General features: G+C 35.7%; 1 protein-coding gene across 3 annotated transcripts; it reads left to right on the top strand.

The window, feature by feature from the left end:
• The first annotated feature begins 28,905 nt into the window (after positions 1–28,905).
• Positions 28,906–53,724, top strand: LOC148162081 (eukaryotic translation initiation factor 1A, X-chromosomal). 3 transcript variants are annotated; one of them, XM_088020317.1, is made up of 7 exons: positions 28,913–29,061; positions 31,223–31,306; positions 33,542–33,645; positions 34,935–34,985; positions 47,142–47,223; positions 48,615–48,706; positions 50,519–53,724. In XM_088020317.1, the coding sequence occupies exons 1-7, from the start codon at positions 29,046–29,048 to the stop codon at positions 50,522–50,524; spliced, it is 435 nt and encodes a 144-aa protein (XP_087876443.1). In that variant the 5' UTR covers positions 28,913–29,045; the 3' UTR covers positions 50,525–53,724. The 3 variants fall into 3 exon arrangements, with proteins under 3 accessions (XP_087876442.1, XP_087876441.1, XP_087876443.1); XM_088020315.1 differs by lacking the exon at positions 50,519–53,724 and having other exon boundaries at positions 28,907–29,061; positions 48,615–49,322; XM_088020316.1 differs by lacking the exons at positions 34,935–34,985; positions 50,519–53,724 and having other exon boundaries at positions 28,906–29,061; positions 48,615–49,322.
• The last annotated feature ends 18,365 nt before the right edge of the window (positions 53,725–72,089 follow it).

Genomic DNA, 72,089 nt, shown 5'->3' with positions numbered 1-72,089 from the left:
AGAGAACAAACTGAGGGTTGCTGGAAGGAGGTGCATGGAGGATGGGCTACATGAGTGATGGGCATTAAGGAGGGTACTTGTGATGAGCACTGGGTATTGTATGTAAGTGATGAATCAGTGAGTTGTACTCTTGAAACCAATTTTGTAGCATATTTTCACCAACTAAAATTTAAATGAAAATTTAAAAAAGTTAGTCAAAGGATGAACAAAATTAAAGGAGGCACAGTATGATATTATGTATGTAAAATGTGGAGAGGTAAGTAAAAATGTCATGCTTTTAGATTGTGTTCAAACTTAAGTAACCATCAACATATTATAATTGCTTTTACTTATAAGGTCCCATATGAACCTAATGGTAATCAAAAATCAAAAATCTATGTAGATACACGCACAAAAAAGAGAAAGAATTCAAGTATGTCATTTAAAAAATCATCAAACCCCAAGGGACAAGAACAAGAAAACAATAAAGGAACAGAAAAGAACTATAATAAAACAGAAAACATCAAAATGGCAATATGTACGTATCTATTCATAATTATTTTGGATGTAAATAGTCTAAATGCTGCAATCAAAAGTCTTTCAGTAAACAAAGGATAAAAAAAGAAGACTCATCTATATGCTGCCTACAAGAAACCCATTTCACACCTAAGACACATAAAAACTGATAGAGATGAAAAAAGATATTCTAGGCAAACAGAATTTTTTAAAGCTAGGGAAGCAATACTTAGACAAAATACCCTTCACACAAAAGAATGTGGCAAGACATAACAAAGGACACTACATAATGATAAAGGGGTTAATCCAACAAGAAGGTATAACAATTTTAAATATTTTTGCCCCAAATATAAAACATAAGAATACCTAACACATAGAGTAAATATTAACACACTTAAAAAAGACAAGTTGACAGAAATAAAATAATAGTAGGGCACATAACACCCCACTTACATCAAGGGATAGATTATCCAGACAGAAAATCAGTAAGGAAAGAGTGGCTTTGAATGACATACTTACGCCAATTGGACCCAAGAAATATATTCAAAGCATTCAATTAAAAAAACGTAGAAAACACAATCTTTCAAACACACATGGAAGATTCTCCAGAATAGTTCATATACAAGGCTACTACAAATTAATTACAATAAAAAATAAGTAGATTAAAAACAAACATACAGATCAAACAACATACTACCTAACAACAATAAGTGTCAAGAAAGAAATCAAAATGGAAAAGAAAACTGCATGGAGAGAAACAAAAATGAAAACATATTGACCAAATATCCCTGAGAATCAGAAAAAGCAGGTTTAGGAGGGAAGTTTATACAAATACAGTCCTATTACAAGAAACAAAAAAATCTCCAGTGAACAATTTAACCTTACATATAAAGAACCCAGAAAAATAAGAACAAAGATTAAAGCTATTAGAAGAAAGGAAAGAAAGGAAATAATAAAATTGGAATGACAATAAATGAAATAACAACAACAACAAAGAAATAGATCAATAGAACCAAGAACTGGTTCTTTGAAAAGATAAAATTAATAAACCTTAAGCCAGAATTATCAGGGGAAAGGGGAGGACTCAAATAAAATCAGAAATGAAAAAAAAATAACAACACCACAATGCAAAGAATTAAAAGAAATTATTACAAAAATACATGACAAAACATTGGATAATCTAAAGAAATGGAAAATTGCCTGGCAATTTTCAATCTCCCTTACTGAATCACCAGGAAAGAAATAAAAAATCTGAACAAACTAATTACTAGAAATGAAATTAAATCAGTAATCAAAATCTTCCAACATTAAAAGTCCAGGTCAAGATCGCTTGAAAATTCCACAAAACACTTTCAAGGGAGAGTTAATACCTACTCTTAAACTATTTCAAAAATGGAAGAGGAAGGAAAATTTTCGAATTCACCTTCTGAGTTCAGCATTATCCTGAAAGCAAGAACAGAAAAAGACACTGCACAAAATAAAATAAATACAGGCCCATAACTCTGATTAACACAGACACAAAAATCCCCAAGAAAATACTAGCAAATCAAATTTAAGGCTATATTAAAAGCATCATTTATCCCATTTTAAATTATATATAGTTCCAGAGAAGCATGTGGTGTTTCAATATTTGCAAATCAATAAATGTGATACATCTCATTAACAAGAAAAAAACATATGATCATTTCAGTAGATGAAGAAAAATAATTTTTAACACATTTTTTTCATGATAAAAACTCTCAATGAAGTAGGTAGAGAGGGAACATACCTGAAAATCATAAAGGCCATATATAAAAAATATAGAAAACCCACATCTAATATCATACTCAAAAACAGAGTTTTTCCTCCAAGGTCAGGATCAAGGATGTCCACTCTAACAATTTTTTTTTAAGGACCAAATTATTATTATTATTTTTTTTAGTTTTTGATGTAGTGTTCCATGATTCATTGTTTGCATATAACACCCAGTACTCCATGCAGTACATGCCCTCCTTAATACCCATCACCAGGCTAACCCATCCCCCCACCCCCTCCCCTCTAGAACCCTCAGTTTGTTTCTCAGAGATCATAGTCTCTCATGGTTCGTGTCCCCCTCCAATTTATCCCCCTTTGTTCTTCCCCTCCTGCTATCTTCTTCTTCTTCTTCTTCTTTTTTAACATATAATGTATTATTTGCTTCAGAGGTACAGATCTGTGATTCAACAGTCTTACACAATTCACAGCGATCACCATAGCACATACACTTCCCAATGTCTATCACCCAGCCACCCCATCCCTCCCACCCCCATCACTCCAGCAACCCTCAGTTTGTTTCCTGAGATTAAGAATTCCTCATATCAGTGAGGTAATATGATACATGTCTTTCTCTGATTGACTTATTTGGCTCCTCTAACCATTTTTATTCAACATAGTACTGGAAGTCTAGTTGCAGCAATAAGATAGGAAAAAGAAATACAAAACATTCAAATTGGTAAGGAAGAAGTAAAACTTCACTATTGGCAGATGACATCCTATGATATATAAAACACCCTAAATTCCACCAAAAAAAAGAAATAAGTGGTGGGTACTAAGGAGGGTACTTGTAATGAGCACTGCATGTTGTATGTAAGTGATAAATCACTAAATTCTACTCCTGAAAGCCAACATTTCACTTTTTGTTGCCTTTTTTGTTATGAGGAATCAAGGTGAAATCTATCAGTCCACAATTTGGCTCTATCTGTTTCACTTCACAAGAAATGAGAGGTGAATAATTTCCTAGAAACATACAGTCTTCTAAAATTGATTCAGGAAGAAATAAAAAAATGGAACAGACTGAACTAGTAACAAAAAATGAATCAGTAATTTAAAAAACTCCAAACAAGTAGAAGTCCAGGACCAAATGGTCTCCAGGTGAAATCTACCAAACATTTCTAAAAAGTCAATAAGTATACTTCTCCAACTATTCCAAATTGTAAGAGGAAAGCAATGCTTCCAAACTTACCCTATGAGGGCAGCATTACTCTGATACCAAAGCCAGACAATGACACCACAAAAAAAGAAACTACAGCCCAATATCTCTGATGAACATAAAGCAAAAATCCTCAACAAAATATCAGTAAGCTGAATCCCACAATACATTAAAGTTTTATTCACTACAATCAAGTGGGATTTGTTTTAAGTGTGGCTTCATATTCTTAAGTCAATCAGTGTTATACATCACATTAACAAAAGAAAAAATAAAAGCCATATTTGCATCTCAAGGCATTAGATAAAATACAACATCCTATCATCATAAACACCTTTGATAAATTGGGTATACAAGGAACATACTACAGCATAATAAAGGCAATAGATGAAAATACAATATGAGTGGTGAAAAACTTAGAGCTTTTCCCCTAAGGTCAGGAACAAGACAGGTTGTCATTCTCACCACTGTTAGTCAACACAGTGTTGGAAGTTCTAGTCACAGCAATCAGACAACAAAAAGAAATGAAAGCCATCCAAATTTGTGTGGAAGAAGTAACACTGTCACTATTTGCGTATGACATGATATTAAGTACAGAGAACCCTAAAGACTCCACCAGAAAATTTATTAGAACTAATGAATTAATTCAGTAAAGTCACAGGATACAAAATCACTATATAGAAATCTGTTGTGTTTCTATACACTAATAACAAAGTATTATTTAAGTAGTAATTTAGAAAATAATTCCATTAATGATTGCACCAAAAATAATAAAATACATAGGAAAAATTTAAAGTGGAAGACTGGTACTCTGAAAACTGTAAGAATTGGTGAAAGAACTTGAAGACATCACAAACAAATGGAAAGATATTCAATGCTCATGAACTAAAATATTAATATCATTAAAGTGTCTATATTACCTGAAGTAATCTACAGACTTAAGGCAGTCAATAGCATTTTTCACAAATTTGTATAGAACCACAAAAGTATTAAAAGTATCAATAGCATAGGCAGTCCCTATCAACGTATCAATAGCATTTTTCACAAATTTGTATAGAACCACAAAAGCCAAAGCAATCTTGAAAAAGAACAAAGCAAGAGGTATAACAATTTCAGACTTCAGTTATATGATAAAGTCATACTAATGGAATGGTTTCATAGTGGCATGAAAATAAGCACATAGATCAATGAAACAAAACAAAGAACTGATGAATAAACCAGTATCTATGTAGTCAATTAATCTATGACAAACATGGCAAGACTATAAAATGGCAAAAGACAGTTTCTTCAACAAACTGTGTTGGGAAAACTGTACAGCTACATACAAAAGAATGAAACTGGACCATTCTCTTACACCATACACAAAAATAAATTCAAAATGGTTGAGAGACCTAAATGTGAAGTCTGAAACCAAAAATCAAGTACAAGAAAATATAGACAGCAATCTGCTTGACATCAGCTACAGCAACATATCTATGGAAATGTCGCCTCAGAAAAAGGGGACCAAAAGCAAAAATAAATTATTGGGACTACACCACAGTAGAAAGCTGCTGCAGAATAAAACAAAAAGGTCACTTACTGAACAGAAGATATTTGCAAATAATATAACTGATATGAGTTTGATATCCAAAATATAGAATAACTTAAACACTCAACAACAAAAACAAAACAAATAATCAAAACATGAGCAGAAAACCTGAATGGACATTTTTCCAAAGAAGACATGGCCAACAGATTCATGGAAATACCTTCTCAACATCACTAATCATCTGAAAATTGCAAATCAAAACAACAGCGAGATACCCCATCACATCAGATTGAGTAATAGCAAATGGACAAGAAATATCATGTGTTGGTAAGGATGTGGAGAAAAGGGGATCTCATGTACTGTGTTTTCATTATCATTGGTTTCCAAAATTGTTTAAATTCTTCTTTAATTTCCTGGTTGATCCAATCATTCTTTAGCAGGATGGTCTTTAGCTTCCAAGCGTTTGAGTTCCTTCCATTTTTTTTCTTGTGATTGAGTTCCAGTGTCAAAGCATTGTGGTTTGAAGATATGCAGGGAATAATCTCAATCTTTTGGTACCAATTGAGACCTGACTTGTGGCCCAGTGTGTGGTCTATTCTGGAGAAAGTCCTGTGTACGTTCGAGAAGAATGAGTTTTCTGTTGTTTCAGGGTGGAATGTTCTGTATATATCTAAGAGGTCCATCTGGTCCAGTGTGTCATTCAAAGTTCTTGTTTCTTTGTTGATCTTCTCTTAGATGATCTGTCCATTGCTGTGAGTATAGTGTTGAGGTCTCCTACTATTAATGTATTATTGTCCATATGTTTATTTTGGTTATTAATTGGTTTATATAATTGGTTGCTCCCATATTGGGGGCATAGATATTTACAATTGTTAGATATTCTTGTTGGATAGACCCTTTATGTATGATATAGTGTCCCTCTACATTTCTTACTAGAGCCTTTGGTTTAAAATCTAATGTGTCTGATATGAGGATTGCTACCCCAGTTATCTTTTAAGGTCCATTAGCGTGATAAAATATCCTTCACCCCCTCACTTTCAGTCTGGAGGTGTCTTTGGGTCTTTTATAGTCTTTTGTAGACAGCATATGGGTGGGTCCTACTTTTTTATCCAATCTGAAACCCTGTGTCTTTTCATGAGAGCATTCAGCCCATTTACATCCAGAATAAGTATTGAAAGATATGAATTTAGTGCAATTGTATTGCCTGTAAAGTCCCTGTTTCTGTAGATTTTCTCTATTTCTTTCTGGCCTATGTGACTTTTGGAGTTTCTCTTTGCTTACAGAATCCCCCTTAATATTTCTTGCAGGGCTGGCTTGGTGGTCACATATTCTTTCACTTTTTGCCTGTCCTGGAAGCTCTTTCTCTCTCCTTCCATTTTAAATGACAGCCTTGCTGGATAAAGTATCCTTGGCTGCATGTCCTTCTCATTTAGTATCCTGAATGTGTCTTGCCAGCACTTTCTAGCATGCCAGGTCTCTGTGGATAGGTCTGATATTATTCTGATGTTCCTCCCATCACACATAAGAAATCTCTTCCCTCTAGATGCTCTCAGGATAGCTTCCTTGGCTCTAAGATTTGCAAGCTTCACTATTATATGTCAGCGTACTGATCTATTTTTATTGATTTTGGGAGGGGTCCTCTCTGCCTCTTGGATACAAATGCTTGTTTCCTTCCTCAGGTTAGGGAAGTTCTCAGCTATGATTTGCTCAATTGTACCTTCTAGTCCTCTCTTTCCACCCTATCAGGGATCACAATAATCTTGACATTGGAATGTTTCATGCATCAATAATCTCTCTAAATCTATTTTCATGGGCTACTAGCTGCCTATCTGTATCTTCTTCAGCTTCCTTCTGTTCTATCAGCTTATCTTCTAGATCATTGATTTGCTCTTCTGCTTCATTTACCCTGGTTGTTACAGTATCCAGTTTAGACTGCATCTCATTCATAGTATTTTTAAGATTGGCCTGATTAGATCTCACTTCTGCCCTTAGAGATTCTATATTGTCACTAATGCTTTTTTTCAAGCCTAGCTATTGACTTCATGATTGCCATCCCAAAGTCTATCTCTGACATCTTGCTTATATCCATAATCCATTAGTTCTGTGGCAGAGGAAAGTGTCTCATTTTTTCTTTGTTGAGAGTTCCTCCTCCTAGTCATTCAGTTGAGGGATGGTTGAGCGAATGAGCAGAGTCCAAAATATCAACCATGACCCAAGCTAGATGCACCCTAGCAAAATCTGGAGAGGTCAGAAACCACTACCAAACAAACAAAGCCAAAATGAAACACAAGAATAAAAGTAAAAAATTGAAAAATTAAAAAAACATGGGAGAGGGAGAGGGTAAAGGAGGCTATAATCTCTCAGTGTGGACAAAACAGGGTGTTTCAGATGCTCCTGAGTGTATTTTGATGTGTGTTTTAGAGGATACTGCATCCCAAAATTATAAGTAAAGTCAAACTTCTATATGTAAAAAGGTAAAGCTGAATAGAGTGCAAAAAGGGGCTAAAATAAATCATATATCTATAAAAATATAGGTGTGTAAAAATACAAGTTAAAAAGAGTTTAGGAAAGGGGTGCCTGGGTGGCTCAGTCATTAAGCATCAGCCTTTGGCTCAGATCATGATCCCAGGGTCCTGGGATCGAGCCCTACATTGGGCTCCCTGCTCGGCAGGAAGCCTGCTTCACCCTCCGACCCTCTGCCTGATTGTGTTCCCTCTCTCACTGTGTCTCTCTCTGTCAAATAAATAAATAAAATCTTTTATTGACAATAGCACCAAAAACCATAAGATACTTAGGAACAAACCTAACGAATGAGGTAAAGAATCTATACTCTAGAAAATACAGAACACTTATGAAAGAAATGGAAGAAAACACAAAGAGATGGAAAAACATTCCATGCTCTTGGATTGGAAGAATAAACATTGTTAAAATGTCTAAGATGCTCCAAGGAATCTACACATTCAATGCAATCCCTAGGAAAACACCATTGACATAGCTGAAACAAACCAACAAATTTGTATTGGAACCAGAAAAGACCCCGAATCTCCAGAAGAATGTTGAAAAAGAAAACCAAAGCTGGGGGCATCCTGATGCCTGACTCCAAATTATATTACAAAGCTTTGATCATCAAGACAGCGTGGTATTGGCAGAAAAACAGGCACATAGATCAATGAACAGAATAGAGACCCTAGAAATGGATCCTCAACTCTATGGTCAACTAATCTTCAACAAAGCAGGGAAGAATATCCAATGGAAAAAAGACAGTCTCTTCAATAAATAGTGCTGGGAAAATTGGACAGTCACATGCAGAAGAATGACACTGGATCAATCTCTTACACCATACACAAAGATAAACTCAAAATGGATGAAAGACCTCAGTGTGAGCCAGGGATCCATCAAAATCCTATAGGAGAACATGGGCATTGACCTCTTCTACATTGGCCACAGCAACTTCATTCAAGATGCATCTATAAAGGTAAGGGAAACAAAAGCAAAAACGAACTATTAGGATTTTATCAAGATAAAAAACTTCTGCACAGTAGAGGAAACAGTCAACAAAACTAAGAGGCAACCCATGAATGGGGGAAAATATTTGAAATGACATATCAGATAAAGGGCTGGTATCCAAGATCTATAAAGAACTTCCCAAACTCAACACCCCAGAAAACAATTAATCCAGTCAATAAGTGGGCAGAAGACATAAACAGACACTTCTCCAAAGAAAACATACAAATGGATAACAGACACATGAACAAATGTTCAACATCACTAGCCGTCAGGGAAATACAAACCAAAACCACAGTGAGATCTCACCTTACATTAGTTAGAATGGCAAAAATTAACAAGACAGCAAACAAGTGTTGGTGACAATGTGAAGAAGGGGGAAGGAATGCTCTTACACTGTGTGTGGAATATAAGGAATAGCACGGAGGACATTAGGGGAAGGAAGGGGAGAACTGAAGTCGGGAAAATCAGAGAGGGAGACAAACCATGAGAGACCCTGGACTCTGGGAAACAAACTGAGGGTCTCAGAAGGGAGGGAGGTGGGGGATGGGTAACCAGGTGATGAGTGTTGAGGAGGGCACGTGTTGTAATGAGCACTGGGTGTTATACACAAGTAATGAATCATTGAACACTACATCAAAAACTAAAGATGTATTATATGTTGGCTAATTGAACATAATAAAATAAATAAATAAATAATAAATAAATAAAAATGAATAAGTCACAGGGGGAAAAAATTCTCCATCTTCCAGATGACAGTGATGCCAAAATTAGAAATGGCTACCAAATAATGAAATCCATGACACTGTTAAGAATAGTTGATATAAAGATACAGGTTAAGGGTGTGGTAATATAATCCATGTTAAGAGTTCAGAGAAATCTTGAGGGGAGATGAATCATGAGAGACTATGGACTCTGGGAATTAAACTGAAGGTTTCAGAGGGGAGTGGTGTGCAGGGATGCGTTAGCCCAGTGATGGGTATTGAGGGCACGTATTGCATGGAGCACTGGGTGTTAAATGCAAACAATGAATCATGGAACACTACATCAAAAACTAATGATGTGGGGGAGGAAAAGATGGCAGAGGAGTAGGGGACCCTATTCCAAATGGTTCTTGGAATTGAGCTGGATATCTTCCAGACCACTCTGAACACCCACAAAATCAGCCTGAGATGTAAGAAGATATATCAGGATCTCTACAAACAGAATATCGCAGGGGGTTGGCTTTGAGGTATGAAGTGGGGAGTTGTGATTCTGTGGGCAGATATTGGAGATTAAATGGAACAGCGAGGGAGCCGTGGCAATCCTACACCATCAGTGAGTGATAGCCTCTGGGCTGGGGACAGAGCACAGACTGTCAGACCAGTGTGTGCTAACTGGGGGCAGCTGGCGGTTTTAGAAGCACAAAGGGCAGAGATGTGCCCCCAAGCTCTGACCTGGAGGTGAGGACTGGGAGCCCTGCTGAGAGGCACACAACCCAGGTTGCTGCAGTTTATAGCAGCACAGACAGAAATGGAGATAGTGTGGCCTGGAGACCTCACTGAAGAACAGACTGCAGTCTCTCTGCTCTGAGGCAGAGGGTTGGAACCTGTCTCTTCTGCTCTGACTCTCAGAAGAGACACAGAAAGCCAACAGTGAAAGCTGCCAGAGAACAAAAGCCCCAAAATACCGGTTTTCACAGAGCTCATCCCCCCCTCACAGGGGGCAGAGAAACTCTGCCCAAACAGGGTTGCCTGAGTGACAGCAAGGCAGGCCCTTTCCCCAGAAGACAGGCTGGGAGAACAAGAGGCCAACAACCCAAAGGTCCCTATAAAACAGGTGCATCTTGCTTGGGTTGTGGTCAATAATTTGGACTCTGTACACTCCCTCAACCACCCATCAACAGGATGACTAAGAGGAGGAACACCCTAAACAGGAAAGACTCAAGAGATTATGCCTTCTGCCACAGATTTACGAATGGATTCAGAAACAACCAAGATGTTGGAAATGGAATTCAGGCTAGCTATTGTGAAGACAATAGCTAATATGGAGAAATCAATTAATGGCAACATAGAGTCTCTAAGGGCAGAAATGAAAGCTGAATTGGCAGAATTTAAAAATGCTATCAATGAGATCCAATCTAATCTAGATAATCTAACAGCTAGGGTAAGTGAGGCAAAAGAATGAATCAGTGACCTGGAAGACAAGTTAATAGATAAAAAGGGAAAAGTGGAGGCCAGGGAAAAACAACTCAGAATCCATGAAAATAGAATCAGAGAAATAAGTGACACTATGAAGCATTCCAATGTCAGAATTATTGGAATCCCGGAGGGGGTGGAGAGGGAGAGAGGACTAGAAGGTATATTTGAGCAAATTGTAACTGAGAACTTCCCTAATCTGGGGAATGAAACAAACATTCATGACCTAGAGGAAGAGAGGACCCCTCCCAAGGTAAGGAAAACAGGCCAACACCCCAGCATGTAATAGTAAAACTTGCAAATCTTAGAACTGAGGAAACCATCTTAAGGGCAGTTAGGGGGAAGGAATATCAGAATAATGTTAGACCTATCCACAGAGACCTGGCAAGCCAGAAAGGCCTGGCAAGACATATTCAGGGTACTAAATGAGAAGAACATGCAGCCAAGAATACTTTATGTGGCAAGGCTGTCAGAATGGATGCAGAGTTGCAGAGCTTCCAAGACCAGCAGAAACTGAAAGAATATGTGAACACTAAGCTGGCCCCCCAAGAAATATTAAGCAGCTTCTATAAAAGGAGAAAGACGGCAAGAGTGATATACAACAGAAATTTACAGGGACACTTTATAAAAACAACGTCTTCACAGGCAACATGATGACAATTAATTCATATCTTTCAATATCACTCTCAACGTGATCAGCCTAAATGCTCCCATAAAATGGCACAGGGTTGCAGGTTGGATAAAAAGGCAGGACCAATCCATATGCTGCCTACAAGAGACTCGTTTTGAACCCAAAGATACACCAGACTGAAAGTGAAGGGATGGAGATCCATCTTCCATGCTAACGGACTTCAAAAGAAAGCTTGGCTAGCAATTCTTATACCAAACAAATTAGATTTTAAGCTAAAAACTGTAGTTAGAGACACAGAAGACATTAAATCAGTCTTAAAGGGTCTACCCAACAAGAAGATCTAACAATTGTAAATATCTATGCCCCCCAACATGGGAGCAGCCATCTACATAAGCCAACTGTTAACCAAAATAAATATTGACAATAATACATCATATTATATTGATAATACGTTAATTGTAGAAGACCTCAATACTCCACTCTCAGCAATAGACAGATTATCTAAGCAGAAAATCAATAAAGAAACAAGAGCCTTGAATGATACACTGGACCAGATGGACCTCATAGATATATACAGAACATTCCACCCTAAAACAATAGAATACTCATTCTTCTTGAGGGCACATGGAAGTTTCTCCAGAGAGACCACATACTGGGTCAAAAATCAGGTCTAAACCGATATCAAAAGATTGAGATTATTCTCTGCATATTCTCAGACCATACTGCTTTAAAACTGGAACTCAATCACAAGAAAAAATTTGGCAGAAACTCAAACACTTGGAAGCGAAGACCACTCTGCTCAAGAATGTTTGGGTCAACCAGGAAATCAAAGAAGAACTTAAATAATTCATGGAAATCAATGAGAACAAAAACACATCAGTCCAAAACCTATGGGATACTGCAAAGGCAGTCCTAAGGGGGAAATACATAGCCACCCAAGCCTCACTCAAAAAAATAGAAAAGTCCCAAATTCACCAACTAACTTTACACCATAAAGACCTGGAGAAAAAGCAACAAACATTGCCTAAGCCACGCATTAGAAGAGAAATAAGATTAGAACAGAGATCGATGAATTAGAAACCAGAAACACAGTAGATCAAATCAACAAAACTAGAAGCTGGTTCTTTGAAAGAATTAATAAGATCAATAAACCACTGGCCAGACTTATTCAAAACAAAAGAGAAAGGACCCAAATTAATAAAATTATTAATGAAAGGGGAGAGATCACGACTAACACCAAGGAAATAGAAACAATTATTAGAATTTATTATCAACAACTATATGCCAATAAATTAGGCAACCTGGAAGAAATGGATGCCTTCCTGGAAACCTACTGCAAAGACTGAAACGGGAAGAAATTGATAACCTGAATAGGTCAATAACCAGTAAGAAAATTGAAGCAGTGATCAAAAAACCTCCCAAAAAACAAGAGTCCAGGGCCTGATGGATTCCCAGAGGAATTCTACCAAACATTCAAAGAAGAAATAATACCTATTCTCCTGAAGCTGTTTCAAAACATAGAACCAGAAGGAAAGCTTCCAGACTCATTCTATGAAGCCAGCATTACCTTGATCCCCAAACCAGTCAAAGACCCCAACAAAAAGTAGAATTTCAGCCTGATATCCCTGATGAATATGGATTTGAAAATCCTCAACAAAATCTTGCTAATAGGATCCAACAATACATTGAAAGGATCATCCACCACGACGAAGTGAGATTTATCCCTGGGATGCAAGGGTGGTTCAACATTCGCAAATCAATCAGTGTGGTAGAACACATTAATAAGAGGAGAGAGAAGAACCATATGGTCGTCTCAATTGATGCAGAAAAAGCATTTGAGAAAATACAATATCCTTTCCTGATTAAAACTCTTCAGAATATAGGGATAGAGGGAACATTCCTCAAGTTCACAAAATCCATCTGTGAAAAACCCAAGTGAATATCATCCTCAATGGGGAAAAGCTGAGAGCCTTTCCCTTAAGATCAGGAACACGACAAGGATGCCCACTCTTGTCACTATTGTTCAACATAGTACTAGAAGTCCTAGCAACAGCAATCAGACAACAAAAAGAAATAAAAGGTATTCAAATTGGCAAAGAAGTCAAACTCTCTCTCTCTTCACAGATGACATGATACTTTATGTGGAAAATCCAGAAGATCCACCCCCAAATTACTAGAACTCATAGAGCAATTCAGTAATGTGACAGGATACAAAATCAATGCACAGAAATCAGTTGCTTTCTTATACACTAACAATGCAACTGTAGAAAGAGAAATTATTCCATTTTCAATAGCACCAAAAATTATAAGATACCTCAGAATAAACCTAACCAAAGAGGTAAAGGATCTATACTCTAGGAACTACAGACCACTCATGAAAGAAATTGAAGACACAAAAAGATGGAAAAACATCCCATGCTTATGGATTGGAAGAATAAAAATTGTTAAAATGTCTATGCTTACCCAGAGCAATCTATACCTTCAATGCCATTCTGATCAAAATTCCAATGACATTTTTCAAAGTGCTGGAAAAAACAATCCTAAAATTTGTGTGGAATCAGAAAAGACCCCGAATTACCAAAGAAATATTGAAAAAGAAAAACAGAGCTGGAGACATCACGTTGCTTGATTTCAAGCTATATTACAAAGCAGTGATCACCAAGACAGAATGGTACTGGCACAAAAACAGACATAGACAAATGAAACCAAATAGAGAGCCCAGATATGGATCCTCAACTTTATGGTCAAATAATCTTCGACAAAGCAGGAAAAAATATGCAATGGAAAAAAGGCAGTCTCTTCAATAAATGGTGCTGGGAAATTTGGACAGCTATATACAGAAGAATGAAACTGGACCATTCGCCCTTACACCATACGCAAAGATAAACTCAAAATGGATTAAAGACCTCAACGTGAGACAGGAATCCATCAAAATCCTAGAGGAGGACATAGGCAATAACCTCTTTGACATCGCCCACAGCAACTTCTTTCAAGATACATCTCCAAAAGCTAGTGAAACAAAAGTAAAAATGAACTTTTGGGACTTCATCAAGATAAAAAGCTTCTGCCCAGCAAAGGAAACAGTCAACAAAACAAAGAGGCAACCCACAGAATGGGAGAAGATATTTGCAAATGCACTATAGATAAAGGACTGGTATCCAAGATCTACAAAGAACTTCTCAAACTCAACACCCAGAAAACAAATAACCAAATCAAAAAGTGGGCAGAAGACATGAACAGACACTTCTTAAAAGCAGACATACAAATGCCTAAGAGACACATGAAAAAATATTCATTATCATTAGCCATCAGGGAAATTCAAATCAAAACCACATTGAGATACCACCTTACACCAGTTAGAATGGCAAAATGGACAGGGAAAGAAGTTGTGGAGAAAGGGGAACCCTCTTACACTGCTGGTGGGAATGCAAGTTGGTACAGCCACTTTAGAAAACAGTGTGGAGGTTCCTCAAAAATTTAAAAATAGAGCTACCCTATGACCCAGCACTTGCACTCCTGGGTGCTTGCATCGCAAAGACACAGATGTCGTGAAAAGAAGGGCCATATGCACCCCAATGTTCAGAGCAGCAATGTCCGCAATAGCCAAACTGTGGAAAGAGTTGAGATGCCCTTCAACAGATGAATGGATGAAGAAGATGTGGTCCATATATACAATGGAATATTACTCAGCCATCAGAAAGGATGAATACCCAACTTTTACGTCAACATGGTTGGGACTGGAGGAGATGATGCTAAGTGAAATAAGTCAAGCAGAGAAAGTCAATTATCATATGGATTCACTTATTCTTGGAACATAAGGAATAGCATGGAGGACATTAGGAGAAGAATGGGAAAAATGAGGGTGGGAATCAGAGAGGGAGATGAATCATGAGAGACTATGGACTCAGAGAAACAAAGTGGGGGTTTTAGAGGGGAGGGGGTGAGGGGATGTGTTAGCCTAGTGATGTGTATTAAGGAGGGCATGTACTGCATGGAGCACTGGGTGTTATACGAAAACAATCAATCATGGAACACTACATCAAAAAGTAATGATGTATTGTATGGTGATTAACATAACATAATAAAGTAAATAAAATAAAAAACTAATGATGTACTGTATGGCGACTAACATAACATAATAAAAAATTATAAAAGAAAGCATTCAGAGAAATCTTATAGAACCCATCAAAGTACCTTTCAAATCAATATTAGAACTTATAATAAGTCAATGTTGCTGCTCAACAGCAGCCTTGGCAACAACCAAAATATAGAATGTCTTGCCCAAAGAGATAGGTGGTTTTGCCTGATGCCTTATATAGTAGATCTCCATATGACTTATAGAAAAGAAATAAATTTCCAGAGAATTATATTAGTGGAAACATTGTCAGTTTGGACAAAAGGTGAGTGAGTCATTCAAATGAAAAGAAGCCTAAGAAGGCTCAAATTTCTAGTTGGGAAGCAGCAAAAGAAAGCTACTTTGCTTCAAACACAGGCTAGTAAGGACAATTGGAAATGGAAACAAGAACTCATAGAGAGGATAAAAAAAATCATGCACAACATTCCCACATCTTGAGTACTAATCATGGCACTGCCAAATTGTACCTGGTTTGATTTCAGAGTTACTATGTGCCAGAAATTCTTGTATACCCCCCATTTTCTTCTTTTTGTTGTTTTCTATTCAAACGTAGTTAACATACAGTGTTATATTAGTTTTAGATGTACAATATAATAATTCAACAATTCTATACATTTCTCAGTGCTCATCAAGATAATTATACTCCTAATTCTTTATCTATTTCATCCGTCTCCCACCCATCTGCCTTCTTGTCAGTTTTTTTTTGGTCTATTTTTTGTTTGTTCATTTGTTTTATTTCTTAAATTCCACATATGGTCAAGTAATACTATGATGAAGGAGGCAAGAATATACAATTGGAAAAGACAATCTGTTTGACAAATGGTGTTAGGAAAACTGGAGGGCAACATGCAAAAGAATGAAACTAGACCAATTTCTTACACCGTATGCACACAAAACCTTAAAATGGATCAAAGACATAAATGTGGGACCTGAAACCACACTATTCCTACAAGAAAGTACAGATGGTAATTTAATTAACCTTGGCCTTAGAAAAGGGTTTCAAAGTATGTCAGTTTTGGCAAGGGACACAAGCACAAAATTCAACTATTAAGACTATACCGAGGTAAAAAATGTTTGCACAGAGAAAGAAACAATCAACAAAACTACAAGGTAACTTACTGAGTGAGAGAAGACATTTGCAAATGATATATCCAATAAGGGGTTAATATCCAAAATATATAAAGAACTTATATAACTTCCTTTTGTTATTTTTCATTTCATTTTATAACTGAAGTTTAATTAACACAATGTTAAATAGGTTTAGAGGTACAAGACATCTATTGGACAATTACATACATTACTCAACGTTCAACACAATTAATGTGGTTCTCGTCTGTCACTATACAACCTTATTATAATATTCTATATATCAGATGCTGCACTTTTTATCTCTGTGACTTATTTATTTTTCAGCTCGGAGTTGTACTTCTTAATCCATTTCATTTATGTCACCCATCCTCCCACTACTTTTTCTCTGGCAACGACCTGTTTGCTTTCTGTATTTAAGAGTTTATTTGTTTCTTCACTTGTTTTTAAATTCCACAAGTGAAATCTTATGTTGTCTTTCCCTAGCTGACTTATTTGACTTATTATAACACCATCTCGGTCCACCCAAGTTATTTGAAATGACAAGATATTATTCCTTTTTGTGGCTGAGTAATATTCCTATATACGTACATATATATTTGTATGGGTTGATATATATATATATATATAATATATAATACACACAAGATGCTACATCTTCTATTTATTTATTTTAATTCCAGTATTCTTAACATACAGTGTAATATTAGCTTCAGGTGTACAATATAGTGATTCAACAATCCAATACAACACTCAGTGCTAATCACGAGTGCACTCCTTCATCCCCACCACTTATTTAACCCATCTGCCCACCCACCTCCCCTCTGGTGACCATCTAGGAGTCTGTTTCTTGTTTTGTGTCTTTCCCTTTCTCTCTCTCTCTCTCTTTCCTTTTCTCATCTGTTCTGTTTCTTAAATTCCACAAATGAGTGAAATAATATGGTATTTGTCTTTCTCTCATGGACTTATTTCACTTAGTATTATACTCTTCAGTGCCATTCATGTTGTTGCAAATGGCAGTACTTCATTCTCACTTATGGCTGAATAATATTCCATTGTGTATATGTACCACATCTTTTTAATTTTTATTGTTATGTTAATCACCATACATTACATCATTAGTTTTTGATGTAGTGTTCCATGATTCATGGTTTGTGCATAACACCCAGTGTTCCATGCAGAACATGCCCTCTTTAATACCCATCACCAGGCTAACCCATCCTCCCACTCCCCTCCCTTCTAGAACCCTCAGTTTGTTTCTCAGAGTCCATCCTCTCTCATGATTCATCTCCCCCTCCGATTTCCCCCTTCATTCTTTCCCTCCTGCTATCTTCTTCCTCTTCTTCTTCTTTTTTAAACATATATTGTATTATTTGTTTCAGAGGTACAGATCTGCAACTCAAGAGTCCTGCACAATTCACAGCGCTCACCATAGCACATACCCTCCCCAGTATACCACAACTTCTTATCCATTTCTCTATCTATGGACACAATCACTGCTTCCATATTTGGCTATTATAAATAATGCTGCTATAGACATAGGGGTGTATGTATCCCTTTGAATTCATGTTTTTGTATGAATTCAAATAAATACCTGGTCTTTTTTACCAGATTACCGGATTTTAGAGTAATTCTATTTTCAATATGCTATATTGTCTTTATCCATTCCCTATTGAAAACCCCTTTATTGCTTCCTTATCTTCATTATTGTAAATAATGCTATAATAAACATAGAACTACACTGTATCTTTTCAAATTAATTTTTTTATTTTCTTTGTATAAATACTCAGAAGTGGAATAATTTGTTTATATGGTATTTGTATTTTTAATTTTTGGAGAAACTTCATAATTTTTTACACAATGCTTGTGACAATTTACCTTTCTACCAATGGTGCATGATGATTGGCTTTTCTTGCTCACCAACACTTATTCCTTGTCTTTTGATACCAGAATTTCTGACTGGTGTGAGGTGATAGTTCACTGTGGTTTTGTTGTGTGACGTTGGCCATCATTTTATATCTTTGGCCATCTATATGCCTTCTTCAGAAAAATGTCTATTCTTCGGCCATCTATATGTCTTCTTCAGGAAAGTGTCTCTTCAGTTCCTTGGTTAATTTTTTCACTGGATTTTTTCTTCTGGTGTTGAGTTGTATAAGTTCTTTATATATTTTGGACATAAACATTTTATCAGATGAATCATTTGCAAATATATTCTTCCATTCGTAGGCTTTTTTCTAATGGTTTCCTTTGCTGTGTAAAAGCTTTTTATTTTGATGTAGTCCCAACAGTTTACTTTTGTTTTTGTTTCCCTTGACTGAGGAGACTTATCTAGAAAGATGACAGCCAATGTGAAAGACATTTTTAACTCTGTTTTCTCACAGGATTTTTATGGTTTCAGATGTCACATTTAGGTTTTAAGTCCATTTTTAGTTTATTTTTGTGCATGGTGTGAGGAATTGGTCTAGTTTCATCCTTTTGCATGTTGCTGTCTACTTTTCCCAACACCATTTATTGAAAAGTCTGTATTTCCCCCCCTTGTATATACTTGCCTCCTTTGTTGTAGCATATTTGATCAGATACATATGGGTTTATTTCTGGGCTCTCTATTGATTGATCTATGCATCTATTTTTGCAGTATGATACTGCTTTGATTACTGCGTTTGTAGTATTTCTTGAAATCTGGGCCTGTGATACCACTAGTTTTGTTCTTTTCTCTTAAGATAGCTTTGACTAATTGAGGTTTTTTTGTTTGTTTGTTTTGTTTTTTTGTTTTGGATTCATGAAAGTTTTAGGACTATTCTAGTTTTGGAAAAAGCTACTGGTATTTTGACAGGAATTATATTGAATCTGTAGATTTCTTTGGGTCATATGGACATTTATCAACAATAATTCTTCAAGCCCATAAGCCTGGTATACATTTCCATTTATTTGTGTTGTCTTTAATTTTTTCATCAATGTCTTATAGTTTTCTCACCTCTTTGGATACGTTTATTTGCAGGGTTGTTTTTTTTTAAATAAGGGTATGTGCGTTGTAGATGGGATTTGTTTTCTTTCCTTCTCTCTCTCTCTTTTTAAAGATTTTATTTATTTATTTGACAGAGAGAGAGAGAGATAGTGAGAGCAGGAACACAAGCAGGGGGAGTGGGAGAGGGAGAAGCAGTCTCCCTGCCTGACGGGAGCTGAAGGCAGACACTTAATGTCTGAGCCACCCAGGCATCCGGGGATTTGTTTTTTTAATTGTTCTTTCTGCTATTTCATTATTAGGATAAAAATGCAACAAGTTTGTGTATGTTCATTTTGTATCCTGCAACTTTATTGAATTCATTCATCACATCTAATGGTTTTTTTGGTGTGGTTTTAATGTTTTTTGAATATAGCATTATGTCATCTGTAATTAGTTACATTTTTACATATTCCTTAGCAATTAGATGACTTTTATTCCTTTTCTTTATCTGACTGCTGTAGCTAGGCTTGCATTACCATGTTGAATAAATGTGGTGAGAATGGGCATACTTGTTTTGTTTTTGATCTTAGAGGAAAAGTTCTGTTTTTCCCCATTGAATGTAATGTTAGCTGTGAGTTTTTCATATATGGCCTTCAACACAGCAAATAATAATAATAATAACAATAATAATAATAAATGAGAATAGGTTAAGGAAACTCCAGAGACATCATCAAGCATAATAATTCATATTATAGGGATCTCAGAAGTTAGAGAGAAAAGGGTATAGAAAATTTATTGGATGACTAATACTTAAAAATTTCCCTAATCTGTGAATATCCAGGTCCAGGAGGAGAAAGACTATAAAAAGATGAATTCAAGGAGCTCCATACTAAGACATGTAATAATCAAAATGCAAAAAGTATTGATAATGAGAGAATTTTTAAAGCAGCAAGAGAAAAGAAAATGGGAAACAAGGGAAACCCCATCAGGCTATCAGCTGATTGTTCAGTGGAAACTTTGCCAGCCAGAAGGAAGTGTCATGATATATTCAAAGTGCTGAAAGGAAAATATCTGCTGCCAAGAATACTCTATCCAGCAAGGCTATTATTCAGAATAGGAGGAGAGATAAAGAGTTTCCTAGACAAATAAAACTTATAGAGTTCGTCACCACTAAACTAGCCTTACAAAAAACATTAAAAATGGAATTCTTTAAATGGAAAAAAAAGGTTTTCTTACTCATGAGTAAAAAGTAAACAATTCCATAAGTAAAAGTGAACATACAGTAAAGGTAGTAGATTAATCACATATAAAGCCAGTATGGAAGTTAAAAAATAAAAGTTAATAAAAGTACTTATATTGGGGTACACACAAAATAAAAACATTTTAAAATATAAAGTCTTATATAGGAAATTATATAAATATATAAGTATTATATATTTAAATTTAAATATATATGTCAAAACATGCAAAAGAGAGTAAAAATTTAGGGCTCCTGAAATTAAGTTCTTCTGGTTTTCAAAGCTAGATACTATGGGAACTGTCCTTCCTAGTCCAGGCCCCATGTGGTGGTTGCTCCTGTATATGGTTTGATCAATTTTCTGTCCTTATGGTGTTGCCCCTGTTTGTAGTTTTGCTGGAAATTTGATTCCCAAGTGCATCTCTGCTGCTCCTACCCATGTCAATATGGTTTCCTCTCTATTATTATTTGTGGACGGTCTATTCTGCCAGTCTTCAGGTCATTTTCAGAATTAGTTGTGTATAGATAGCTTGTATGTCAGTGTGTTTATGGCATTAAATGAGCTCAAGATTATCTACCATATTCACAGAATTCCCATTTTGACATTTTTGAACAAACATCTACAGAGGTTATATGAGTAGGACTCATATATGAGTCCTACTATAATATCTTGGGGTTTTGGAGAGGCAGATAGCTTGTCCCTTTAGTTGACTGGTTTTCAGACTGAAATGAACTCCACTCAATTAGGTGTAGTTAAGGAATTACATGCAAGGTACTGCCTTAGGTGTCAAAATTTGGAAATTATGGCAGGATGCAAATCTAAGTGCATGCTTCCTAAATTGGAAACTGGTAATTTTGATCTTTTCTCTTTCTGCCATGTACAATTTGAGATGATAGGGTTTCCTGTGAAGTGCCTCAGGTAATCAGGTATTTTCTTCTAGAACTTTCAATATTGAGAGAGGGATAGAAACACAAAATCAATGGCTGGATTGCATTTATTCTTACTGCAGTCTCCTCAATATCTTGTTCTTACTACAAGATAGTAACTCCATTTCCTGTTTCCCAGATTCCAGTACTGCTTGTCTGTTTTTTCTTACTTAATCAATTCTGTGAACTACCTATAAATATCTTTTTAAAAATCCATGTTAATTAACATTAACCACAGCAGATTTTGTTTTCCCCTTCCAAGGCAACTATGAGAGGGAATATAGAGAGAGTCACCTGTGCTGTTTTGTAGAGAAACTTTCAATAAACTCATTTGTTTTTAACGTCTCTCTTACTTCCATTGTCTGTTATATCCTCCCCTGAGTTTATTTATTTTTAAAAATGTGTTTCTTTATTATTTACTTAGGGTAATTTTAATGAGATCCTAAAAATGATGGTATTATTCTTATTTCATTATTTCATAAACAACTTTTGGTTTCTTCCTCTACCATCTATTTGTGGATCTTGGAACCTATATAATTTTATTCTGGGATATGAGTTTTTTCCCCTGTTGACTTATAAAAATATTCAATATTTTTTCCATATTCACAGCACTCTCTTCTTTTTCTTTTTCTGTAGTCTCTTCCTTTCAAAAATTTTAGAAGGATATTTTGTATTTCATTTTGTTTTCCCCAACTGCCAACATTTTCTCCTCCTTCTAATACCCAGGTGATAATCTTGCTTTCCATTTTATTATAAAAAGAAAGTACTAATCAGAGAATTTGCCATCTATTTTCACCATATCTGTCTACTCCTAGCATCTATCATCATCTATTCTGACTTCTGCATTTTTACAAAGATAAAATCTACTTGCTCTATTCTAGGTCAACACTTCAGCTCAAGTACAAGATCAATTTCATTTTATCTACTTAAGTAATTCACTCTAGCAATTGTGCCTCACCTTTTTTGCATCAGGACATTATTGTTCTCACTGTATACACGTCTTAAATGTTTGAAAACTTAAAACACTTAAAAGTGGCAAAATTTGTCAGAATCAACTTTAACTCAACTCTAGAGGAGTTAAGACAACCAAAAGTTTTAGCCAGGAGAAACAGGCAACCAACCACTGTATCTTATGAGGACGAACATAAGAAAATTCTTGTGGCAGTTTAATCTGACATCTTCCATTCCCTTCTCCTATTTACCAATAGTCTTCAATATAGCAGTATGCATCCCCAGTATAGGTACTAGGTTCTGGAAAAAGCAGAGCAAACCTCATTCCCAAGAAACTGTCTGGTAGGTCCCTGAAGAACAGCTATATGAGGCTTTCCCTTATTCCACCTAACCTGAATTATGTCAGGACAGGGAAGTTATTACACAGAGTTTCTTCTCTGAAAATACTGAATTTATAGTGAAGAGGCTGCTATTGCTTGAACTAAAAAAATAGAGAAAAAGTGAAGGAAAGCAATAGACATGCTGAAATGTGGGAGGAAAAATAGTGAGTGATGAGTAAGAGCTTTGAAAAAGTCTGTATATTTCAAAGACCCTACAAAAGCATGCATATAGTTGAGGCAGAAAGCATGCTTAAGAAAAAAAAAAAAGACCTTTGAAGACCCAGATTTGACCTCTGACTGACCTTTAAACTCAGCGCAAATAAAATGAAGCCTGAGGCGGTTTAAAAGGCTTGCTCTAGTGCGCCTGGGTGGCTCAGGCAGTTAAGGTCTGCTTTGGGCTCAGGTCATGATTCCAGGGTTCTGGGACTGAGTCTGGCATCAGGCTCCCTGATCCGCTGGGAGCCTCCTTCTCCTTCTGCCTCTCTCTCTCTGTCTCTCATGAATAAATAAATAAATAAAATATTTAAAAATAAATAAAATAAAAGGCTTGCTCCATGTTGAAAGAGTATCCCACCTGCACAGATACAGTTCTGCAGACTGGAAGAGTATGTTTGTTTGTTTGTTTGTTTGTTTTAACCCAGGTGTTTTAAGGAAATCACTGTCAAACTACTAAACTATAAGAACAAAGAATTTCCTTGATTACACATGGCAAGGAAAATAGTCTGTAAAAACAGCATTGAAAAGTCATTAAATGAAACACTCTAATCTATACCAAGCAACAAAAATTTCTGAGAGGAAAAGACTTACTTCAAGTGTTACTAGATTATAATACTCAACATATCCATTTATTAACAAAAAAAAAATGAGGTCTGCAAAGAAACAAATTTACTGAAAAAGAAGAAATTAGCAGACTGTCCCTAAGGAAACTAAATACTGGAGTAATTACATAAATACTATTTGTTGAGTTTTACTAATAATGAATTTAAAATAACTTATTTATATAAATTTATTTAAATGAATCTATAAATGACACAAATAAGTATTGTATATATTTAGATGTACAACTTGGTCTTGTTAGGCAATGATCATCACAATCAAGAAATATCTTATTTCCACATATCTATCACTGCTAATGGTTACTATTTTCTTTTAGTGTGTTTGGTGAGAACAGTTTAACATCTTCCCACTTAGCAAATTTCAACTATATAATACTGTTAACTATAGTCACCATTGCATAACTGTAACTTTGTACCTTTTGACCATCATCATCCCACTTTCCTCTGCCCCAAGCCCCTGACAGTCACCATTCCACATTCTGTTTTCTGAGTTTTACTATTTTAGATTCTACATATAAATGAGATCGTGTAGTATTTGGCTTTGTCTTCTTTCTTGCTTTCTTCTTCTTTCTTGCTTTCTTATGTAGTTTATTTATGGGTTTGTCAATTTTGTTTATCTTTTCAATAAATTATGTTTTATTGTTTTTATGATTCTATATCTCATTTATTTGTGGTCTAGCATCTATTGTTTATTTCCTTCCGCTATTTGGGCTTAGTTTTTTCCCCTTTTCTTAGTTATGACAAGTATAAAGTTAAGTTGTTTATTTTTTTAATGTAGGTCTCCCTTTTTTTTTTTTTTAAAGATTTTATTTATTTATTCAACAGAGAGAGATAGCAAGAGAGGGAACACAAGCACAGGGGAGCTGGAAAGGGAGAAGCAGCCTCCCCACTGAGCATGGAACCCAATGTGGGCCTCGATCCCAGGACCCTGAGATCATGACCCGAGCTGAAGGCAGATGCTTAATGACTGAGCCACCCAGGTGCCTCTCCCTCTTTTTATTGTAGGTGTTTATCACTACAAAATTCCCTTTTAGTGTGCTTTTAGTATGCTTTTCCTGCACTGTATAAGTTTTGGCATAATATATTATTTTTATTTAGACTAAGGCTTTAAATCAACTGTCAAATATGCACAAAGATAAAAAGAAACCATAAACAATGAATTAATAGAAATCAGAAGAAAAATACTTCACCACCATAGAGAATACCCAGGAAGAAATTAAATTATGTATATTTTTAAAAAGAGCCAAACAGAAATGTTGGAGTTGAAAAGTAAAAATGGAAAATGAAATAAAATAAAATAAATACTATAGAACTTACAAATATCAACACATCTAATAAGCTCAATGAACTTCAAGTTGGATATGGTCAAAGGCATAAAATTTCAGAAGCATGAAGGCCATAAAGCATGTGATGACATGTCACAGTGATGAAAGAGAAAAAATTTTAATACAGAACTCTATATATGATAAAACTATCTTTCAAAGATGGAGGATTATAGAAAGATGGCAGAATAGGATTCACCAAGAATCTGTCTCCCCAGTGAAACAGAAATTGTTTGTTTGATGTAACCATGCTGGAACTCTGGAATCTGTTGAAAGCTTACAATTTCTAGGAGAAGGCTTGAATGATAATTTGTGGTTAATTTTGGTCAATTTCAGCTCTTAGCAAACTAGCAGCTATCCATGCATTCCTTAGTAAGCAGCTGTGCATGTATTACTGGTACAACTTACATACAGCTTACAGGGGCTAGGGCAGGCAAAAGGACCCTGACCTCCAATAACATGCTCTGCTTACCAATTGTTGTTAATGATCACAGAGGTGCAGACAAGGAGTCAGGCAGCCATTTTTGTTGTACCTCTCCTCTTTGTTGTAGCCCTAAAGTCTTTCCCTGAAGTGACTTTTAGGGGATTTAAAGAGTTGATGGTCTTTATTTTCTTTCTGTGTTTCATAGTCTCCTTTTTTTTTTTTTTTTTTGTTTCATTTAGAAACCAGACATTGACTGGACAAAAACAACTGCATTTACAGGAAAAATTAGAAAGTAACCATGGATGCAGGAAAAGGTGCAGTGTCAAAGACCTGAGAATTCCTTAAGTTTATACTTCAGGCTAATCCTTGCAATAGAGTCATGACAACAATAAAAAGGATAGAAAGAAAGATTCAAAAACAAAAAAACCACCCAGCATTCAAAGTGCTCTTAAGCCAGGATTCAAAAACAGATTTGAGGAGGAAGAAGTAAGAATCAGCAAACTTGATGACAATGGAAATTATTGAATCTGAAAAATAAAAGGAAAAAAAAAGATTGAAGAAAAGTGAACCAAACTTAAAGGACCATCAACTGGATTGATAAAGGCATTGAGGGAGTTCCAGAATGGAGACAAAAAGAGGGCAAAGACAATATATGAAGATATAATGTTTGAAAACTTCCCAAATTTGATAAAAGACATATAGAAACAGCAAAGGAGCTCAATTAACTCCAAATGAAATTAACTCAGAGACTAATATTAAAATTTTAAAATCAAACTTTTGAAGCAAAAGAGAAAGAGAAAATCTTGAAATCACTTAGAAGTGACTCATCACATACAAGTGATCCTCAATAAGATTATCAGCAGATTTTTCTTCAGAAACTACAAAAGCCAGAAGCCAGGGCACTGATAAATTCAAAATGCTATTAAATGAATATAACTAACTAACTAACTAAAAAAGATGTTAAACAACCCCTCTCTATTAGCAAAATAAAAGTGAAAAAGATATTAACGCTCCCATCTAAACAAAAGCTGAAGGACTTTGTTAGCATTAACCTGCCCTGTGGAAACTGTTTAAGGGAATCCTAGCAGGTGAAAAGAAAAGATAGTGGACAATAACTCATAGCCTGTATGAAGAAAGAAAGTTTTTTTCAAGACTCACTTTATTTATTTATTTTAATTGGGTTACTGGAGTGATGATATACAATCTACCCTACCCATATAGATAGGATTAGGATAAAAGGTAACAATGATCACTTACGCTTGACAATCCCAGAGAAAATTGACAATGGGAAACCTCACAGTAGGATGGATTAGGCTGGGATTATCTTCTGTATAAAGTTATCAATGGCCCTTTGGTTGTGCTTCAGTATCATCTGTTTGTTTTGGTAGCTAAAGTAGTATTTACTTGCAAGGTCCCTGTTGGGTGCTTATTGTAATTGATGGTGAATCATAGAGCATAGGAACTCCCTTTCTGGCCTCCCAAATCCATATTACTGGGGTTTCCCTTTATTTTCACAGTGGAGAGGATTTCTGGGTTGGAATAAGATTTTGTTTTGAATTGAAATTTCCCAACACTAGATTGAGAGAAAAAAAAGACAGAAGACTAAAATTATAATCAGCAACAGAAGCCAGAGTATTACTACTGCCCTTCATAAATTAGGTAGAATTATTTTATTTCTATTTTAAAATAAAATAAAAAGGATTAGGAAAGAATACCTGAAAAATTGTATACCCACAAATAACAAAACATAGGTAAAATGAATGAATTCCTGAAAAATATAAATGACCAAAAATGTGTCAAGAAGAAATAGAAGATCTAACCAAATGTATAATGTAAAACTGAATCAATAATGAAAAACTTCCACAAAATTGGTGAATCTAGCTTTGCCGGATTGGTGAATTCTATCAGTCACTGAAAAAAGAACTTATAAAAAAGTGGAAGAGGAAACATGACATCATTCGATGAAGTCAGCATTTTCCTGATTCCAAACAGATAAGACATTACAAAAAATTTAGTGTAATGTCTGTTATTAACACAGATGCAGATATTCTAACAAAATAGCAGCAAAATATTAAATGATTATGTATTATAATCAAGTGGAATTTCTCCTAGGATAATTTGTGGCATAGATATCTTAGGCATTTGGTTAAACGCATATTTATTGTAAAATTCAAAGGCTGGGTTTAAGTTTTCCTCTGTTTAATCTCCCTTTCTTCTTTCCTATTTTATCTAATTTTAGTACCTCTAAGATATTCTGCTGAGTGTTGGTAAAGGTGAGGAATAGCTAAAGTGTCTGTCCTATTAACGTTTACAGTGAGGCAAGGAAGACAAATTTTGAAAAAGTTTTAGAGGGGAGGGGGTGAAGGGATGGGTTAGCCTGGTGATGGGTATTAAGGAGGGCATGTATTGCATGGGGCACTGGGTGTTATACGAAAATAATGAATCGTGGATCACTACATCAAAAAAAAGTTCTTTAATGCACAGCATAGTGTTTATGTCAACAGTACTGTATTACATAGTTCAAGTTACTAAGGGTCTAGATGTTAAGTGTTATAGCCAGCTATAATAATTATGTAAAGTAATGGAAAGGGTTAGGTAAAGTTGTGGTGGTAATCATATTTCAATATATAAATATCTCTTGAACACATTACACAATATTAAACTTACACAATGTTACTGTACAATTATACCTCAATTTTAAATGTACAAAGAGAACAAGTAGTAACAAGAATATTGTACAAATTTTCTCTTGCCTTTCCCAAGTACTATGAAGTAGCTGAGCATGGGAATATGATATGTTAAAATTTAGGTAAGAGGTAAAAGAGTTAATGTGTCAAGGGGCACCTGGGTGGTTAGTTAACAGTTGGTTAAGCACCTGCCTTTGGCTCAGGTCTTGATCTCAGGGTCCTGGGATCAGGTCCCCCGTCAGGCTCCTTGCTCAGCGGAGGGTCTGCTTCTCCGTCTCCCTCTGCTGTTTCCCCCACTTGTCTCTCTGGCGCACTCTCTCTCTCTCTCTGTGTCAAATAAATAAAATCTTTTTTAAAAAAGTTAACGTGTCAATAACTTGTGAAACTGGGAAACACGACAAAGCAGCAGACTTCTGGATTCAACTAGCAGTGGGGCTTTCTTTAAAGCTTCTTTAACTAGGACTTATGGTTCTCCATCCTTGATTCCGCTTCTTTTCAGCTCACTGTGCCTGCCTTCGCAGAACTTTTACCCTTTGTTTTGAACTGTCGGAGCGCTTCTCTCTTCCAAGAACAGTCAGTGGACTGCACATGCGCAGTAGAAACAGTACGGCGGGAGCGCAGATCTAGTCTGGCACGGAAAAGTGACGTCAGCGGCCCAAAAGCCGTTTCCTTTCCGCGCACCGCACTTCCTGGGCGACTTTGTGGAGCTTGGTTCAGATTACTGTCAGTCATACTCTGGCTGCAATTACTTCGTCACTTACACTCCTCCGAGGAGTAGCTGCTGCGCCGCCTCCACGGGAAGGAAGTCGAAAGCGCTGGGAGGTAGCAGTCACTACCATGCCAAAGAATAAAGGTAATGAGCGGCTAGCCAAACCACGGTTCTCCGCCGCTCAGCTTTCGGCGCAGACCTGAGACCAGGCCCCAGTGACTATTCTTCCGTTACTCCTGTCTTCCAGTTTGGTCACATTGGGGCGGAGCTGACGCCATCTTTGTAGGATCTCCTTCGGGAGAATGTAGACCTTTTCTCCCGATTCACGCCAGTCTGACCCGGGCCTTTTATGGAACTGTAAGGGGAGAGCTTGAGGCGGCCAGTTTTCTAAGCGTGGCACTTCTGTACCTCCTCGCACTGTTTTTGAGCGGTTCTTAACTTTAAAGGGTGTTTCCTGCTTTTAGGACCATCAGATGTAATCTTTCTCTAAGGACAGTTCATTATTGTTTTGTTTTATTTTTTAAAGATTTATTTGACAGAGACACAGTGAGAGCGGGAACACAAGCAGGGGGAGTGGGAGAGGGAGAAGCAGGCTTCCCGCTGAGCTGGGAGCCGGATGCGGGGCTCGATCCTAGGACCCTGGGGTCATGACCTGAGCCGAAGGCAGACGCTTAACGACTGAACCACCCACGCGCCCGGACAGTTCATTATTGTTGAAGATACTGTCTCTTGCTGTCTCTTCCTTATAATCAGTAGATGAAATCTTGATACGCACATGGCTTCGTGTGTGGTTGATTGACTTTATCCAGCCCTTCACAGTTTAACATTCTTTTCCAGAAGACATTTTACATATTTACCAAAGTTTTCAGGCTTCGTTTCCTATAACATATACTGAAAGTAAAGGTTTCTATCTCCCCTATTCTGAGACAAACAGTTCACAAATTATCAGGTTTAATAAGTATACCTTGAACTGTCAAGTGGGAGTACTAACCACGACATTTGAGGTACACAACATTTTTCCTTTTCTAGGAAATTGCTTTTGTTGCCGTAAAGAATGCATAACATAGTAAAGCCACATGAATTAAGAAATTGTTCAGGACCACCTACCTTTTACTATATAACAGAACAATGGCAGACTGCCCTAACAGGGCAGGGGTGCGTTGAAGAAGATTCATATTTACACAGTGGTTAAGTAGACATTTTTAAATTCTATTTGGAAAGTGAATTTTTGTTTCACACTATTCCCATGGGTCCTTTATTACAACTACTTACAGCCTTTCTCCATACTATTGGAAATGACTGGTCTTGTGGTTTAGGTTACGGAAAGGGAATAAAACGCTATGATATAGGGCGCCTGGGTGGCTCAGTTGGTTAAGCGACTGCCTTCGGCTCAGGTCATGATCCCAGAGTCCTGGGATCGAGTCCCATATCAGGCTCCCTGCTCAGCAGGGAGTCTGCTTCTCCCTTTGACCCTCTTCCCTCTCGTGCTCTCTATCTCTCATTCTCTCTCTCTCAAATAAATAAATAAAATCTTAAAAAAAAAAACGCTATGATATACACCATTTAATAGGAAGCCTAAAAGAAAGAAAGTTAATACTGTATTCAAATACATTCAACTTAAAAGCAAAAATTGAAAAATATAAGTTAACTGTTGTTTTAAATTTTTAACATTTTACATAATACTCCTGTTTGCTAATGCAAATGTAAATTAGTACAGTTCATAAGCAGACTAAGGAAATGCATACATTTATCCTGTGGAATTTGTAGGATAATCTTCAATTTAACATAATTTAATAATTGAAACAGAAATTATCAAAATAAGGAATAACCATACATTAAAATGTTCTCTAAGTTTGTGATTATTGATATGAAAGGGATAATTTATTGAACTATGATTAAGATAGGTTATAGAAGAGAATGTTTGCAATCCTATTTTTATTTGGAAAGCAAAGACAATAAAATACTAATAGTCATCTCTAATAATGAAATTTTTCTTCTGTGTACTTTTATGTCAGGAAAAATCCAAAAACAAATGTCAAAGAAGGGTGTGGGTTTATAATATGCTAACCTAGTAAATGACCAGAATTGAACCATTGAAAAATTGTAAGTATAACCAATTAGATAACCAAATTATATAAATTTTTAAAAATCTTAGAATTCTGTTAGTGTTCTAGTGCTATTTAAATGATAATATTTTTCTCTAACTGATTTTATAAAATTTATAAGCCTTATTTTATCTTGTTTCATAATTTACTGTATAAAATATAGACCATTACATTTAATTTTTTATTTCTTAAATCACTAGGTAAAGGAGGTAAAAACAGGCGTAGGGGTAAGAATGAAAATGAATCTGAAAAAAGAGAATTGGTGTTTAAAGAGGATGGACAAGGTAAAATTTTTTAATTTACTAACATCTTTTTTTAACTGATGTGAATTTCATTGTTTAATCTGAAAAAGGATCTTAGTCATAATCCTGAGCATTTTGCTCTTCCTCATTTATAATCCCTTACCCCACTTCTCCAGAGTTTATTAAATAACCAATTCTATACTAGTTCTGGAAAGAGGATTAATTGCTGGCATTTCTGTAAGTATAGTTTTAATTGTTTTGTGAAGAAGAGCAAGTTAAAACTGAAAGAATTCTATGGTTTAGAGCAAACTGAGCCCAGAATAGCATCATTAAAAACCATACTTTATTCAGTAAACCATGGATATTTTTGAGGAATATATCCTAACTTTTGGGCCCTCCATTCTCCAGTAATGCTAACACATAATCATAAAATGTAATAAAAATGATTTATTGATTAAACCTATTGGATTAAGGAAGGCCAAAGATTCAGAAAATGAGTTTAAAAAAAAAGACTGGAAGTTATTTTTCCCCATTTAAAAAATTTAAACTCTTCAGAAAAATTGGATATGGGTATAACAGACTCCCATCTATTCTTTACCTACATTCTCTAGTTTTTAACATTTTCTTTTTATACTTTCCATATGTGTTTACATCTTTTTCCTAAAGTTTTAAACTTTTTTACAGACATCTAATTCCATAGTTAGAGACTTCAGTTTGAGATAATACCTCAACATTATCTACTAAGAACAAGGGCTTTTTCTTTCAAATTTATAGAATTATTACAAGAAATTTAACATGCTGTTAATAAAACACACTTCCACTTATAAAATAAGTCACGAAGATGAAAAGTACAACGGGGTTATAATCAATAGAAACAAAACCAAAAAATTAATGTGTTTCCTAGTACTGTGTAGTGCTGTCCACTGTATTAGCTACTGACTATATGTGGCTATTTAAATGAAGTGAAATTCAAATTCTGAATTACCATATTATTCAGTTTATATATATGTTACCATCAACAGAGAAAAGTTCTGTTGGATGGTTCTGATTTACTGTTATAATATATATTCACCTTTCTTCAGTTGTCAGTAATTTCCAGTGCCTTATAATGAAACCTTGTAGTCATGATATACATGCAAGCCCCTAGAAAGTCAGCATTTTTATTGTATGTATATAAAACATGTTTTCTGTGTAATGACAGTTACTTAACCTTTGTCTTTCTCACTTCCATTAAAAGTTTATTTTCAAGCCAGTTTTCTAATTTTTTTCATGTTTTCTTCTTTGCTCTTATTTTTCCCGTGTTGAAGAAGTGGAAGCTCATTGGGTAAACCCCAACAATGTATTCCAGTTTATCTTTCTCTATAATTATAAATTAGTGCAGGCTCTCCTTGGGGTTAGTTCTTAGTATAAACTTTAGTCATGTGAAGACTTTGTAGTAATTATGTTTCCTTCTCCTCACTCTCACTTCTGCTTTTGTTGTTTAAGTCTAGAAGAGACTGCTCCATGTGACCAGTGCTCGTATCTTACCAACATTTTCTAGTAGCAGTAGAATAAGGTGGCTTCCTTAAGAAGCTTACTTTTGGAAATATTTTAAACATTTAGCATTTTGTCTTGGAAGATTATTCTTGTTAAAGAACTTCAAGTAAATAAAGGTTTATTAATCATTACTCCTTTTTTTACTATTAAAGTTTCTGAAGGAAAGAAGAACCAAGATTGCGCTTCTAGCCAAATGTGAGAAATTGATAAGCCAGGATTACAGTTTACCTTTTAGAGTGAGCAAATTTGATGTCTAAAGGTAGAGCATTCAGTCATGAAGATAAAAGTGAACTGATTTACTCAAAATGGGTAGATAATTAAAATGTTTGTATTAACAGAGATAGCATGTCATGGAAATGGCATTTGTGACCTTAGACAAATTCTTCTGTAGGCTTTTACTTACTCTAAAAATAGGTGATAAAGTAAATAAGTATAGCTGGAAGAGGCTATAGAAATTGCTTGACAAATGAGTTCTCTAGTTTGCTGGAGTGTAATTAGAATATATTAGATACTTTAGAGTAATATATTTTTGATATATTAGGATATCACTGTGAAAGAATGCTTTCTTGGTAGAATATTTAAGCTTTTTTTGTTGATGAAGCCTTATCCCTATTTAAAAAAATCATGGTTTGATCTAAATTTAGCAGTAAGAATGAGGCTATTAATTGTATGCTAATTTCAGTTGTTATCTTTTAACAAATATTGAACGGTATTTCATATTCTTCCCCCTCAACCCCTCAGAGTATGCTCAGGTAATTAAAATGTTGGGAAATGGACGATTAGAAGCTATGTGTTTTGATGGTGTAAAGAGATTATGTCATATCAGAGGAAAATTGAGAAAAAAGGTAGGTATGGAGATTTGTTTCACTTTCATACAAAATTTGCTTTTTTAAAAAAATCGCTCTACTTTAGGTACATAAGGGCCAAGCAACTTATTTTTGTAAGTTCCCCAAGATTTCAAAGAATAGTTTTTTAGATGACATTGTAATTAAGAAAAATAAAAATTTTGATGGTAATTTATATAATAGAATATTATATTTACAAAGAATTACCTGTTTCATCAATATTATATTTCTGCCACAAATGTTTACTCTGTTTATAATATTGAGGAAATAGACAAATCCAGTCTACAAAACAGATGGCCTGTACGTTTAAAAATATGTTATGTCAGGAAAGAAAGAAAAAAGCTAGAGAATTAACATTAAAAAAGACTAAAGAGACTGCTAATTATAGTGCATGTTCCTTGACTAGATTTTGGTTTGTGAAAAGTGTGTTAGGGAAATTTGAAATTGGATTATGTTAAGTAATAGTATTTAATTCCTCATCAGAGTGGTTCAGACAGATTTATTAGTCATGTTGGTTAAAAGTTCCTTCATCTCTGATTTTATAATTAAAATTTTTCTTCTTTTTTATTATTGTTATGTTAATCACCATACATTACATCATTAGTTTTTGATGTAGTGTTCCATGATTCATTGTTTGTGCATAACACCCAGGGCTCCATGCAGAATGTGCCCTCTTTAATATCCATCACCAGGCTAACCCATCCCCCTCTTGAACCCTCAGTTTGTTTTTCAGAGTCCATCGTCTCTCATGGTTCATCTTAAAAAAATTTTTTCTTCTGTTAGTATGTTTTCCAAATAAATGGTGGGTTTAGAGCCTATATTTTTGTAGACTGGTAACAGAGTGGCTGTTAATGTAGGTGGCTGATTTTCCTATATTTTGAATAATTGAATATCATTTGAGTGGATTGTGATTAAAAACCTCTACTGTCCATGACACAAATGATCCTTCTTTAGTGATTTTTAAACTGACTACTTAAAATTATTATTATTTTAACATCCTAAATTAGAAAATTTGAAACTAACTCAACTATGTAGTATAGTTTTTTTCCTAGTATGCTAAAACTACGTATAACTGGACTAATTTTGCTTCTATATATATGTTTATGTAGACATACACACATGAAGTTAGTATATATATGTCGTTATTTTTCCCTAATTCATAGAAACTTTTTTCCACACTGAGTGAATTTTTTTGTGGGAAGAATGGTTTAACATTCTTTTTTTTTTTTTTTTTTTTTTTAACTTGTTTTTTGATTAAATATAGTATGCAGTAAATTTTCTTTTTATAGGTTTGGATAAATACCTCCGACATTATATTGGTTGGTCTTCGAGACTACCAGGTAACAAATACACTTAAAGTTACATTGTGTCCTTGTATTAATAAGTCATTAATGCTTAGAAAATACAATATAGACATGTTTGATTGGTTCGAGGCATTTATGCCTTCTCACCATTCTATTTTCAAAATATATTAAGAGCCGGTTGTGTTCAAGACTATAGTATTTTCATAATTCAGAATCATTCCCACAGAGGTTAATGATACGTGTATGTTATGAGAAGACTGGCTGATTCAGTATTGTTCTTTATGTATAATTTTTCTTTTAAATATAATATGCAGTACATACACTTTTAAAAGTTTAGAAAAATACCAAAGATTAGTGTGTTCTCATTCATTTAAAGACCAGTTATATTCTGGGCATTATGCTAGGTATTCCAAGGATTATGGTTCCCAAATGTCAGTCTGTGAAATATATTTTTTTTAAAGATTTTGTTTGTTCATTTGAGAGAGAGAGCAAGAGAGCATGAAGCAGGGAGAGGAGAAGCAGCCTCTCCACTGAGTAGGGAGGCCAACTCAGGGTTCAGTCCCAGGACCCTGGGATCATGATCTGGCCAAAGGCAGACACTTAACCAACGGAGCTACCCAGGCGCCCCTCAGTCAGTGAAATATTGATGTGGACTGACATCTTCATTCTTCTGTGGTGAAATGAGAAGATATGCAGGTGTTGAATGGTTTTTCTTACGAAGTTAATTGTAAGTTTTTTAATTTTCTTTTTTAAAAATATTTTTTAAATTACTTTTTCTGAAATGAGAGTGATAGTCTATAAGAAGGTGATTTTTATTAGGGTTCTTATCAAAACAAAAAATTAATAATGTTATATTGGGGTCTCATCATCAATTACTGTTTTTTATTTTTAAACTTAAGATCTTGACATCCATGTCTATGAAATCCTATTTGGGGGTAAGCAGGTGAATAAGTTAAACCTTCATTCTCCAAAAGGTTTACAGTAACATTGTGGAAGGAAAGGACATGAACTCAGTAGTTACAGCGCAAACTTGTATATATGTGGTATAAATTTGATATAAGCACTTAGGAAAGAACATAATATTTATTCTCTATAATGTCATCCTTCAGATTATACACTGACTCTGTAATCCATGAGCTTTCTACCTATTGGAAGTCATAACTATATATTTATTCAAATTGTGAGCAGAAGTATTGCTGTTTTTAGCTGTTTTTTTTTTTAATTATGTTACATTAGTCACCATACAATACATCATTAGTTTTTGATGTGGTCCATCAAAACATCCAAAAGATCCAAAAGATGGATCCATCCAAAACAATGGATCCATAATCCATTGTTTTCGTATAACACCCATGCTCCATGTAGTACATGCCCTCCTTAATACCCATCACTGGGCTAACCCATCCCCCCACCCCTCTCTCCTCTAAAACCCTCAGTTTGTTTCTCAGAGTCCATAGTCTCTCATGGTTCATCTCTTCCTCCGATTTACCCCCTTCATTTCTCCCTTCCTTCTCCTAATGTCCTCCATGCTGTTCCTTTTGTTCCACAAATAAGTGAAACCGTAAGATAATTGACTTTCTCTGCTTGACTTATTTCACTTAGCATCATCTCCTCCAGTCCCCTCCATGTTGATGTAAAAGTTGGGTATTCATCCTTTCTGATGGCTGAGTAATATTCTATTGTATCTATGGACCACATCTTCTTTATCGATTCTTCTGTTGAAGGGCATCTCGGCTCTTTCCACGGTTCGGCTATTGCGGACATTGCTGCTATGAACATTGGGGTGCATATGGCCCTTCTTTTCACTACATCTGTGTTTTTGGGGTAAATACCCAGGAGTGCAAGTGCTGGGTCATAGGGTAGCTCTATTTTAAATTTTTGAGGAACCTCCACACTGTTATCCAAAGTGGCTGTACCAACTTGCATTCCCACCAGCAGTGTAAGAGGGTTCCCCTTTCTCCACAACCTCTCCAACATTTGTTGTTTCTTTCCCGGTCCATTTTTGCCATTCTAACTGGTGTAAGGTGGTATCTCTGTGTCGTTTTGATTTGAATTTCCCTGATGGCTAATGATGATGAACATTTTTTCATGTTTGTTAGCCATTTGTATGTCTTCTTCAGAGAAGTGTCTGTTCATGTCTTCTGCTCACTTTTTATTTGATTATTTGTTTTTTGGATGTTGCATTTGAGTTCTTTATAGATCTTGGATATCATCCCTTTATCTGTAGTGTCATTTGCAATATCTTCTCCCATTCTGTGGGTTGACTCTTTGTTTTGTTGACTGTTTCCTTTGCTGTGCAGAAGCTTTTTATCTTGATGAAGTCCCAGAAGTTCAATTTTGCTTTAGTTTCACTAGTTTTTGGAGATGTATCTTGAAAGAAGTTGCTGTGGGTGATGTCAAAGAGGCTATTGCCTATGTTCTTCTCCAAGATTTTGATGGATTCCTGTCTCACATTGAGGTCTTTCATCCATTTTGAGTTTATCTTTGCGTATGATGTTAGAGAATGGTTGAGTTCCATTCTCCTGCCTGCTGCTGTCCAATTTTCCCAGCACCATTTATTGAAGAGACTGTTTTTTCCATTGCATATTTTTTCCTGCTTTGTGGAAGATTATTTGACCATAGAGCCGATGGTCCATATCTGGATTCTCTGTTCGGTTCCATTGGTCTATATGTCTCTTTTTGTGCCAGTACCATGCTGTCTTGGTGATCACTGCTTTGTAATATAGCTTGAAATCGGGCAACATGATGGCTGCAGCTTTGTTTTTCTTTTTCAACATTTCCTTGGCGATTCGGGGTTTTTCTGATTTCATGCAAATTTTAGGATTGTTTGTTCCAGCACTTTGAAAAATGTCATTGGAATTTTGATCGGGATGGCATTGAAGGTATAGATTGCTCTGGGTAGCATAGACATTTTAACAATGTTTATTCTTCCGATCCATGCGCATGGAATGTTTGTCCATCTTTTTGTGTCTTCAGTTTCTTTCATGAGTGGTCTGTAGTTCTTAGAGTATAGATCCTTTACCTCTTCGGTTAGGTTTATTCCAAGGTATCTTATGGTTTTTTGGAGCTATTGTAAATGGAAATGTTTCTCTAATTTCTCTTTCTACAGTTGCATTGTTAGTGTATAAGAAAGCAACTGATTTCTGTGCATTGATTTTGTACCCTGCCACATTACTGAATTTCTGTATGAGTTCTAATAATTTGGGTGTGGAGTCTTTTGGGTTTCCCACATAAAGTGTCATGTCATCTGCGAAAAGAGAGTTTGATTTCTTTCCCAATTTGCATACTTTTTATTTCTTTTTGTTGTCTGATTGCTGTTGCCAGGACTTCTAGTACTATGTTGAACAATAGTGGCAAGACTGGCATCCTTGACATGTTCCTGACCTTAAGAGAAAGGCTCTCAGCTTTTCCCTGTTGTGGATGATATTTGCTTGGGTTTTTCATAGATGTATTTTATGAACTTGAGGAATGTTCCCTCTATCCCTATATTCTGAAGAGTTTTAATCAGGAAAGGATGTTGTATTTTCTCAAATGCTTTTTCTGCATCAATTGAGAGGACCATATGGTTCTTCTCTCTCTTATTAATGTGTCCTATCACATTGATTTGCAAATGTTGAACCACACTTGCATCCCAGGGATAAATCTCACTTGGTCATAGTGGATGACCCTTGGTCATAGTGGATGATCCTTTTAATGTATTGTTGGATCCTATTAGCTAGGATTTTGTTGAAGATTTTGGAATCCATATTCAGGGATATCAGTCTGAAATTCTACTTTTTGTTGGGGTCTTTGACTGGTTTGGGGATTAAGATAATGCTGGCCTCATATAATGAGTCTGGAAGCTTTTCTTCTGGTTCTATGTTTTGAAACAGCTTCAGGAGAATAGGTATTATTTCTTTTTTGAATGTTTGGTAGAATTCCCCAGGGAATCCATCAGGCCCTGGACTCGTGTTTTTTGGGAGGTTTTTGATCACTGCTTCAATCTCGTTGCTAGTTATTGTCCTATTCAGGTTGTCAGTTTCTTCCTGTTACAGACTTGGCAATTTATATGTTTCCTGGAAGGCATCCATTTCATCCAGAGTGCTCCATTTATTGGCATATTGTTGTCGATGATAATTTCGAATGTTTCTATTTCCTTGGTGTTAATCATGATCTCTCCCCTTTCATTAATAATTTTATTAATTTGGGTCCTTTTTCTTTTCTTTTGGATAAGTCTGGCCAATAGTTTATCGATCTTATTGATTCTTTCAAAGAACCGGTTGCTAGTTTCGTTGATCTGATCTACCGTGTTTCTGGTTTCCACCATTCCTGCCAGTGTCTTTGTCCTTTGCATCTGTCTCCCTGCTCCTCTCCCCAAGCTTTATTAGGATATAATTGACATATAACATTGGGCAGGTTTAAGGTGTACAGTGTGACAACTTGATACATTTATATATTGCAAAATGATTCCCACTATAGCATTTACAATTTTTTTGTGGTTAGAAAATTTTTCTGTTTTCTAAAAATATTTAAATACATGTTATTATATTTAGTTTAATTAGTCAACATGCTGTTACACGCTGTAGATTCGATGACCAGAACTGAGTCATTTGTAACTGGAAGTTTGTATCCTTTGACCAGTATCTCCTAATTTCACCTGGCAACTACCCCTCTACTCTGTGTCTATGCTTTTTTGGATTCTACATTTAAGTAAGATCATAAAGTATTTCTCTGATTTCACTTAGCGTAATGCCCTCAGGGTTCATCCATGTTACAAATGACAAAGATTTCCTTCTTTCTCATGGCTGAATAATTTTCTTCTGGGTGTATGTTTGTGCGTGACATCTTTATCCATTCATCTGTTGATGGACGCTTAGATTGCTTTGTGTCTTGGCTTTGGTATACATGGGGTGCACATAATTCTTTTGAGATCTGTTTTTTATTTCCTTTGGATATATATACCTAGAGGTGGAATTCCTGGATCATATGGAAGTTCTGTTTTAAATTGTTTGAGGAACCTTCATACTGTTTTCAGTGGTAGCTCTACCAATTTCATTCCCACAAGAGTTTTATTTTCTCTATTTTGCCTGCATTTGTTATCTCTTTGTCTTTTTGGTAAAAGCCATTCTGACAAGTACAAGGTGACATTTCATTGTGGTTTTGATTTGCATCTTCATGATGTTGAGTACGTTTTTATGTACTTGTTACCATTTGGATATCTTTGAGAAAATGTCTATTCAAGTTCTTTGCCTACTTTTTAATACAAGTCACTTATTTTTCTGCTCTTGAGAGTTCTTTATTTTGTGTGTTTATCAGATAAATGGTTTGCAAATATTTTCTCCCATTCTGTAGGTTCCCTCTTCATTTTTGTTGGATATTTCCTTTACATTGCAGAAGCTTTTTAGTTTGATTTAGTCCCAATAGTTTATTTTTACTTTTGTTGCTTGTGTTTTTGCTGTCACTAAAAAAATAATTGCCAAGACTGGTGTTAAGGAGCTTTTCCCTGTGTTTTCATCCATTAGTTTTACAGTTTCAGGCTTGTGTTTAGTCTTTTCTTTGATCTGTTGTGAGTTCATTTTTGTTAGTGGTGTAGGAATTTCCTAATGCCATTTATCAAAGAGCCTATCCTTTTCCAGTTGAGTATTCTTGGTTCTCTTGTCTAATATTAGTTGACTTGATATGATAAGATTTATTTCTGGGCCCTCAATTCTGTTCTATTGATCTCTGTGTCTGTTTTAATGCTAACTATACTCTTGATTACTATTGCTTTGTAGTGCAGTTTGAAATCAGGATGGATGATGTCTCTAGCTTTGCTCTTAAGATTGCTGTGGCTGCTTGTAATCTTTGTGATTTTATATAAATTTTAGGGTTTTTTTCTGTGTAAAATAATGCCATTGGAATTTTAATAGGAATTACATTGAATCTGTAGATTACCTACAGTAACATGAACAATATTAATATCCTAGTTCAGGAACATGGGATATCTTTCCATTTATTTGTAACTTCAATTCCTTTCATTAATAATTTACAGATTTCAGTGTTTGTTCTTGTACATCATTGGTTAATTTGTTCCTTTTTTAAATCTTTTTTAATTTAATATTTTTGAAAGTTTTTATTTAAATTCCAGTTAGTTCACATATAGTGTAATATTAATTTCATGTATACAGTATGGTGATTCAGCACTTCATACAACACCTGGTGCTCATCACAACAAGTGCACTCCTTAATCCCCATCACCTACTTAACCCGTCACTCCACCAACCTCCCCTTCGTAACCATAAGTTTGTTCTCTAGAGCTAAAAGTCCATTTCTTTGTCTCGCTCTCTGTTTCCCTTTGCTCATTCATTTTGTTTTTCAAATTCCACATATGAGTGAAATAATATGGTATTTATCTTTCTCTGATGGACTTACTTCACTTAGCATAATACCCTCTAGTTCCACCCACATTGTTGCAAATGGCAAGATTTCATTTTTTTTGATGGTTGAGTAATACTCCATTGTGTATACATACCATATATTCTTTATCCATTCATCAGTTGATAGACACTTGGGCTCTTTCCATAGTTTGGCTATTGTACATAATGCTGCTGTAAACATTGGTGTACATGTACCCCTTTGATTTAGTATTTTTGGGTAAAATACTAGTAGGGCAATTGCTGTGTCCTAGGGTAATTCTATTTTTAACTTCTTGAGGAACATCCATACTGTTTTCCAGAGGGGCTGCACCAGTTTGCATTCCCACCAACAGTATAGGAGGGTTCCTCTTTCTCCATATCCTCACCAACACCTTGTTTCCTGCAGTTGTTAATTTTAGCCATTCTAACAGGTGTGAGTTGGCACCTCATCATGGTTTTGATTTGTATTTCTCTGATGGTGAGTGATGTTGAGCATCTTTTCATGTGTGTGTTAGTCATCTGGTTGGCTTCTGTGGAGAAATATCTGTTTATATCTTGTGCCCTTTTTTTTTTATTTTTATGTATTTATTTGACCGAGGGCACAAGCAGCGGCAGTGGGAGAGGGAGAAGCAGACTCCCTGCTGACCCGGGAACTCCACGCCAGGCTCAGTCCTACAAACCTGAAATGACCTGAACTGAAGTCAAATGCTTAATCAGCTGAGACACAGGGGCACCCCATCTTCTACCCATTTTTAAAATAGATTGTTTTTGCATGTTTTATAATTTATAAGTTCTTTATATATTTTGGATACTAACCCTTTATCAGAAACGTCCTTTACAGATACTTTTTCCCATTACAAAGGTGACCTTTTAGTTTTGATTATTTCCTGTGCTGTGCAGAAGCTTTTTATTTTTATGTAGTCCTGGTAGTTTATTTTTGCTTTTTGTTTCCCTTGAATCAAGAAACATAGCTAGTAAGAAGTTGCTATGGCTGATGTCAGAGACATTACTGCCTATGCTTTTTTCTAGGATTTTTATGGCTTCAGGTCTCCTATTTAACTCTTTAATCAATTTTGAATGTATTTTTCTGTGTGTTGTAAGAAAGTGGTCCGATTTCATTCTTTTTCATGTGGCTATCCAATTTTCCAAACACCATTTGTTGAAGAGACTGTCCTTTTTCCATTGGATATTCTTTCCTGCTTTGTCGAAGATTAGTTGACCATAGAGTTGAGGATCCATTTCTGGGCTCTCTATTCTGTTCCACTGATCCATGTGTCTGTTTTTGTGCCAGTACCATACTGTCTTTTTTTTTCTTTAGGGGGAGTATTGAACTCTTTTTTTTTCATTATTATGTTATGTTAATCACCATACATTACATCATTAATTTTTGATGTAGTGTTCCATGATTCATTGTTTGCATATAACACCCAGTGCTCCATGCCCTCTTTAATACCTATCACCAGGCTAACCCATCCACCCACCCCCCTCCCTTCTAGAATCCTCAGTTTGTTTTCCAGAGTCCATAGTCTCTCATGGTTTGTCTCCCCCTCCAATTTCCGCCCCCTTCATTCTTCCCCTCCTACTATCTTCTTCTTCTTTTTTTTTTTTAACATATAATGTATGATTTGCTTCAGAGGTACAGGTCTGTGATGCAACAGCCTTGCATACTTCACAGTGCTCACCATGGCACATACCCTCCCCAATGTCTATCACCCAACCACACCATCCCTCCCACCCCCACCACTCCACAACCCTCAGTTTGTTTCCTGAGATTAAGAATTCCTCATATCAGTGAGGTCATATGATACATGTCTTTCTCTAATTGACTTACTTTGCTTAGCATAATACCCTCTAGTTCCATCCATGTTGTTGCAAATGGCAAGATTTCATTCTTTTTGATGGCTGCATAATATTCCATTGTATATACCACATCTTCTTTACCCATTCATCTGTTGATGGACATCTTGGCTCTTTACACAGTTTGGCTATTGTGGACATTGCTGCTATAAACATCGGGGTGCATGTACCCCTTCAGATTCCTATATTTGTATCTTTGGGTAAATACCCAGTAGTGCAGTTGCTGGATCGTATGGTAGCTTTATTTTCAACTTTTTGAAGAACCTGCGTACTGTTTTCCAGAGTGGTTGCACCAGCTTGCATTCCCACCAGCAGTGTAGGAGGGTTCCCCTTTCTTCGCATTCCCCACCAACATCTGTCATTTCCTGACTTGTTAATTTTAGCCATTCTGACTCGTGTGAGGTGATATCTCATTGAGGTTTTGATTTGGATTTCTCTGATGCCAAACGATGTTGAGCACTTTTTCATGTCTGTTGGCCATTTGGATGGCTTTGGAAAAATGTCTGTTCATGTCTTCTGCCCATTTCTTGATTGGATCATTTGTTCTTTGGGTGTTTAGTTTGAGAAGTTCTTTATAGATTTTGGATACCAGCCCTTTATCTGATACGTCATTTGCAAATATCTTCTCCCATTCTGTCAGTTGTCTTTTGGTTTTGTGGACTGTTTCTTTAGTTTTTTATCTTTATAAGGTCCCAATAGTTCATTTTTGCCCTTGCTTCCCTTGCCTTTGGCAGTGTTTCTAGGAAGAAGCTGCAGCTGAGGTCGAAGAGGTTGCTGCCTGTGTTGTCCTTTAGGATGTTGACGGACTCCTGTCTCACATTGAGGTCTTTCAACCATTTGGAGTCTATTTTTGTGTGTGGTGTAAGGAAATGGTCCAGTTTCATTCTTCTGCATGTGGCAGTCCCAATTTTCTCAACACCATTTGTTGAAGAGACTGTCTTTTTTGCATTGGACATTGTTTCCTGCTTTGTCAAAGATAAGTTGACCATAGAGTTGAGGGTCCATTTCTGGGCTCTTGATTCTGTTCCATTGATCTATGTGTCTGTTTTTGTGCCAGTACCACACTGTCTTGATGATGACAGCTTTGTAACAGAGCTTGAAGTCCGGAATTGTGATGCCGCCAGCTTTGCTTTTCTTTTTGAACATTCCTCTGGCTATTCGGGGTCTCTTCTGGTTCCATACAAATTTTCGGATTATTTGTTCCATTTCTTTGAAAAAAGTGGATGGTATTTTGATGGGGATTGCATTGAAATGTGTAGATTGCTCTAGGTAGCATTGACATCTTCACAATGTTTGTTCTTCCAATCCACGAACATGGAACTTTTTCCACTTCTTTGTGTCTTCCTCAATTTCTTTCATGAGTATTTTATAGTTTTCTGAGTACAGATCCTTTGCCTCTTTGTTTAGATTTATTCCTAGGTATCTTATGGTTTTGGGTGCAATTGTAAATGGGATCGACTCCTTAATTTCTTTCTCTTCTGTCTTGGTGTTGGTGTATAGGAATGCCACTGATTTCTGTGCCTTGATTTTATATCCTGCCACTTTACTGAATTCCTGTATGAGTTCTAGCAGTTTTGGGGTGGAGTCTTTTGCGTTAGTGCATACTGTCTTGATGATCACCACTTTGTAATATAGCTTGAAGCGCAGTTCTATTCGTGATGCCTCCAGCTTTAGTTTTGCTCTTCTGTTTCAAGGTGTTTTGGCTATTTGGAGTCTTTTATGGTTCCACACAAATTTAGAATCATTTGTTCTAGCTTAGTGAAAAATGCTGTTGGTATTTGAATACAGATTGCATTATATGTGTAGATGCGTTTTGGTAGGATAGACATTTGACCAATATTTGTTCTTGCCATCCATGAGCATGGAATTGTCTTTCTATTTCTTTGTGTCCTCTTCACTTTCTTTGATCAGTGTTTTATAGTTTTTGAGTACAGATCTTTTACCCCTTTGGTTGGGTTTATTGCTGGCTATATTGAGTTTTGGTGTAGTTGTAAATGGGATCAATTCCTTATTTCTCTTCTTGCTGAGTTATTATCGGTATATAGAAAGGCAACAGACTTCTCTATATTGGTTTTGTATTCTCTCATTTCACTGAATTTGTGTGTCAGTTCTAGCCTAGGGTTTTGGTGGAGGCTTTTGGGTTTTGTACATAGAGTACCATGTCATCTGCAAATAGTGAAAATTTGGCTTCTTTCTTGCTGACTTGGATACCTTTTATTTCTTTTTGTCTGATTCCTGAGGCTAGGACTTCCAGTACTGTGTTAAGCAGTAATGGTGGGAGTGGACATCCCTGTCTTGTTCCTGACCATAGAGGAAAAGCTTTCAGTTTTTTCCCCATTGAGATGATACTGGTTGTGGGTCTTTCATGGGTGGCTTTTGTGATGCTGATGTATGTTCTCTCCAAATCTGCTTTGTTGAAGGTTTTTATCAAAAATGGATACTGTACTTTGCCACATGCTTTTTCTGCATCTGTTGAAATGATGATATGGCTCTTATTCTTTCTTTTATTAATGTGGTGTATCACATTGATTAATTTGCAGATATTGAATTATGTTGCCCCCCTGGCTAAATGTATTCTTAGGGGTCACTTGGCTGGCTTGCTTGGTAGAGCATGTGAGTCTTGATCTCAGCATTGTGAGCTTAAGCCTCATGTTGGGTGTTGAGATTACTTAAAAATAAAATCTTAAAATTATTCTTAAGTATTTTGTTTTTCATACTATTGTAAATGGGATTGTTTTCTTGTATATTTTCTCAGATACTTTATTGCTAGTTTGTAGAGACACACTGATCTTTGTATTTTGATTTTGTATCCTGATACCTACTGAATTCATTTTTGGGGTCAACTTTTATAGACTGAATGTGATCATAAATTGATTTTCTTTTTTTAAATATTCTCTAATAAAAACTGATTGCTTATTAAAAATATATCATTTTTATGTGCGTTATCTTATTTTAACTTCATATAAACCTCAAAAGTGGTGAAAGAATAAAATTTATTTTATGGACAACGAAACCAGAATTCTTAAAGGATTAATACTCTAATGAGAAAGTAATACCCAAGGTCTTGGGTGACTGGCTGTTCTGATCTTAATCTTCTGTGAATGATTTTGTAATGTTACTATTTGGCATCATCCATATATTATAACAACATAACCACCATGCGCCAGCATATTAGGAATGTGGAATACTAGCCCAGTCTCATATCATTAACAAAATTCCTGTGTTTTGTGTGCCCTTTGCAGTTTGTGAAGTGTTGGTTTATAGCACACTGCAGTTGCAGTACTGTGATCATTTTAATTGCCTTTCTTAGGGTCTTTTTTAGTTAATTGTAAGTCCTCAAACTCTAAATGATCAGATTCTTTAAAGTGCTGAAGTATGAATGTTTAAAAAGTGCAGTACAATTATCAGGGATATTTGCATCAGAAACAACCAAAAGAACCTTTTTTTTTTTTAATCAAAGAGCTTTTTAAATACAGAATTTTGGATATCACCTCAGATCTGTCAATCATCAGGACTCATAGGTATCTTTTCAAAGCTCTACAAGTGATTCTGATAGGTAAACTGTTCTAAGAACCACTGAATATAGAAATGTATGTTAATTTTCTTGGGTTACATACCATTTTTGGCTTTGAGTTGCAGTGTTTAACCTTAAAGGGATCCCATTACTTCTTTTTTTTCTTTACTTTTTTCTTAGCTTTTTTCTTTTATTTCTTTTATTAAAGTAAATAGTGTAAGTATTTTTTTTAGGTTAAATCATTATTTAGGCAGGCATGTAAACTTTCTACTTGTTTAAACCCAAGAATTCTTTTCTTTAAGAAAGTAGAGAGTAGGTGGAGAAAAACAGGAGAATTTGTAACAGAACAGTAAGTGAGCTTTTTCTTAATATGTTAATTCAAAAGTAATTTGTGAGACAACTGATACTTTGGCCTATCAATTTGAAAGTTATTTGTTTATTTCTAAGGATAACAAAGCTGATGTAATTTTAAAGTACAATGCTGATGAAGCTAGAAGTCTGAAGGCATATGGCGAGCTTCCAGAACATGGTAATATCAAAGTTACTATATTTTCTTGTCTTACGATATTATTTGTTGGTGTTTAGATGAAGCCATTTTGATAGAATCTTGTCTCGTTTATATATTGTTTATGTACTTATAAAATTAGTTTTTAGTATGCTTGTCATACTGAATATTAATATTTTATGATACCTTATAGTATTAATACTTCAATAATAAACTAGAATTCTATTCCTAAAAAAATGTTCTTTTGGTGGAAAGTTTTATAATCCCTTCTATGTAGTATCTGTTAAAAGAATACATTATTACAGTGTTTTTAATGATTTTCAAGAAATTGTTAGTTTTCAGCTAAGCAAGGAAAACAGTTATGATACTGGTATTGATTATTGTAGAAAATAATGGTCAGTTTCTCTTAGCGTAATAGTCTCCTGTAGAGTTGTGTATATTTTAATAGATATTTCTATCTAATGGCAAAAGTATTGCATTTTCATTGTAATAAACTTGAGGATATTAACATAAGTCCTTCGTAACATCAAAGAAGTGTACTATTTCCTAAGCTCATACTTTTCACTTGGCAGCTACTTTATTTTACATGTATCTTACCGCATTACATTTGATTATGAAAATACAAGGTTTTTACATAAACATGAAATTTCGTATGAAATTGTTGACATTTAAAGAAGTGTTAAAATATGTGAGAGTCAGACCAGTACTTCATATTTTACTTTTCTTAATTGAGGATAAACATGATTTGACCAACTCATTTTGGCTGATTAGGTAAGTCTAATAGTTGGCAACCTAGCTCTTCTTCTGTTTGGAACACTATGTATGCTCATGATAAGTTGTTAGCATATTTTTAAAGTCTTTGAAGCATACTTAGGAAATGTATAGCTACTAAGTATAATTAGAACCTGCCTGTTTTATTTACACTACATTTTTTTAAAAGATTTTATTTATTTGAGAGAGAGACAGCTAGAGAGGAACACAAGCAGGGGGAGTGGGAGAGGGAGAAGCAGGTTCCCAAGGAGCAGGGAGCCCGATGTGGGGACTCTATCCCAGGACCCTAGGATCATGACCTGAGCTGAAGGCAGACGCTTAACGACTGAGCCACCCAGGCACCCCTACACAACATTTTTTAACAAAATAAAAATATAACACATATACTTTTCATTGTAATGACTTAGCAGTGAACTTGGTATTTCATTGTGAATTCACTTTGGTGTGTTTTTCTGTAGAGGTTAGTAACATTTTTCTTATAATGAAACATTGGTTGAATTGAAATGTCACTTCTGAGAGTTTTTGTGTAGTTCGGTATTTTATACCAGACTTGTTTTTGTGGTCAATTTATCTAATATTTTGAATATATATATATATGTATATATACATATATATATATATGAGTATATTTATTATGTTTTTAGCTAAAATCAATGAAACAGATACATTTGGTCCTGGAGATGATGATGAAATCCAGTTTGATGATATTGGAGATGATGACGAAGACATTGATGATGTACGTAGTAGACAAAACCTTGTATTTTTTGTTTGCTTTGCTTATGAATTATCTACAAAGAAACAAGGTCTTTTCCCCAGCTTTCTTTAATCTAGGAATGCTGAACACTTTAAGTATATTAAGACCACTGCATGAGTTTGAATATTCATTAACATTCAGAGACCCTCTAGTTAGATACTTTATGCTTTGAGAAACCTTACAATCCTTTGAAACATTTCTTTCTGCAAAGAGCAATATTACTAGCTCTAACAGTGGGTTACTCCATAATGAAAACTTGCTTAAGTGAGAGTGTCTATAGAGACAGCTATTAAGAAAGGTAGCAGTTTTGAGAATGTGCCTTCTCCTCAATGAAATATTAGTAGGTTAAAAGAAGAATCTTGTTTGAACCAACTTGCTCAATGATTGAAATTGCAATATACTTCAAAATGGAGGTCTGTTGTCAAGTTATATATTAGGATTACATTATTTTGTCAGATATCACTTTATTTTGTGGGAAATGGTTGTTTTCTTAGTAATAAAGCAGTAAGTGTAACAAAAGTAATAAATGTGTCATTGTTTTGCTGTTACTGTATTTAAATAAAATTCATCTTGATTTTTCTTGGAATGTTATATGTGAAATAATCGGATGGTGGTATGTCCTACATTTTATCAGGTTTAGGCTTTTTTTTTTTAAATACCTCTGTAATAAAAAGGTAGTTCAGAAAGCCACAAGTTAGTGTTTGATTTGATACTTAGAATTTAAAAATATGTAGAGTATTTGTTTCTGACAAAGTGGAAGTAGCAAAGTTGTTCAAAAACAGAAAGCCAGTCTTTACAATGTCTAAAAGTTGAGCACCAAAAGCAGTGCTGATGCTCATGCCACATTGGTAGTCACTAATCTAGAACAGGGATCTCCAAATCTTTTTATTAAGAGCATTTTCAGACATTCACAGAAGTTGAGAGTTTCTAAAGTCAAGTGAACACTTACGTACCACCAAAATTAGACAATTTACATTTTTCTATATTTGATATATCACATCAGGCCTTTTATTCATTTAGAGATCCATATTATTTTTTAGTATATTTTCAAATCATTTAGATCACTCCACAAGTTAAATATTGACTACATACCTCCAGTGTAGATTTTTAGCAGATTTCTTTTTTTTTTGCCATGCATTTATATGCATTTTTTAAACATGAAGTACTACTCTATAAATGTGTACATTTTAAAGCATACCCAGAGGTAGGAAATGAAAAAGCATGAGGAAAAAATATTGTTCTGGTATTTTCTTCGTGTACCTCCTTTGGGGACCCTGAGCCAGAGGATTTTTATGACTAAATTAATTTTTTTGACAGTAAATGATTATTTTATGTGCCAAAACTTAACAGTTGTGTTGTACACTAAGGACATTTGATTATTTTGAAACCTGCAGTGGGATTGAAGGCTAGGTAAGAGCTGAACTACAGTATATTTGTGAATATATAGAGGAGATTTTGGTTCAGTACTGCAGTTTCCCATTTTTAAGGTACTTTATACTGCCACATGTCTGTTCCTACTTGCAAAATACAAGATCTGTAATCACTAGGATGAAAAGAAAGAAGGTGATTCTAAACTGTATTAAGAACAGCTTATATAACATGCAACATTCTCAGAGAGTTCATAAACACTGGCAGTCAACAGGAATTGAGAAAAATAGCATACAGAATTTTTCATTCAGAAGAATATAAGTATTTTCCAGATAGTGTAAAGGGGTCCTTATTTATGTAATAGACTTTTTTTTGTATTGTAAGAACTATTTTTTTCCATGGATTTCATGCTTTTTTCACCTACAGATCTAAATTGAACTCAGAGTTTGTGAGGATTATTCTACAATTTCAGTTTTGGCCAACGCCTGTTAAGAAGACTAAAACTTCATTTATGAATTTAGTTTGTTAAGATACACTGATTTATTTTCATTGTTTTGAAGTATTATATTTCTCTAAAAACTGATGAAACTGAATTACTTTAAGTGAAATTTTAACACTTTATTCTTTTGATGTAATTGAATTTAGGAATTAAAGACTACAATATCTGCTGTTAAATAATAGAAACAAGTCATTCCCACTGTGACTACTTTATTCTAGTTAATGTTTTGAATAAATTGCCTTATCATTATAGGTTTTGATAAAGCCTTGTTTCAGCTAGTCTGTTTTCAGTCTTTCTGTATATTCTAGTTAACTAGATGTTTTCTAAGATTTTTTATGTAATTTAAGAAAGGTATAAGTCTACACTTAAAGTCAAGAAATGGGGCTATTTTCATATTTATGTAGTCATATGTATTTTTATACTAAGTTTGATAACTTAAGTATTCTTTTCATCATTATATGTTGCCACCATCATAAAAAAAAAAGCATTTCCAAAATGCAGTTTTTAGAACATGGGTTTGAAAAGCAATTTTCAATTTGTAAGATTAGTAGTTGCAAAAATTAGTGCTAGGTAACCCAATCACTTTCACATTCGAAGTATTGACATATTAGTTTAGTTTTTTACTTAAGGTGTATAGAAAATTTCTCAAGATAGCTTTTGATGGTGAAATAAGTACAGTATTTTTTATTATACAGAATAGGTTGTGTTAAATATGTCATTTATTGTCAAAAGTAATATGCATTGTAACCCATAGTTTTGGGCTTTATGAACAATTAAATTACAATGTATAAATGAAAAACTAATTGTAAGTTCTGTTAAACTAAGCCTTTCTTAAAGCCTTAGCTGGGTTTTATAAAAGGGGAAGAAAGGAACCACCACTGAGAAATATAATATGTTGTTGAGAATATTTTGTCCTTACTTTGTGTTATTGATATATTTTATTGTATGTACCAACTTCAGTGTATATTTTACTACGAATTTAGATTATAACCCTTCTTTTGGACATTTTATTTTGAAGTTATCAATTAATAAGGTAAAATTAAGAGTGGGCCTAGTTAAACACTACCTACAGTTAAACTTTAATACAACTTCAATGGAAAAATTCATTAAGTAGTTTGTAAAGCATAGCTCTTTTCCTGAGGATTTTTCAGCAGTGAGAATGTAAAGAAAATACACTTTGACCTAGTTACAAAATGATAAATACAAGAAATATAAAGGGGGTTCCACATGGTTTCATCTCACTCTGCCATAATTTTACCTCATAAGTGTTGCATCTTGAGCCAGTTCCAATGCCAGAATACGTACATAATTAAATCCCCAAATAAGAAATGAGTGCATAAATTTAGTTCATGGTTTTTATTCTGTGAAGTTTCTTAACATTTATCAAAGGTGGAATGTGTCTTGAGACTGAGGACTAGTTTATAATCTAACAAACAAGCTTTGAAGAATTGATTTAGGGATTGTCCTCATAGCTAATCAAAACTTGTTGAAATACGTAGCTTTTTGTAAATAAAAGTCTATTGAATTTACATATTCTCCCAGCATTTTGCCAAGAATGTCAGAACTTCCATATATGATGCAGTTCATGTTAGAGAGCCACTCAAAACATCTTTTTCCTACATACTTCCTCTATCAAATATAGTTTATCTAAAGAATTTCTCGAAGTACAATTACACTAAGTACAGTATTTTTTATTATACAGAATAGGTTGTGTTAAATATGGCATTTATTGTCAAAAGTAATATGCATCGTAACCCATAGTTTTGGGCTTTATGAACAATTAAATTACAATGTATAAATGAAAAACTAATTGTAAGTTCTGCTAAACTAAGCCTTTCTTAAAGCCTTAGCTGGGTTTTATAAAAGGGCAAGAAAGGGGAAGAAACAAACACTGTGTTTGCTAGTTGTTATGGTCCGATTGTGCCCTCCCTAAAATTCATTTGTTGAAACCCTAACCTCTAATGATGATGATGGTATTAGAAGTTTTAGGGTTAGTGCTATAAAAGACACTTAAGGGGTAGGTACCTTCAACAGAACCTAAACCATACTGGCATACTCATCGTGGACTTCCAGTTTACAGCTGTGAGAAATAAATTTCTGTTGTTTATAAGCCACCCAGTCTGTAGTATTTTGTTATAGCCTGAATAGACTAAGATACTGATACAAATTTTTTCCTTGCTAGTCAGGAACAGTCCAGCATAATGTTTCATCTTGGAAGATACAAAATCAGAATTAAATTATTAGTTGGATTAAAGTTGTAGTCAGGTACAGCATTGCGTGGAAGAGTTATTTCGATAAATTTCATGTAGTAATTTTGTAGGTACATGATTATATTTCAAATAAGGCATGAAAGTAGTCAAAAATAAATGAAAATCTGTTATATTCTTTGATTTCCACAACACCATGGTATAAGCTCTGTCTGGAAAGGAAATCAAAATATTGAAAGCCAAGAAAAAATATATCATGATGTGGCACTTACTGATTAACTTACTAAGAGGGTATACAATGATTTTGGTAGGGTTGTATTTTATGCACTGTTTATTCCACTTGTAGTTAGAGTATAAATATGTTATATATTTAGGGTGGCTAGTAATAGTTGGTGTAGAAAGACTGGTGACAGTTGACTGTTGACTTTTTTTTTAAACATCCAAACTATAAAGAAATTCTCTTAAGGATTCTGTAAACTGCATTATGACGGACAGTTTTGTACTTTATTAATGAATGACCATTGATTTTCTTAAGATCAAGCTAAAAATATAATTACTTACAAAATGTAATTGGTGGTCTAATTCCACCTGTTTTGAGTAAGTAGTGTTCATGCTGTCAGTATTCACAAATAGGTAAACATATTTTGAATGAAATACTTAGATTTATTGTTCATATTATCTGTATTTTATACAGATTTTAATGACTTTTAGTCTTGGTTAACCTAACAAAAAAATTTTTTCTTTTTTAATTGTAGTAAATATACATAACATAAAAATGCCATGATAGCCATTTTTAAATGTACAGTTCAGTGGAATTAAATAGAGTCACATTGCCAAACAACCATTACCACTGTCCATTGCCACCTAACTCTTTTCAACTTGTAAAACTGATATTTTACCCATTAAACAATAATTCACCATTCTCATCCATAGTCCTGGTGTCAACCATCATTATACTTACTATCCTTATGATTTTGACTATTCTAAATACCTAATACAAGTAGAAGATATGGTATTTGTCCTTTGTGCCTCGTTTATTTCACTTAGCATAATGTCTTCAAGGTTAATCCATTTTGCAGTTTATGTCAGAGTTCACAGGCTGAGTATATGCTCCCTTTAATGTGTATACTACATTTTTTTTTATCCATTTATCTGTCAGGTTACTTGGATTGTGTCCACATTTTAGCTATTGTAAAAAATGCTACTACAAACATTGATATATGGGTGGGGTCTTTGAGACTATGTTCAGTTTCTTTGGGTATATAATTAAAACAAATTGCTGGATCATACCACAGTTTGTTTGTTGTTGTTGTTTTTGAGGAACCTCCATAACTTTTCCAGAGCAGCTGCACAATTTTACATTCATATCAATGGTGCACAAGGGTTCCAGTTTCTCCACAACCTCTCCAACTTTTGCTATGTTTTGTTTGTTTTTAAATATATATTAGCCATCCCGGATATGAAGTATTATTTTGATTTGCATTTATCTAATTATTAGTTATGGTAAGCGTCTTTGCATATGTTTATTTGCCATTACTATATCTTGGAGAAATGTCTATTCAGGTCCTGTACCCATTGTTGAATCGGGCTGTGTGTTTTGGTTGCGTTGTAGTTCTTATGTTACAGATGTTGAAAAGCCTGTTCTTTTCCTTTGAATGGCATTGGTACTTTTGTCAGAAATCATTTGACTTTATGTGTGACGGTTTATTCTGTGCTCTCTAATGCATTGGTCTGTATGTGTCTTCTTGCCAGTACCACACTGTTTTTTATTACACTAGCTGTATTGTAAGTTTGAAGTCAGGAAGTATGAGTGCTCCAGGGGTTCTGTTCTTTTTCAAGATTGTTCTAGCGATTTAGGATCCCTTGAGATTCCATACAAATTTTAAGGTGGGTTTTCTATTTCTGCAACAACAACAAAAATTATTGGGACTCTGATAGGGATGGTTTTGAATCTGTAGATAACTTTCAGTATTAAAACTCATACTTAGAAATACTGTCTTCCAATCCACAAATGTAAATGTGTTTTAATTTCTTTATGTGTTATGTAATTTCTTTCAGGAATATGTTAATAGTTTTACTGTACAGGTCTCTTGTCTCCTTGATTAGGGTAATTAGTATCTTGTTCTTTTTTGACGCTGTTACAACTAAAATTGTTTTTGTCATTTCCTTTTCAGATTGTTCATTGTGTATAGAAATGCAGCTGCTTCCTATGTGTTGACTTTGTATCCTGCTATCTTGATGAATTCACTTACTGTAATGTTTTGTGTGTGGTTGGAATCTTTAGGGTTTTCTATATAAAATATCATCATCTACAAGATAGAGGTAATTTTCTTCTTCCTTTTCAGTTTGGATGCCTTTTATTTCTGTTTGTTCCTTAATTGCTCTGGCTAGAACTTCCAGTGCTGTGTTCAACAGGAATGGTGAGAGCAGTCATCCTTCCCATGTTCCTAATCATAGAAGAAAGATTTTTGATTCTTCACTATTATGTTTGCTGTGGGCTTTTAATTATGGCTGTTATTATGTTGAGGTTGTTGTGTGTTTTTATCATGAAAGGGTATGAATTTTGTCATGCTTTTTCTGGATAGAGGTAATTGATTTTTTCCTTCATTCTGTTAATGTGCAGTTCATTGATTATTTTTTGGGGGGGGGTCTGTGAACCATCCTTGCATTCCATGTCTAAATTCCTTGCTCACGGTTTATAATCCTTTTAATATGCTACTGAATTTGCTTTGCTTTTATGTCCTTGAGGATTTTGTCATCAGTGTTCATGAGGATGAATGTTCTGTAGTTTTCTTCTTTTGCCTTTGTCTGGGTTTGGTAGCAAGATAATGGTGGTCTCTTAGAATGGGTTAGGAAACATTTCCTATTCATTTTGGGGGAAAAGTTTGAGAAGGATTGGTGTTAGCTCATCTTTTAATGTTTGGTAAATTCAAGTATAAGGATTTTCTTTGGAAGATTTTTGATTATTGACTCAATCACCTCCCTAATTATAGGTCTATTTAGGTGTTCTATTTTTGTGATTCATTTTTGGTAGGTTTTGTGTTTCTATGAACCTGCTTCATCTAGGTCCTCCAAGTTGTTGACATGCAGCTATATATAAGACTCTCATAATACTTTTTGTAGAATTAGTAGTATTCCCCATTTTAATTTCTGATTTTGGTAATTTGAGTCTTACCTCTTTTTAGCCCATATAGCTAAAGCTTATTCAGTGTTACTGATCTTTTGAAAAACAAACTCTTCATGTCAGTGATTTTCATTGCTTTTTTTTTCTCTATTTCATTTATTTCTGCTCTAATGTTTATTCTGTCTAGCTTTGGGATTTTTTAAATTTCTAGTTAATTATAAAATTAGGCTGTTGATTTGAGACCTTTCTTATTTTTTAATGTAAGCCCTATGACTAATTTCCCCCCCTTTCACTGCTTTTGCTGTAGACTGTATGTTGTGTTTTCATTTTCATTTGTTTCTAAGTATTTTCTGGTTTTCTTATGATTCTTTCTTTGATCCATTTGTTGTTTAAAAGTATGTTATTTAATTTCTACATTTTGATATGCAGGACTTTGTAATATAAAATAATCAGATTTCATATTCTATACTTAACAATCCAAGAGCCTGGAATGTTTTTCTTTTTGTGTCTTCCTCCATTTCTTTAATAAGTGCTCTGTAGTTTCTAGAGTATAGATTCTTTACCTCATTGGGTAGGTTTATTTCTAGGTATCTTATGGGTTTTGGTTCTATTGTAAATGTAATCAATTCCTTAATTTCTCTCTGTTAACACTGTTAGTGTCTAGAAAAGCAACTGATTTCTGTGCATTGATTTTGTATCCTGCCACATTACTGAATTGCTGTATGAGTTCTAGTAATTTGGGGGTGGAGTCTTTTGGGTTTTCCACCTAAAGTATCATATCATCTGCAAAGAGAGAGAGTTTGACTTATTCTTTGCCAATTTGAATGCCTTTTATTTATTTTTGTTGTCTGATTGCTGAGTCTGGGACTTCTAGTACTATGTTGAACAATAATGGTGAGAGTGGGCATCCCTGTTGTGTTCCTGACCTTAAGAGAAAAGCTCTCAGTTTTCCCCATTGAGAATGATACTGGCTGTGGGCTTTTTGTAGATGGCTTTTATGATATTGAGGCATGTTCCCTCTATCCTTACACTCTGAAGAGTTTTAATCAGGAAAGGATGCTGTATTTTGTCAAATGCCTTTCTGCGTCAATTGAGAGGATCATATGCTTCTTGTCTTTTCCTTTATTAATAATGTGGTGTATCAAACTGATTGATTTGCAAATGTTGAACCACCCTTGCAGCCCAGGAATAAATCCCACCTGGTCGTGGTGAGTAATCCTTTCAATGTACTGTTGTATCCTATTGGCTAGGATCTTGTTGAGTATTTTGGCATCTATGTTTATCAGGGATATTGGTCTGTAATTCTCCTTTATGATGGGGTCTTTGCCTGGTTTTGGGATCAGGGTAATGTTCATAGAATGGGTCTGGAAGGTTTTCTTCCATTTCTATTTTTTGAAACAGCTTCAGTAGAATAGGTATTATTTCTTTAAATGTTTGGTAGAATTCTTCTGGAAATCCATCAGGCCCTGCCCTCTTGTTTTTTGGGAGGTTTTTGATTAGTACGTGAACTTCCTTACCAGTTACTGGTCTGTTCAGATTGTCTATTTCTTCGTGTTTCAGTCTTGGTAGTTTCTAAGTTTCCAGGAATGCACCCTTTTCTTCTAGACTGCTTAATTTGTTGGCATATCGTTGCTGGTAATAATTTCTAATAATTGTTTCTGTCCTTGGTGTTAGTCATGATCCCTCCCCTTTCATTCATGATTTTATTAATTTGGATCCTTTCCCTTTTCATTTGGATAAGTCTGGCCAGAGGTTTGTCGAGCTTACTAATTTTTTCCAAAAAAAACCAGCTTCTAGTTTCACTGGTGTTTCTACTGTTTCCTGGTTTCTATTTCTTTCTTTTTTTTTTTTTAAGATTTTATTTTTTTATTTGACAGAGACAGACACAGCAAGAGAGGGAACACAAGCAGGGGGAGTGGGAGAGGAAGAAGCAGGCTTCCCGAGGAGGAGGGAGCCCGATGCGGGGCTCGATCCCAGGACCCTGGGAACATGACCTGAGCTGAAGGCAGATGCTTAACAACTGAGCCACCCAGGCGCCCCTCCTGGTTTCTGTTTCGTTGTCTATTCTCATCTTTATTATTTCTCTCCTCTTGCTTGGTTTAGGCCTTATTTTTTCTTCCTCCAGGTCCTTTAAGTGTAATGTTTGCTTGTGTATTTGAGATTTTTCTAATTTTTGAGAGAGGCTTGTATTGCAATGTACTTCCCTCTTAGGACTGTCTTTGCTGTGTCCCAAAGGTTTTGAACAGTTGTGTTTTCATTCTCATTAATTTCCATGAATTTTTAAAATTCTTTTCTAATTTCCTGGTTGACCCAATCAGTCTTTAGCAGGATGCTCTTTACCTTCCAGATGTTTGAATTCCTTCCAAATTTCCTCTTGTGATTGAGTTCTGGTTTCAAAGCATTGTGGTTTGAAGATATGCAGGGAATAATCTCAGTCTTTTGGTACCGGTTGAGACCTAATTTGTGACCCAGTATGTGGTCTGTTCTGAAGAAGTTCCATGTGCATTTGAGAAGAATGAGTTTTCTGTTGTTTTAGGGTGGAATTTTCTGTATATATGTATGAGGTCCATCCAGTGTGTCATTCAGAGCTCTCGTTTCTTTGTTGATTTTCTGCTTAGATGATCTGTCCATTGCTGAGAGTGGAGTATTGAGGTCTCCTACTATTAATGTATTATTATCCGTATGTTTCTTTATTTTGGTTACTAATTGGTTTATATAATTGGCTGCTCCATGTTGGGGGCATAGATTTTTACAATTGTTAGATCTTGTTGGGTAGATCCTGTAAGTATGATATAGTGTCCCTCTACATTTCTTACTACAGTCTTTGGTTTAAAATCTAATTTGTTTGATAGGAGGATTGCTACCTTAGCTATCTTTTTAGGTCCATTAGCATGGTAAAATATTCTGCACCCCCTAAAAACTTTCAGTCTGGAGGTGTCTTTAGGTCTAAAATGAGTCTCTTGTAGGCAGCATATCGAGATTCAGATTTTTTCAGGCTGTTCAAGGAAAGAGTGGGTGTCCACTCGCCTGGCTTACAGTTTATGGTGTTCTGAGCTGAGAGTCCCCTCCTGGGCTCGCTGACTATAACCTGCTTCCTGGCTCCAATGCTCAGGCCCTCTACCATTTCAAGAATCTCCTTTTGCTCTGTGGTCCCATGTAACCTGAGACCACAATGCTCCACCTAGAATTCTGCGTTTTCATTTTCAAAGCCCCTTTCAGAGAGGGATGGCTCTCAGTAGAGCAGATTGCCAGGGTTCTCATTTTGCACTCCAGTGTTCTATTACTGTACAGGGGCCAGCTTATGGGGGCTCCCTCCCCCTTCTGTTTATCTTCCAATACCTCCCTGCAGATTCACAACTCTGCACGTCCTACCTTGTAAAAAAGTTGCTTTTCTGTTTGTAGAAATCCAGATATGTCTTACATCTCAGGCTGAATTTGTAGGTGTTCAAAATGGTTTGATAGCCAACTAAATTCTCAGGACTAGTTGAAAGGGGGTCCCCTACTCCTCTGCCATCTTGTCTCCTCCCTTCAGAGGCCTGAGAATTTTTAAAGTCAGGAAGTTCTGGTTCCATTTTCTGTACAGTCTTTTAGTTATATCTCTCTTTTATCCTTTTACTTGTAGTATAAGCAGCAGTGGAAGACTCATGTAGCATCTTCACTATTCAGCATGGAAATTATTTACATCATTCAATTTATTTAGCACATTTGTACTTTTCACAATATTTCAGGGAGTAATGATAAATTTTCAGGCATCGTATCAAAAAGTTTACCTTTTTTTTTTTAGAATACCATTTCCTGCATTAGGGAAATACAAATCAAAAGCATAATGAGATACCACCTCACACCAGTCAAAATGGCTCAGATTAACAACTCAAGAAACAAACATATTGGTGAGGTGGTGGAAAAAGGGGAGCCCTCTTACACTTTTGGTGGGAATGCAAAGTGGTGTGGCCACACCAGAAAACAGTATAGAGGTTCCTCAGAAAGTTAAAAATAAAGCTACCCCACAAACCAGCAATTGTACTACCAGGTATTTATCCAAAGGATACACAAATAGTGGTTTGAAGGGGCATATGTACCCCAATGTTTATGTAGCAATGTCCACAATATGGAAATAACCCAGATGTCCATCAACAGATGAATGGGTAAAGAAGATGTGGTGTATATTATAATATACCTGGACAATGGAATATTACTCATCCATGAAGAAGAATGACATCTCGCCATTTGCAACAATGTGGATGGAACTAGAATTTATGTATGCTAGGTGAAATAAGTCATACAAAGTTGGCCAATATCATGATTTCACCCGTATTTGGAATTTAAGAAACAAAAGAGATGAACATTGGAGAAGGGAAGGAAAAAAAATTAAGATGAAAATAGGGAGGCAAAACATAAGAGACTCTTTTTTAAAAAAAAATACTTTATTCGAAAGCACAAGCCAGGGGGAGAGGAAGAGGGAGAAACAGACTCCCCAATGAGCAGGGAGCCCAACTCAGGGCTCAATTCTGGGACCCTGAAATCATGACCTGAGCTGAAGGCAGACGCTTAAGTACTGAGCTACCCTGGCGTCCCAATAAGAGACTTAACTGTAGGAAACAAACAGGGTTGCTGGAAGGAAGGTGGGTGGAGAGATGGGGTAACTGGGGTGATGGGCATTAAGCAGGTACTTAATGTAATGAGCACTGGGTGTTATATGCAAGTGATGAATCACTAAATTCTACCCCTGAAACTAATAATATACTATATGCTAACTAATTTGAATTTAAATAAATAACATTTCTTCACTCTTCTTTAAGATTTCATAATCTCCTGAAAGATCATTAGGTCTCTAGTAAAAACCTTTTTAAGATCCTTTAAGCTTTCACTGTCACTCCTCAAGTCTTTTCCATCATCTTTCCAATGTCTGTTCCAAAGCTACTGTTACATATTTTTAGGTAACCTATACCAAACTGTGCGTTAATTCTGTTTTTGTATAACAAATTACCCCAAAGTTACTGTCTTAAAAATAAACATTTTGCTTCTTATAGTTTCTGTAGTTCAAGAGTTTTAGAGGAGCTTAGCTAGTCTTTCATGAAATTATAATCAATATGTCCAGTTCTCTCCTCAAGTTTTTTCAATTTCCTTTAGCATAATGGCTTGCTTTCCCCAGAATGAGACATCTAAAAGGCCAAGGCAGAAGCAGGATGTGTGTTTTTTGTTTTGTTTTCATGTAGTGAACATATAGTGAAGTATTGATTTCAGAAATAAAGTCAGTGATTAATGATTTACGTACAACACCCAGTGCTCATCACGAGTGCCCTCTTTAATCCTCATAACCCATGTAGCCTGTCTCCCACCCACCTCCCTCCATCAACCTTCACCTTGTTCTCACTTAAGAGTCTTTTATGGTTTGTTTCTCTCTCTTCTTCCCTCCCACCCACCCCCGTTCCCATTTGTTCACCTTTTTTCTTTCATAAATGCCATAGGAGTGAAATCATGTGGTATTTGTATATCTCTGACTGACTTATTTCACTTAGCATAATACACTCTGGCTCCATCCATGTCATTGCAAATGGCAAGAGTTCATTTTTAATGGTGATGGCTGCGTAATATTCCATTATAGATACATACTACATCTTTTTTATCCATTCATTAGTCAATGGACATTTGAGCTCTCTCCATAGTTTTGTTATTGTCGATAATGCTGCTGTAAACATGCTCATGGATTGGAAGAACAAGTATTGTTGAAATGCCTATACTACCCAAAGTAACATACAGCTTTAATTTGATCTCTGTCAAAATTGAGATTGACCAGCATTTCTCATAGAGCTAGAACAAAGAATCCTTAAATTTGTATGTACCACAAAAGGAGGGCACTTGTGATTAACATTGGGTGTTATATGTAAGTGATGCTTCACTAAATTCTACACCTGAAACCAATTTTATCATATATGTTAACTAACTTGAATTTAAATAAAACTTGAATTAAAAGAATGTGCTGTCTACTGGGTATTTACCCCAAAGATACAAATGTAGGGATCTGAAGGGGTACGTGCACCCCAATGTTTATAGCAGCAATGTCAACAATAGTCAAACTGTGGAAAGAGCCAAGATGTCCATCGACAGATGAATGGATAAAGAAGATGTGATACATATATATATATAGACACACACACACACGCGCGCGCGCACACACACACACACACACACACACACACACACACACACTGGAATATTATGCAGCCATCAAAAGGAATGAGATCTTGCCATTTGCAACGACGTGGATGGAACTGGAGGGTGTTGTGCTGAGTGAAATAAGTCAGTCAGAGAAAGATGTGTATCATATGACCTCACCGATATGAGGAATTCTTAATCTCAGGAAACAAACAAGTGTTGCTGGAGTGGGGGTGGGGTGGGAGGGATTGGGTGGCTGGGTGATAGACATTGGGGAGGGTATGTGCTATGGTGAGTGCTATGAACTGTGTAAGACTGTTGAATCACAGATCTGTACCTCTGAAGCAAATAATACATTATATGTTTAAAAAAGAAGAAGATAGCAGGAGGGGAAGAATGAAGCGGGGGAAATCGGAGGGGGAGATGAACCATGAGAGACTATGGACTCTGAAAAACAAACTGAGGATTCTAGAGGGGAGGGGGGTGAAGGGATGGGTTAGCCCAGTTGTGGGTATTAAAGGGGCATGTTCTTCATGGAGCACTGGGTGTTATACACAACCAATGAATCATGGAACACGACATCACTAATGATGTAAAGTCTGGTGATTAACATAACAGTAAAAAAATTTAAAAAAAAAAAAGGTGCTGTAAGCAGTAAGACCAGATCCTTGCCTTCAGCCAATTTGCCAGGATACAGTTGCACTGACATGCAGGATTCTCTCCCTGTGTTTCCTTTTGAGTTTCTTGTTGGTGGGTGGGGCTGACAGATTATGTTTGCTCTCAATCCATCTGTTGGGGCTGCAGTTAACTGAACAGAAGGGCACTTTCTCTGCACTGCCAGCTGTAATATTTGACTAAGGTGCTACAGTTGAACTGGTACGTATGACCATATTTCCTGTATTTAGAGCATGGCTGACTGTTGGAGTTGCTTGAAGGGTGTGTCACAGAAGGAGCCATTTTGGAGGATGCCTTGGGAGTGGGGCAGGTTGAATGTGTGGATGTTCAGGAGAACACAGTTGGTAGGACATGTGATGTTAGCAAGCTAGTTGGCGGGTTCACAGTGATTCTAGCAATTTGGGTCAGGGGTGATACAGAGAAATTATGGCTGCCAGCTGCTTTCATTCTTGAAGAACTCACTTAAAGATCCCTGCCCCGTCCAGCACGCAGTCTAAGATTAGGAAATAAATCTTCACATCTACCTCAGGCACATTTCAAATTCTGCTTCTATACTATATCTTGGCGGGTTATTTGAAATGTCTTTTTAAGGGTGGAGTTCAGTTTCCTGTCACTCTCTAGAACTTCAGGATCTAGTACCACTAATTTTTAAAATACCCAGAATTAAGCCCTAGTGATTGTAAAAACTCATGAAATTAAGCCACACTCTTTTTCAAAGTAAAATATTATGGGGACTCATCTTCCCACTGCGGGTCCTCCATGCCTGTGGTGCCAGATATAGAGTCTCTATGATTAAAAAAAGTCTATTCTGTCATTCTTTTGGTCATTTTTCATTGCAATGAAAAAGCTGTTATTTCCGTGTTCCATAAACCAGGTGAGCTCATGATTCTCCTAATTGTCCTTGTTCCCAGAAATGTGAGTCCTCCTTTTTTCAACTGACAGATATGAGGGACTGGAGCTGAGCTGGCAAAATAAATGCATCTACAGAGGTAGAAGAAACATCTTTGTTTCTGCTGCCTTCTTCATCAAAGACACTGGAACATCTAGGAGGAACCAACCTCTTTCATTGAGGCATATCCTCAGACAGCAGTGTTAGGGACCAATGGAGCCTAAGATACATTATATAAATCAATTAAAACAAAGACTCTGAATATCAAACTGACATTGGAACTGTAGCTGACAAGATAGCCCAAGACCTATGTGTTAAACATAAACATGGACATTGTCTGCTAAAATGAAAAAAAAATTTAAATAAGACCCAAAGACTCCTAACATAATTATCAAAATATCCAGAATATAATTAAAAATCACCATGTCAAGATCAAAGAAAATCACACCTAGCATGAAAAAGGATTAATCAACTGATACCAGCACTGAGATGGAAATTACTTGGCAAGATTTTTAAAGAAGCCATCAAAATATTTTAATAGCAATTTTAAATTCTTATGAAACAAGTGAAAAACAAAATCTCAACAAAGAGAAGATGTAAAAAAAAATGGATGTTATAAAATCAAAAAATATAATAACCAAAAAAAATAGGTGTATGAAGGACTTAGCTTAGTAGAGGACAATGATTGAAGATAGCATTAGTAAACTTGGAAACAAAGAAAAAAATACAGTTCATGGGGCGCCTGGGTGGCTCAGGTGTTAAGCATCTGCCTTCAGCTCAGGTATGATCCCAGGGTCCTGGGATCGAGCCCCACATCAGGCTCCCTGCTCCACGGGAAGCCTGCTTATCCCTCTCCCACTCCCCCTGCTTGTGTTCCCTCTCTCACTGTGTCTCTCTCTCTCAAATAAATAAATAAAATCTTAAAAACAAAAAAAAAAAACAATTCACTCAGAAAAACAAAATGTCCTGAAAAAAGTGAAAAAAATCTTAGAGACATGACAGAAATAACAAAAAGTCAACTTTTTAAAATCATCAGAATATGAAAAAGAGAGATGGGTTGAAAGATCATTTGAAAAAAGCATGGCTGAAAATTCCCCAACTTTGACAAAGACACACAAAGATCCAAGGAGCTGAGTGAATTACAAATACCATAGATCAGAGAAATCAACAACAAGCATAGTGTACTTAAACTTTTGAAAAAAAGGTAAAGGTTAAATCTTGGTAAAAGCTGGAGAGATACAACGCATTATCATAAGGGATCACCAACTCAAATGACAGTGGGTTATAATATGAAATAATAGAAGAAACAAGTGGCATGAATTGCAAATTGTATATATCTGGCTAAATTATTCTTTGGTGAAAGAGAACTGAAAGAACTTATTACCAACAGTCTTACTCTTAGAGTAAGGCTAAAGGAACTTACTCAAACAGAAAATGCTAACAATTTTGAAGAACACCAAAGGAAGGAGAAACAACAAAAAACACAGCAATATTTTCTTTCTTATGAGTTTTACAGATAATATTTGATGATTGAAAAAATATTATAACTCCAACTGATACCCAAATTTTTTTAAAGGTTACTTATTTGAAGAGAGCAAGAGAGAGAGAGAGAGAGAGAGCCCAAGCAGGGGAAGGGGCACAGGGAGAGGGAGAAGCAGACTCCTCACTGAGCAGGGAGCCCTAAATGGGGCTTGATCCCAGGACCCTGGGATCATGACCTGAGCTAAAGGCAGACTGAGCCATCCCATACCCAAATTTTTAGTACTTAAAATTAGGGAGTAAAGGGGTGTCTGGGTGTCTTGGTTGTGTCTGACTCTTGGTTTCAGCTCAGATCAAGATTCCAGGGTCGGGAGATCAGGCTCCTTGCTCAATGTAGAATCTGCTTCTCCCTCTTCCTCTACTCCTCCCCCCACTCTCTCTCTCTCATTAATAAATTATATATTTTAAAGAGTAAAATAAAATAAAATTAGGAAGGAAAAAAGGCAAATGTTTGGCTTTCAGCTGGGAGGAGGTGAAGGTGTCTTCAGTTGTCCCAAATCTGGGTGCATCTGACACAAACCACGTCCACCATACTGCTTCAGTTAGATTCCAATGAGATCGTTGTTTTATACCTGAGGCACACAGGTGGGGAAGTCAGTGCTGTGTCTGCACCATGTGGCCTTTTAGGAGTGGCTTTGGTGAAACAAATTTCACTAGGAGGTTGCTGCAAGATGGTTAGCTGAGTGTCATGCAGCATTTTTGGTTCCAGGGAAAGCACATTGGTGTAGTGTCCATGGATCTCCAATAGATTAAATAAACTGTGGAGGTCTTCTGTAGTTGAAACTGTAGAGGTCCTGCAAGTGGCAACAGAGAGTGGAGCTACTGGGATTCTGAGAGATGAAAGCTGCTGGATATTGTGTGTTCTCCTTTTTTTGTCCATGGGAAAAAGGGCTAGTTAAGGGGATTCTCCTTTGTGCCTGGTCTGGTATGCTTGTACGCAAAGCAGTAATGGAGCAGGATTCATGGGCACAGGGACCTTGTTGCAGTGGGGACGCTGGTGTCTAAAGTACAAGTGTATGTGAATCTCTTACGAAACCTGGAACTGAATCTCAGGTCTCACTGCAGTGATTTTAACTATCATGGGGAATGTGGCAGAGACACAGATCATGGAATGGCAAAGTTCAGTGCTGACTTGGACCCAGCAGATAGGGCACAATAGTAACACAGTCTGGGGATAGTAGGTGTTAGTCTTAACTCTTTCCCCCTGTGAATAGTCACAAGAAAGAGGCACTGTGACCCTGATAGTTCTCCATTAAAACTGCTTATGAGACCCAGGGACTGAAGAGTGGCAGCTTCTGGACAATGACATGGCAGGGTTATGAAATGGTAGGTAGGGTGCAGTTCAGAGCAATGGGAGAGATTCAGGAATTATTCATCAGAGACCCAATCAAGGAACCAGAGGGTAGTGCCAACAATGATGGTTTAGAGCGGACAACTGGGCTTAGAGTGGTGGCAGCACTCACATGCAATGTCCAGTCAGAGTCATGACCAAACACCTGAGGTTAAGGTTCAGAGCAACTGACACTGTCCCAGTAATTGTGAGAGAAAGCCAGGGCCTCATAAATTTGATTAAGTACTATAGTTTCCTCATCTGAAAGAAGGGAGACTGGGGAAAAGCAGCAACTGGAGCACCTGAAGGCACATCTCACAACAGACCCGCAGCTCCAGTGTATAGATGTACTTAGGGATAGGGCACTCCAGAGAAGTTCCATTAGCTAGCATACCATTTCTGAAGATTTTTAGAAGACCTCTGTAGCAAAGGCTGCAGCATCACAGTGGTGGGGCTTTCTGATGTTCTTCTGCTCTCATTTTCTTCATGGGGTAAAATTACTCTGAGGAGAAACCTTCTAATATCAAGCTGCCCTTGACTGAGGAAGAGTAACACAGGTAATATGCTTCTTGTATTTTTCCATGGTGACCCTCTCAATCTTTAACTTCTGCACAATTTTTCACTGTTTTAGTTATTTGCATCTCCTCTTTTCCCCCTTAGTCTAGATAAACTTTTCTCATTTTATCTTTTCAAATAATCAATGCTCATCATGCTTTCACTACAACTCATAAGTCTTGGTGTGGATGAGGTCTTGCTTCTCCTTGGTTAAATTTATTTATTTTTATTTTTATTTAGTATGTTAATTTTTTGTTGTTACAAAAACAGAACTGTTTTAAACAAAAACCAGAAACAGTCCTATAAACATAGAGAAGAAACTGATGCTTGCCAGAGGGTAACATCATGGTGAAAGAAGTGGGTGGTATAGGCTTCCAGTTGTCAAATGAATAAGTAAGGGGAACAAAAGGTACAGCATATGGAATATAATCAATGGTACTGTAATCATGTTGTCTGCTGGGAGATGGTACATACACTTGTGAGCAAAGCATAATGTATACAGAACTGGACAATAAAGACACATATAGAGAAGTCACTATGTTGTACATAGTGAAACCAATGTAACATTGTGTGTCAACTATAGTTCAATTAAAAAAAATACAAATGTCTTCTTAATCTCCTTTTTAGATTATTTAATGCTTATTTATAGGAATACTGTTTGTTTGTTTGTTTGTTTGTTTGTTGGCATCTGGGTGGCTCAGTCAGTTAAGTATCTGCCTTCAGCTCAGGTCATGATCTCAGGGTCCTGGGATCGAGTCCCACATCAGGCTCCCTGCTCAGTGGAAAGTCAGCTTCTCCCTTTCCCACTCCTCCCTGCTCATGCTCTCTCTTGGTCTCTCTCTCTCAAATAAATAAATAAAATCTTAAAAAATTAAAAGAAATATTGATTTTTTTGTGTTAGTTGTGTTTCCTTTAAGTTTTTGGAATTTGGTTATTAGTTTTAATAGCATTTTGTGGATTATTACTAATAAAAATAAATTAATAATTCTATTTATGATTGTCACCTGTGTAAAGACATAGTTTTACTCTTTTTCCTTTCTAATTTGGAAACTTTTATTGCTTTTTCTTGCCTAATTATTCTGTCTAAAACATCCAGTAAAAAGTGATAAAACTTTAGTCTTGTATTTTTCCCCTGATCTTATAAGGAAACATTCATTCTTTTACTAATGAATGTGATTATAATTGTGATCTTTTACAGAAATGTTTTTATGATGTTAGCAGTTAACCTTCTACACCTACTTTTGGGGGAATTTTAAAATCAAATGTTACCTGATGGGTAATCATACTTAGAATTCCTGAATTCTAAATTACACTTAGCCATGGTGTGTAATCCTTTTAGTATACTGCTGGGTTCTGTTTGCTAGGATTTTATTCTTAGTTTTACATTTATAGTCATAAGTAATATTAAACTCTAATTTTCTTTTCTTATGTGATGTCCTACCTGGCTTTATCCGAATAATTCTGGTCTCTTAATATGATTTAGAAAGTCTTCTTTTATGCTGTATTTCTTGGGACAGATGGGGTGCCTGGGTGATAGACATTGGGGAGGGTATGTGCTATGGTGAACACTGAATTGTGCAAGACTATTGAGTCACAGACCTGTACCTCTAAAACAAATAATGTTACATGTTAAAAAAAAAAAAAGAAGAAGATAGCAGGAGGGAAAGAATGAAGCGGAGTAAGTCAGAGGGGAGACGAACCATGAGAGACGATGGACTCTGAAAAACAAACAGGGTTCTAGAGGGGAGGGGGGTGGGGGGATGGGTTAGCCTGGTGATGGGTATTAAAGAGGGCACATTCTGCATGGAGCACTGGGTGTTATGCACAAACAATGAATCATGGAACACTACATCAAAAACTAATGATGTAATGTATGGTGATTAACATAATAATAAAAAAGAAAAAATATGCTCTATTTCTTGGAAGAGCTTGATAAGAATTGCTGTTATTTTTTGTGTAACTGTTCATTGTAATTAACTACAGTCAAACAATTTGCTTCTGGAATTTTCTTTTGGGTGATGTTTTGATTACTGCTATACCTTAAGTTTTGGTATGTTGGGATCTTTTCATTTATTTAAAGGTATTTTCAAATAAATTTGTATTTTTTCCTTTGTCCAAATGGTTATTTGTGTGTGTTGTTTAATTTTCATATTTTTGTTAATTTTCTAGTTTTCCTTTGTGATCAATTTCCAGTTTGCATTTTAATCAAAGAAAATAATTTGCATACATTTGAGAAAATATATAAACTCATTTTGGGCCTAACATATTGTGATATAACATATGTTTCATATGTAAGAAAAACATATATTTGACTGCTGGTGCGTGGATTGTTCTGTTTATGTCTGTGAGCTCTAATTGGTTTATATCATAAGTCAAGTGCTCTATTTCCTTATTGATCTCTTTCTATAAGTTCAATCCATTGAAAGTGGCATATTGTTTACTATTATTCTGTTTGAATTGTCTAGTTCTTTCTTAAATTCTGTCAATTTTACTTCTTATATACGGGGTGCTCTTATTAGGTGTATAGATGATAAAAATCGTTATGTCTTGTATCACCCAATTACCAATATATAATATCCTTCTTTAACTCTTTTAAAACTTTTTTACTAAAATTATATTTTGTCTGTTATTAGCTTTGCTCATCTTTGTTAGTTTTTGAATGTAATTCTTTTTTTCAAATTCTCACTTTCAGCTTTAAAAAAAAATCTATAGTAGGGGTTTCTGGATGGCTCAGTCAGATAAGCACTCTTTTTTTTAAATTTTATTATGCTATGTTAGTCACCATAAAATGCATCATTAGTTTTTGATGTGGTGATCCATGATCCATTGTTTTCGTATAACACCCAGTGCTCCATGCAGTACGTGCCCTCCTTAATACCCGTCACCTTGCTAACCAATACCCCTCCCCCCTCCCCTCTAGAACCCTGTTTTCTCTCAGAGTCCATAGTCTCTCATGGTACATCTGTCCCTCCAATTCCCCCCCCCTTTTTCCCTTCCTTCTCTTAATGTCCTCCATGCTGTTCCTTATGTTCCACAAATAAGTGAAACCATATGATAATTGACTTTCTCTGCTTGACTTATTTCACTTAGCATCGTCTCCTCCAGTCCCATCCATGTTGATGTAAAAGTTGGGTATTCATCCTTTCTGATGGCTGAGTAATATTCCATTGTATATATAGACCACATCTTCTTTATCGATTCTTCTGTTGAAGGGCATCTCAGCTCCTTCCACAGTTTGGCTCTTGCGGACATTGCTGCTATGAACATTGGGGTGCATATGGCCCTTCTTTTCACTACCTCTGTGTCTTTGGGGTAAATACCCAGGAGCGCAATTGCTGGGTCATAGGGTAGCTCTATTTTTAAATTTTTGAGGAACCTCCACACTGTTTTCCAAAGTGGCTATACCAACTTCCATTCCCACCAACAGTGTAAGAGGGTTCCCCTTTCTCCACAACCTCTCCAACATTTGTTCTTTCTTTCCCTGTTCATTTTTGCCATTCTAACTGGTGTAAGGTAGTATCTCAATGTGGTTTTGATTTGAATTTCCCTGATGGCTAATGATGATGAACATTTTTTCATGTGTCTGTTAGCCATTTGTATGTCTTCTTCAGAGAAGTGTCTTTTCATATCTTCTGCCTACTTTTTGACTTGATTATTTTTTTTTTTGGCTGTTGAGTTTGAGAAGTTCTTTATAGATCTTGGATACCATCCCTTTATCTGTAGTTTCATTTGCAAATATCTTCTCCCATTCTGTGGGTTGACTCTTTGTTTTGTTGACTGTTTCCTTTGCTATGCAGAAGCTTTTTATCTTGGTGAAGTCCCAAAAGTTCATTTTTGCTTTTGTTTCACTAGCTTTTGGAGATGTATCTTGAAAGAAGTTGCTGTGGGTGATGTCAAAGAGGTTATTGCCTATGTTTTCCTCTACGATTTTGATGGATTTCTGTCTCACATTGAGGTCTTTCATCCACTTTGAGTTTATCTTTGTGAATGGTGTTAGAGAATGGTCGAGTTTCATTCTTCTGCATGTGGCTGTCCAATTTTACCAGCACCATTTATTGAAGAGCCTGTCTTTTTTCCACTGCATGTTTCTTCCTGCTTTGTCAAACATTATTTGACCATAGAGTTGAGGGTCCATAACTGGGCTCTCTATTCTGTTCCATTGGTCTCTATGTCTGTTTTTGTGCCAGTACCATGCTGTCTTGGTGATCACAGCTTTGTAATATAGCTTGAAATCAGGCAATGTGATTATCTAATTTCTCTTTTTCAGTTGTGTTGTTAGTGTATAAGAAAGCAACTGATTTCTGTGCATTGATTTTGTATCCTGCCACATTACTGAATTGCTCTATGAATTCTAGTACTTTGGGGGTGAATCTTCTGGGTTTTCCACACAAAGTATCATGTTGTCTGCGAAAAGAGAGAGTTTGACTTCTTCTTGTCAATTTGAATACCTTTTATTTCTTTTTGTTGTCTGATTGCTGTTGCTAGGACTTCTAGTACTATGTTGAACAATAGTGGTGAGAGTGGGCATCCTTGACGTGTTCCTGATCTTAAGGGAAAGGCTCTCAGCTTTTCCCTGTTGTGGATGATATTCACTGTGGGTTTTTCATAGATGGATTTTATGAAGTTGAGGAATATTCCCTCTATCCCTATACTCTGAAGAGTTTTAATCAGTAAAGGATGTTGTATTTTCTCAAATGCTTTTTCTGCATCAACTGAGAGGACCATATCGTTCTTCTCCCTCCTCTTATTAATGTGTTCTATCACATTGATTGATTTGCAAATGTTGAGCCACCTTTGCATCCCAGGGATAAATCACACTTGGTCGTGGTGGATGATCCTTTTAATGTGTTGTTGGATCCTATTAGCTAGGATTTTGTTGGGGGTTTTGGAATCCATATTCATCAGGCATATCAGTCTGAAATTCTCCTTTTGAGGGGTCTTTGCCTGGTTTGGGGATTAAGGTAATGCTGGCCTCATAGAATGAGTTTGGAAGTTTTCCTTCTGTTTCTATTTTTGGAAACAG

Source organism: Eumetopias jubatus, unplaced genomic scaffold (genome assembly GCF_037043125.1).
Source record: "Eumetopias jubatus isolate StellerSeaLion01/CBP00866 unplaced genomic scaffold, mEumJub1_p1.0 scaffold_23, whole genome shotgun sequence".
NCBI classification, from domain to species: Eukaryota; Metazoa; Chordata; class Mammalia; order Carnivora; family Otariidae; genus Eumetopias; species Eumetopias jubatus.
The sequence above is the reverse complement of the archived record's forward strand: the minus strand, read 5'-3'. Positions and strand labels throughout refer to the sequence as shown.

Excerpts from the sequence above, each read along its gene's own strand:
- LOC148162081 (XM_088020315.1), top strand. Across the intron at positions 34,986-47,141 it reads TTGGTCTTCGAGACTACCAG|GATAACAAAGCTGATGTAAT; the intron begins GTAACAAATACA and ends TTTATTTCTAAG. Across the intron at positions 47,224-48,614 it reads TGGCGAGCTTCCAGAACATG|CTAAAATCAATGAAACAGAT; the intron begins GTAATATCAAAG and ends TTATGTTTTTAG.